This window comes from Lactuca saligna, chromosome 1, assembly GCF_052625555.1.
Source record: "Lactuca saligna cultivar CGN05327 chromosome 1, ASM5262555v1, whole genome shotgun sequence".
Lineage (NCBI taxonomy): Eukaryota > Viridiplantae > Streptophyta > Magnoliopsida > Asterales > Asteraceae > Lactuca > Lactuca saligna.
The window spans coordinates 116,274,109-116,346,197 of NC_136417.1; the positions used below are offsets into that span (position 1 = coordinate 116,274,109).

At 35.8% G+C, this 72,089-nt stretch overlaps 1 protein-coding gene across 2 annotated transcripts; it reads right to left on the bottom strand.

Moving 5' to 3' along the window:
- Positions 1–3,576: 3,576 nt before the first annotated feature.
- On the bottom strand, positions 3,577–10,527 carry PAO1 (polyamine oxidase 1). 2 transcript variants are annotated; one of them, XM_078992387.1, is made up of 10 exons: positions 10,198–10,510; positions 9,867–10,116; positions 9,330–9,461; positions 9,048–9,109; positions 8,556–8,710; positions 7,157–7,300; positions 5,380–5,529; positions 4,662–4,916; positions 4,000–4,081; positions 3,577–3,852 (listed from the first exon to the last, which is right to left on the bottom strand). In XM_078992387.1, exons 1-10 carry the CDS (start codon positions 10,247–10,249, stop codon positions 3,662–3,664), a joined length of 1,473 nt encoding a protein of 490 aa, XP_078848513.1. In that variant the 5' UTR covers positions 10,250–10,510; the 3' UTR covers positions 3,577–3,661. The 2 variants fall into 2 exon arrangements, with proteins under 2 accessions (XP_078848513.1, XP_078848522.1); XM_078992396.1 differs by lacking the exon at positions 7,157–7,300 and having other exon boundaries at positions 10,198–10,527.
- Positions 10,528–72,089: the final 61,562 nt, after the last annotated feature.

Here is a 72,089-nt window from a genome sequence, read left to right on the forward strand (position 1 = left end):
CCAACATCGTATTTAAATTTAATAAAATATTAATTTAAATAATGAATTAAATAATGTTGGAAATAATAATTAAAGTGTTAAACAACACTTTAATAATGTAATGAATACTTACAATAATTATTTGGAATTGTTTCAACTGTTGAAATGGTTTTCAGTGGACAAATTGGAGTTGTTAGTTGAGATTAGGAGTTCTCGGCTGGGGCTTGAAGATTTGAAGGTCTTGTTGAATGTTCTTGGTGGAAATAAGAAGATTTGAATAAATCTTATGAAGATTTGAAGATTGGTTGAAGGTCTGGACGAAAACACTTGAAGATTGAGAGAAAAAGGGGTGTTCACGGATGGTAATGGAGAGCAAAAAGTAGTAGTTCACGGCTGAAACGTGAGGAAATGAATTCGGTTTTCGGATGAACTAAATATATAGGAATGTGTTCTCGGTTCTAGTCGGCCTTGGGCTTTGGTGTTTACGGTTCTACACCATTGGGTTTTCGCCCCTAATGGCCTTTGGATTGTGTTTTTGGATCAAAAGCAAACCGAAAACACCCTTTTGGAACAAATCAAAACCGTAAACACCTTTTAATAATGATTCCAAATCCAAAAACCACCTTTGCATTAATTTCTTGGGCAAAAACTCTTTTCTTTTAGAACTCTATTGCCGAAAACACCTATATGGGGTGTTATTTATGTTTTAAACCTTAGTCTATCAACTTATGTTAGATTATAATGTCATAATTCAAATTGGAACTTAAACTACATTTAGTTATTAGTTTATAAGCATTGGGTTCTAGTGGGCCTTAGGCTTTGGTGTTTAAATATATAGGAATGTGTTCTCGGTTCTAGTGGGCCTTGGGCTTTGGTGTTTACGGTTCTACACCATTGGGTTTTCGCCCCTAATGGCCTTTGGATTGTGTTTTTGGATCAAAAGCAACAAATCAAAACCATAAACACCTTTTAAGCATGATTCCAAATCCAAAAACCACCTTTGCATTAATTTCTTGGGCGAAAACTCTTTTCTTTTAGAACTCTATTGCCGAAAACACCTATATGGGGTGTTATTTATGTTTTTGACTCTTATTGATTTGAGAATGACGGGTTGTTACATTATCCCTCTGTTAATGTGCATACACAAGAATTGAAATGTAGTTTTTGACTCTTATTGATTTGAGAATGACGGGTTGTTACATTATCCCTCTATTAAAGGGAATTTCATCCCGAAATTCTTTCTATAGTGAGTATAATCATGGACTAGGAAATAGGTGTGGGTAGTTTTGTTGCATCTGATCTTCTCGCTCCCAACTGAATTCAGGTCCCTGTATGGCGTTCTAGCGAACCTTCAGTATTGTATGCGACTTTATTTCGTTCGTTTAACTTCCCTATCCATGATTTCTACTGGTTCTTCCACAAAGTTAAGACTCTTGTTTATCTCGATTTCATTGAGTGGAATCACAAGAGTCTCGTCAGATAGACACTTCTTTAGATTTGACATGTGAAAGACGGGGTGTACGTTGTTATGTTCTTGTGGTAAATGGGGTTTGTAAGCTATCGGGCCGATTCTAGCGAGGATCTCGATATGGCCCAATGTACCTTGGATTTAGCTTTCCATGCTTTCCAAAGCGTTTCTTTCCCTTCCCAGGTGAGACCTTTAACAGAACGTGGTCACGAACCTGGAATTCCAAGGGTTTTCGTCTCTTGTCTGTGTAGCTATTTTGTCTATCTTTAGAGGCTTTCAGCCGTTCTCAGATTTGGACAATCTTTTCAGTGGTTTTGTCGAATGATTTTCGGATGTGTGAGAGTGCTATCAAGAACTTGCCCTTTAGCTAGCTGTGTATCACCTACTTTAGCCTAGCACAGAGAGGATCTGCACTTACGGTTATAGTGGGCTTCAAATGTGGCAGCCTTGATGCTAGATGTGTAGCTATTGTTATAGGAAAATCGACAAGTTGCAAATGGGTATCCCATGCCTTACCAAAGTTGATAACACATGCTCTTAGCATGTCTTCTAGTGTTTGAATGGTTCTCTCACTCTGTTCGTCAGTTTGTGGATGGTAGGTTGTACTCATATGCAGCCTAGTTGCAAGAGCCTTCTGAAGTGACTGCCAAAATCGCGAGGTGAACCTACTCTCTCTGTATGAGATAATAGATATGGACACACCGTGCAGTTGTACTATCTCTTGGATGTAAGTTCTCTTCAGCTTCTCCATCTTTTCTGTTTCTTTGATTTGTAGGAAGTGTGCGGACTTGATTAATCTGTCAACAATTACCCAAATGGTGTCATGACCACTCGTTGTCTTGAGTAATTTGGTAATGAAATCCATTGAAATCTGCTCCAACTTCCACTTAGGTATTTCTGGCTGCTGTAGTAAACCTGAGGGCTTTTAATATTCTACCTTGACTTTGGCGCAAGTTAGGCATTTGCCCACGTAGGTAGGTATTTCGACTTTCATGTTTGGCCACCAATAGAACTTCTTGAGATCCAGATACATCGTATCTGAGCCTGGGTGAACAGAGTATCGAGTCTTATATGCTTCATTCATGACTACGTCTCTGTAACCACCGAACTTTGGGGTTCATGAAATAACGAACTCTGTTTCCCTTGATCTCAAAGTTCTTCTTCATTCCTCTTAAGGCTTCACCCGCCATATTTTCCGGTTTTAAGCTTTCCAAGACAAACAACTACAAGGGATTGAAGTGATGTGTTTACTACAACAAATCAAAGGTATGTACACCTAATTTCATGATTTCGATTATATTAGGCTTCATTTGGTTTTGTTGTTTATAGTATGTTGGTTTCAAGATGTTATGGCATAGATCATTATGGGTTACATGTACCCTCTAAATTGTTAAGTGATTTTCTGCATTATATCTTGAAAGATTTGATGGATGTAATTGATTCAAAGATCCAAGATGCAACAAAACATGTTGTTTTTGGAATTAAGAGGGATAAAAAAAGGGATCCTTGTATAAGGCTTCATGTCAAGGTTAAACATAGGTTGTTAGTTTGAGTGTTAATAAGTGTAACATTGTCGTCTTTTTGCTTTTATAGAGGACGAGTTGATGGCCATCCAAAATTTTAAAGTCATTTATTATAGAAACTTACATCTTTTTAAAATTTATTTGCGTTATTTATTTATTTCTTATTCATTGACCATTATTACGAAAAAAAAAGATAATTTTTGGAGTAGATACCTACCACAAAATACACTAATAATTCATTCCTTGATCATATCCCATTTCATTGTGTACTTCCATTATATCCAAAGAAATAACATGACAAAGAAATAGTAACAAAGCATTCCACAACCTTTCCATTCCTTGATAATATCCCATTTCATTGTGTACTTCCATTACATCCAACTTAACACGCCATAACACTTTTTGCCGAATTGTGGCACCAAAACTAATTACAAAAGTTTAAAAGTTACATCCAAATGGTAAAATTTTTAATCTTACTATGTGACTACCCGAAAACAATATGAATACATCTTATAATCCATCGACTTCCTTTGATGCACAACCTAACAATTGATGAAGGACCTCACTATTTACCCACCCCATACACCCCCTCCCCCCTCCCACCCTACCTACCCTACCATATCGAAATGTGGGGTGTTAAGTTTGAGGTATGAATCATGTGTGTGTTATCTACAAGTTGTGGTTTTTGTAGTCATAAGATGGCCTCCCTTTTGGTATTCCCATGGAAAAGGTGCCTATGAATATCACATGTTTGGAGTCCACCCACTGCTTCTGTTTGTGATAATGTTAGTGCTAGCAACGGTTCTAAAATTGATTTGCTATTCGTTTCTCTATCTTTCTCACTCTTCATTTCTTCCAACAAACCTTCTCCCGTTTCTATACCTGTTCATAACACCAATCATTCTAATGCAATATATATATATATATATATATATATATATATATATATATATATATATATATATATATATATATATATATATATATATATATATATATATATATATATACTTTGATTCCAGAAAATACCTGCTAGGTAACCACCATGGACGTAGCCACTAAACCTCTCGCTTGTATGTTCTCCAGTGAAAAAGATTCGTCCTACAGGAGCCTAATGATGAATATATGACACGAAATGTAAGTTAATATTGGGACAAAATTAAAGATTCTACTTTTGTTTCATTTTCATATGTTGTGTTTTGTTATGGAGTAAATTACACGAATGGTCCCTATGGTTTAGGGTAATTTGCGTGTTTGGTTTCTAACTTATTTTTTTAACTCAGAAGGCTCCTATGGTTTGTTTTTGTTACGTGTTTGATCCCTACTGTTTATTTTTGTTATGCGTTTGGTCCCTATCTTATCTAAAAAGACTATTATTTAAAGAGGAAAAAATAATGAGGTAGGTGAGGTAAGGTGAGGGGTGGGATTAGGGGAGTGTTCATTTAAATAAATTAAAAAAATGAAGGGCGTAATAGTCTTTTTAGGTAAGATAGGGACCAAGCGCGTAACAAAAACAAACAGTAGAGACCTTCCGAGTTAAAAAAATAAGTTAGAGACCAAACGCGCAAATTAACCTAAATCATAGGGACCATTCGTGTAATTTACTCTTTGTTATGTAATGAGAGTAACAAATATATAAGGGTTAGAAAATGTAAAATTAGTATTAGGAAGGATGCGTGTTGGGTGTTGACCTTGATGTTTTCAAACATTGTTGAGTCAGCATAGATAGGGTAGTTACTGTAACTGCCACGCTGGAAGCGATTATTCCACCAGCGTGGAACAAGAATGTCGGAAGCTTCTGGAATGTCGGGCCCAAACATGTTCTTAAGAACTTCCATTGCTTCTCTCATTGTTTCATGGTCTGATTGGGATTCAACACGTTTTGATTCCCCATTTGTCAATGTCACAACGAGAATGTTTGACCCTGGGTATGCATTCTCCATGTGCTGTTTCGATACATTCAACATTAAAGATCTTAGGATCAAATTATTTATTACAATAGGTCAATGATTAATTGATAAATGGTTTTTTTTTTTTAAAAAGAATTACTTTTATGTCGACAAATGAAAAATGAAATGTGAGAGTACAACTGTTTTGTTGTATATTGTCCTAAAATATATGAAAACAAAATTGAAATAAAATAACATAGAAAAATTATGAACTTCGTATTATTTAACTTGATTCCTGTTTTTTGTTTGCCAAAAGCATCCAATTCCAAATGTCGACAACTTTGGTTTTTCCGAAAATATTCTACATGCCAAACACCCTCTTAAGATGGTGTTAAGCTAGTTAATGTTATTTTATAGGAGAAGTGAAGGATGGCTAATTAATTTATTTAAATAAATACACAAACGTGAATCATGCAATAATAATATATTAAATATTAAACAAAGAATAAATGAAACGAACCTGCCAAAATGTATAGTAGCCTCTTCGTTCATGGGCATATATGAAGAACTCTTTTCCGGGCCCACAAGGCCAAAATTTCTTGGGAAATTTCAAGAAGATTTTCGTGTACACCATAACATCACATTTTTCAATGGCCTCCATTTTCCACCTCTGTTATTATAAAATATAATTTTCGTCAATTTTAAATCACCCAAAATCTCCCATTTTTTCATACGAGGTTTACATCAACAGAGGTCCACTAACAAGAACAATAACTCCTCCTCTTTAATTAATCAACCATGGTCCCAAAAAAGCACAACAATTTTGAGAATTTGTTTCATGTTATGTTATTATCCTAGAATGCCAAAAGGATTTTGTTTAAGAAATAGCAACATATTTTCATTTATTTATTATTTATAGCATCGTACTTTTATTTCATTTTATTACAACGTTGTGTTTTCATAATTATACCCACATAAAGTAATGTCATCAAGATATAAAAACAACTTTTACTCGTGGAAAATTCTTGTAATCTTTTCCGAAGCAAAATTAATGTATTTCTAGGTAAACAGAAAGTTGTGAAATTATTTCAAGATAGAGATATATATTACTGGGGAGTTACAAAACTGGCCTTTAAAGAATATTTAAATGAGAAAAATCAATTTAGAAGACTAATATGTAATGTGGACAAGAAATATCACTTTCCCTTGATTGGAATTTCCTAATATTTATTATCAAAACCAGCTGATTCATCCATAGCATTGGGAGAATATTGTGAAACGTAGTTAATAGAGCATGGTATCAGACTATGAAAATGATCGAATAAAAAATTGAGGTCCAATTTTCCTATTAATACATGGTCCATGATGCTAACTACTTTAACTTGATGTAAATAATAGCATCTTGCTTTCGTTTATTTATGTATTAATTATTCTCGCATCCTGTTTTCATTTTTTTTTTCTCTTATTTTCGCATTCTGCTTTGAAAAGCAGTAAAAAGAATTATTTGGATTTGGATGAGATTGCTAGAGATCATTTTAAAGTACAATTATGTAATAATTAAATATATATGTAGGATGTTGTATTGTTGTAGTAAACAAATGAATGGACAATCATAAGCTAGCAAAAAGGTTGGAATCTATACGCATTGATATGATAGATACAAAATAAAACTTAGGTGTATCTTTTTGTGTGAAATTATTAGCTTAATAAGGACAAGAGATAGATAACATGTGGCATGAAGAATGTGATGGAGATTAATTTAGAGCATATATAATAGGGTAGTGGCCACAAGATTCATAGTACACACGTTAATGTTGGCTACTCCATAGGCATGTGCAGTGTCTAAGAATAAACGAAAACATTTTGTCTATTATATTTATAACACCCTACTTCCATTGCTTTTTATATTGTATCATTGTAATTTTTTATTATTGGATCCACCCCTGGCCTCTTTGCGACAATATAGGTAAAAAAATTGATGCTATGAGTAAATTTTAAATTTTTAAAAACATCGCTATTTTTCCTAAAAAGAGAACATTGTTATTTTTCACCAATATAAAATGCATATAACTTGCACACGCACGAAGACATGGTTGGCGTTGTCGAGTAAAGCTTATGTTAAAGGCAAACTTGGAGAAACCAATATTTTAACGTTAAATTAGAAAGTAAAAAGTTAAGGAATGATTTTTTTTTTCTTATCCAAAGTGCTTTTTCCGATGTGCTCCTTTATTTTTTTTAATTTTGTCTTATTATAAAAATAAAAAGTAATTACAGATTTGATTGAGAGAGAATCTCACAGGCAAGTTGGGGTTGAAAGAGATGAGGTGGCTTTGAAGGACGCCAATACTAACAGACAAAATTACGTAGTTGGCTTCATAAACATAACCATCCTCCGTTATCACGGTAACGCCGTCCCTCGAGTGCTGTAATTCCCGCACAACCTGCAATCCATGATAACATGCATGCACGTAATGACTCATCACTACAACCATTCATAAAAAAAACTCAAACAATACGAATCACTTTCCTTTAATTACAGTTATGGTCCCTGTGGTTATCACTTTCATATGGTTTTAGTCTAAGTTTAAAAAATTTAGCAAAAGGAGTTCTCACGGTTGCTAATTCCATCAACTTTGGTAGCTTTTGTTGTTACCATATATCCCAGTTAGTTAACCACATGTAAAAATATAAAATGACTAATTTACCTTTTCTTTTGTCTTTTTCTGTTTGTTTTATCAATTCATGAATATAGGGACCAATTTTTGTAAAAGAATGAAAAAGACACCGTTTGTCATGTTCTAGTAAAATTAATAAAAATAGTTAGAATAAAATATAGAAAAAAAAGTACAAAATATGAAATGACTTAATGGTGATCATATGTTGTATATCGTCTTTGCGGATTACGGACTTATGGTATTATAGTATGGAAACTGAATTCAATTGTAAAAAGGAAAAATCATTTACATGTGTAGATTGTAGATGACATTATTATAATTTGAATAAACGTTTTTTTTTTCGGCATAAATGGTAAATTATGAAATAAATGAAAATAATAGATCTAACGAACAAATACATAAAGGTACTTGTAATATCTTTAAATTTATTACTTTTTGTGGCAGTTTAATATATTTTGTATGATGAACGCATGTTATTTATTTATTTTTATTTTTTTAAATTACATGAAAAAATCAACTCAGTTATGCCTACATTTTATTATTTCCTTGCTCTATTACATAAAAAGTTGTGTATTTGCGATTAATTGACATAATTTGGTAAAATTTTCAAAATACAGTATTGTAATAATTTTAAAAAAATGACAGTATGATATTATAACAAAAAGTAGGTCGTTATTATTACGTTTATTTGTGTGTTTATTATAGCAACTAATATCTAAAAAATGAGTTGTATCCGAATGACATTGCTAGAATGAGAATTATTAAAATAAAGTTCATAATAGAAGAAATAAAAGGAAAGTACTATAAGGAACAAATGAAAAACAATTATTCCTTTTTTTTTCATTTTAATGAGTTTCAGATTTGACTAATTAAATAGTTCTAAGAATCTAATCACTTCATATCATTTAACTTTCACTAGCTGTATATTGGCTAATAAAACAAAAAAACTAACTGGCAAATAAAAACAAATAAATCTCACTCATCAGAAATTTATTATTTTGTATCTCAGTGTTGTACTTACAGTGTTTAATTTTAGACGATTGTCCAAGATTTTCCCCTCAGATGTAAATAAAAATTCCTCCGCCATTTTATACAGTAAATACTCGTATCCTCTCTCATCCGCCACTAAAAATTCCCTCTCCCCAAAATCCACATATGTTGATATTGGCTCAACCTCTACAAAATAAGAATTTTAATATGATTTAAATACAACCAATTACAATGTACTTTCATATATTTGAAAATAAATGAAAGTATAACCCATGTATCTTATTAAATTAATTTCTTTGAATGTTTCTGTGGGTAGATAAATATTTTAAGTGAAAAATGAAGCACTTCCAGCGGAAATGTACGAAAATCCGGCAAAAAGTTCGTGCCAAAAGCCAAATGGAAGTTTAAAATGATAATGGGCGCACATATGTTGGTTTATTCCTATTAAAATATATATTTTTAAAGAACTATTTTTTTTTTTTTAATAAGCGTAAGGTAATGGGTTGTGACTTGTGACACTAACCAGCCATTTCGAAATCATGAAGGATAAAATCAATTGCGAGCTCAATAGGTGTTTCGGGTATGCTGGAGAAAAGAACAAATATGAATCAGAATCAAAATCCATTTCAACATAAAACTATTAAAGTGAAGGTGACATATATATATACAAAAAGGTTAAATTACCAAAACTGATTAGAAAATGGGAAAGAAGACGATGAAAAAAAAAATACGTGAACAGAAAGAAGCCAAAAGGCAAAACACACAATGGCTCGTTGTGTGCGTGAAAGCGATAAGAGATAGTTACGTGGAAAGTTCGGGAATATCGGACACGTCAGCAGAAAGAAGGATGTCCCGATCAGTCCTTAGCTTTTGCATCGCCGACTCAACCGCCTTCGTATACGTGTCACCGGCCAACCCACTCGGAAATATCTCCCCACTGCAACCGTATAATTAACGCCATATCAATAACGCAATAATCAATCAATCAATCAAACGAAAACGGAGAATTCTCACAAAAATCATACGTATCTAATCACGTAATATGTAAAGTCGATTGTATTGATTATCGATTAAACAAGTAAAAAAACTTACGGATTTTCCTTATTTTTCTATGCGAATTGAACGCGATAATTAATGATTCAATTGTTCGTGACAAACTTCATTAGTTTACGAATTACAAGCTTCAAAAACAAATTAATACGAAAACAATGCGCCGATGGAATTATAGAGCACAATATAAATATAGATAACTTAAATTTGTTTAAACGTTGTATGACATTCTTCATCGGTGGATAAAATACTTGTTATAGAAAATTAGGTGTATGCTCTATTGTATGTGTACCTTCGGTCGTAAATGTTATAACGAGCATCGCTGTAATCGGAGAAGCACGTACGAAGACCGGATTGAACAGCGAGTTCCCAGACTGGATTTGATTGTTTTCCACCAACACCGGCGATCCAACCGGCACCGAGCTCCACCGTTACGTTTCCGAAATTCTGTTTCTTAATCCTCCCACCGATGGAATCAGACGCCTCTAGGATCAAAATGTCCTCAACTCCGTTTTTTGCCAATACCTTCGCGGCCGATATGCCTATACAAACAGATACATAATGTTTACATACATAAATGTACACAAATCAATAGATGTACATGAATGTATTGATCGTTTCACCTGAAATTCCGGCGCCGATGATGATAACTGAACAGCGATTTGAAGATTCCATGGAACTGTTTGAGAGAGAGAGAGAGAGAGAGAGAGAGAGAGAGAGTAGGTGTAGAAAGAAAAAAGAATTGTTGATGGGTTAAAAGGTCATAAGGTCATTTGGTTTGGCGGTTAGATGCTACCACGAATTTTTTGATCAGGAACAACATAACCATTGATGCATCGACACGTCATCATAACGAAATCGACGGATAGGATCACCGTTGTTTGGATTTAACACAAGGATTTAAAACGAATAAAAGGTTGTTCAAGTAAATATAAGTATTTTTTATTTTTAAAACGTTCGGATGAGGAGGTGGCAAAGTTAGGCCGGAGGGAGTTCGGATGGGAGGTGGTATGTAATGGTTTTATCATAGTAAAGACACCTTATGTAGGATTTAGGTGATAAAAACCGTGGGCTGAATGTCGTGGAAAAGAAAAATGAAAAGGAAAATATGATGATGAAGTGGAGGAGCTATATGGGTGGTGGAGGTACTAACATCCTCAAAAGAAATTGTTTTACATAATAAAGAAAATTTTTAAACAAGGTTTATGTTTTTATATTCTCAATTAAAGAGACTATACCATTTTTTTAATGCATGAGATATGATAACTATGTAAAATATATATATATATATATATATATATATATATATATATATATATATATATATATATATATATATATTGTTCCAGCAAGTGTAGATAGAATAAGTAGCGGAACAACATGAATGATTATGTTTTAAAACGATTGTTTAGTCATTTTTACTGGAAATGATGTGTTTCTATAAGTTCTTAATAATGATATCGTTGATCGATTTCAAGACATGTTGACTAGCCACTGATACAAAATTGCCGCAACAAAACACCTTCCTCCTTAATATCTAGCAATCGAGTTGCACTGAATCGACGTTCTAGTGATACCGAGTACAAGCTCTAACCACTGATACTAACTCGGTAATCAACGATTCTTGTTTTTTTTATAGATTTCTACTTTCCTGTAATAAATTGATTGTTGTTTTCTTAAATTGCATCTCCTCACTTATTGTCGGTCGCCAATTGGTTTTGTTGGAATAAGGTTTTACGTACTCTTCTATCGACATCGTTTCTTCAATTCAAACTTTCAATTAGTTAAAATGTCAACTCCCCAGTTGTCGTTTCCCGTTTTCCAGTGGGTTGCTGGAGGACTCTTCATTTGGGTCGGCTTCATTTTTATTTTTGGATACCAGGTTAATCTCAGTTCTCTTTTCCTTATCAATTTTTCATGGAGAGTATATTTGTGTAATATATAAAAGATGTAATTTGTTATTTAATTTGATATATATATATATATATATATATATATATATGTGTGTGTGTGTGTGTGTGTGTGTTTTCAATTCATCAAAATTGGATACAAAAAGTAAGAATTTTGTGGGGGAGGGTGACTTGGAGCATTTATCCAAACTTGTCGAATAGAAATCATGGAGGTCCTACTTGCATTTATACAAGTTGAGATTTTTTTCAACTTATTGTGTGTGCTTTTCTTTTAGGTTTTCTGTATTTTCTTAGATTTTTAGTTAGTATAAGTTCTTTTTAATGTGTTAAAGTTAAACCAGTTAGATTGCAACTACTTGGTTTTTGTTATGTTATGTGTGTGTACAAACATTGCTTATGCAAATTGTAATGTTTTTTTTGTGTGTACTAACTTTACTGAAGCAAGGTTCAAGAAGGTTATGAATTCTTGCAATAAATTCTGAAAGGTAAACACAATCTCTTAAGGTCACTTTAATGTCCAATGTTATAGCTACTTTTATACGTGGAAATACAAAAGTCATGGCTGATTTTGGAGATTGTCACACCCCCAAACCGGAATGACAGAAATGTTCGGGGGGCGGATGACATCATTTACAGTATCACCACAATTGAATAATATAATCAAAGCACAACAACCATTACATTGATAAAGTATAGTTTTTACATCTGTGTTCAAATCAATGTACATTTGACACCAAAAGTATATAGCAAAAACTAAAAAATGTGACTGTAATATGCTTCGTCTTTTCAAAATCTGTATGGATACCTGTTTACTGATTCCCTGAGAATACAAAATAGTTTTGAAAAGAGTGTCAACAATTAAGTTTGTGACTTCATAAGCAGTTTTGTATTAGAAATTTTTCATTTGTTTCTTGAAAATGTACGTGTTTTCTTCCAAAAAATCCTATATTTTCTATTGTAAATAAATTGTAGTCTTAATTACCTTACGACCAAAATGTATAAGTATTGTTGTATTCTGAAATACTATATCTTATTTTTATTATTAAATAAAACCATATGAAAATGAATGTTTTCTTTGAAATGTAAGTTTCACTATACCAGAAAATAGTATGTTGTAACTGTACTTGTATGAAAACCCTGTAAACATATGTGTTTGGATTCACCAGTTGTAATGTAAATTATTGTATTATGTTTCTATTATTTAATTAAAACTATATGAAGTTGTTTACGTATTCATACACTAGTTGTATTATTCAATACCAAATTGTAAGTTATTATAACCATGCTTGATGACCTAAGATGGCATGAATACGACATTCTTCAGGCATCAGAATCGGTACGACATTTGTTACCTCAGGCTTGTTGGCCTAACTGGAGCTAATAGTTTAGGTGCGGGATTGTCAGTCTCATATAGATCTATAAATAAGTGTCAAGCTCTCCCTCCAGAAGACTCTGGTTATAATTGCATGGCTTGGTTGGTACTTAGATAAGTACTTGAGATATGTCTCACAAAGCTATATTGATGGTTATGTGTAGAACAATGAAAAGCCATTTTGTAATGAATAAACTGTATGTTTGTCTCATAAACTATATCCATTGTAGTTTTAATGTTTGTTTCTGTATTGTAACATGAACTTGATAAAATTAATACATATGTTCCATAAACTATACCTATTATAATTCATATGTTTGTTTCTGTATTGTATCCCGAAATCGTAAAATAGTACGTATGTTTCATAAACTATACCAATTATAGTTTAAAAGTGTATGTTTGATATCGTAAATCTGTGATAAGGATATTTCGTGAAATTTAACATTTATGTTCAAACGTTAATAAATAATTTGGAAAATATTCTTTTTATTTAACATGTTTAAATAGTTTTATACTTATATATATATATATATATATATATATATATATATATATATATATATATATATATATATATATATTCATAATATATGTACATATATATATATATATATATATGTATATACAAATATATATACATACATACATATATATATATATATACATATATTATGAATATATATACATATATATATATATATATATATATATAAGCGACCATTGGAACTATTTGAAATAGTTTAAATATTAACACAACACAAAATTCCTTGTGTTTTACTTGTATTCCCCCCCCCCCCCCCCCCCCCTCTCCCTTAAAACAATGAAAAATCGTAAAAGCGTAGGGGTATGAACTCACCTTGGGTGTGTGTTCTTAGTTGGGTATGATATGGTTGTGATGATCCTCGAGTTAGAACACGTGTAAATAAACATATCCTAATAATATTTAACACATAATATTATGTATGAATTAGTTAAATTTATATGTTAAATATTTTAAAAGACTAAAGTAATTCAAAGTAACATACAAGATCTCTAGGAATTTTGGATGAAGATGCGAAGCGTTCTTGAATGAAATAAGAAGATTTGAAGATTAACTGGGTAAGTGCTTTGAAGATATGAAGGTTTTCTATTGAATTTTGAAAGACAATTGAAGAGTTTTCGCAGGGAAATTGTATGAAAATGAAGTATGATTCCGGTTGACATATATATATATATATATATATATATATATATATATATGTGGGGTCGAAATTGATGTGATGTTTACGTTAGGATGTGTAATTTATTACATTCGAAGAGTATAAACCAATCCACTTGCATCTTATCTTGACTTTTAGGGGGGGGGGGGGGTTGGCCTAAGTGGAAGAGATTTCGGTCCTAGTGGTCCCCTAAGGTGTGTTTTCGGTCCTAGACGTCACATGGGGGGGGGGGGGGGGTGATTTCGATCTTACAGATAAACACAATTGAGATTTCGGTTCTTGGTTTCATAAAGCAAGTGGTTTCGGTTTTGGTATGGGATTAGATTCCCTAAACCGAAAACCATATGTATTCTATGAAATATTATGCTTTATGTTAAGTGTTTGACTTACATTGAATTGTGCTAGCATACTTCAACATGGTTTTCAATATATAAGTATACATGTCTTATAGAAGGATAGTTTTCAAAGTATAATTATATATATTAACATATATAAACATGCCCTCATGGCTAATTGTGATTTAATGTAACAAGGTTGCAATGTGGTTTCCACTTATACATGGTACATTTTTTGACTTGGTTTGGCTCTAAGTTTACCAGTTGCCACATAGATGATGAGTACAAACACATTCATTTTGTAGAGGCATCAACAATTGAGAAGTCGGTTTTGAATCCTAATGAAGAATGGAAAGTAAGCCAAATATATTAGTTCAAAATGGATTAACAATTTTTTCTGTTAGAATTGATTAACAATATATTCTACCAGAATGGATTAGTAACAATATTTTATTAGATAGTATAGTGTATTAGTGTTTTACTTAGATTTCAATGTTTTTATTTGATTTTTAACCATTCTTAATTTTATTATTTAAGAATAAATGTAATTGTTAGCCATTATTATTCGCAGTCTTTCAGAATAAATCTAATTTATGTTCATACTTGTATTTTTTTTAAGAATAAATGTAATTACTGATTCTAAGATATTAAAATTCTTTTCATATAAAATATGTATTCATTAAAAGTTATTAATTTTAATAATATATGTTTATAGTATTCGGTCATTCAAATTCTTAAATTTAAGAGAATTAATTATTTCATTAAAATCTATAATTTTCAATTTTTTTAAAATTTATGTTAATTGATTAAAATACCCTTACAATGAAATTATCTGGTATTTTCAATTATCTTTAATTCAATATGTAACACCCGATTCCTGGTACTCAGTTAATTCAAGCATTTCTTGTGTTTTTCTTTGGGACTCGACAAGTTGGAGGCCCAACTCGTTGAGTAGAGGTATTTTTTTAATTATCTTTAGTTTAATATGTAACACCCAATTCCACGTACTCAGTTAACTCAAGCATTTCTTGTGTTTTTCTCTGGGACTCGACGAGTTGGTGGCCTAACTCGTCGAGTAGAGTCGAGATCCGCGGTCAATTTAAGTGACCTACTCGACGAGTCGGAAGATTGACTCGGCGAGTAGGTGCTATTTAGGTAAAACCCTAAATTGAGGGTTTTCACCCTATTTAAAACACCTTATCTCAGCCTCCATCGTCCCTTATACTCCCAGAAGACACCATATCGAAACCCTAGCCGTTTTTATGTGTTCTAAGGCCATTTTGGTGCTTTTTGGTGGGTTGTGAAGCTTGAGAAGAGGAAAGGAGCTTGTGAGACCAAGTGGAAACAAGAAGATCCAGAGTTTGGAGCTCATTTTCAGCATATTGGAGGTATAAAGATGAACCTTTGTCTATAGATCTTGATTTTTAGGCCTTTTCCTTCATCTTTCTAAACCCTAGAGAGGTTGTATGCGGGATTTAGTGTTGGAAGTTAGTGTATGCTTTAGATCCAGGTCTATTGGGGGGTATTATGGCATAAAGGTGCCCATTTTGTTGCCATGAACACCCCATGCACCTTGGAGGCCATCTTTTATGGCTTTTTGGGCCAAAGACCCCTTGCATGTGTACCAATTTTGGAACTTTACGTGTAAAATGGACATTAGGAGGCTAGATCTATGGTTTTGGTGTATTAAGACCCATTTAAATCGACTGTATAGTGTTGGTCAATGATGGACTCGACGAGTTGTTCTTGAGACTCGGCGAGTCGCGGTGTATTGACCACCAAATCCAATCTGTGGATGGGCCAGTTGTTAGGGGGAAGTCCCATAGATGTTTAGACACAAAAGGGACCTGGGAATCATGGGACTCGACGAGTGTATGAGCAGGCTCGGTGATTCCAAGGCAATCTACTAATCTTTGAATATAGACTCGGCGAGTTGTTCATACAACTCGGCGAGTCGTAGACTGGACACATTCTTATGAAGGAGATGAACTCGCCGAGTTCATGGAAGAACTTGGCGAGTCAGATGAAGATGGTCCTTATGGTTTGAATGAAGGAGAACTCGTCGAGTTCTTGCTAGACTCGACGAGTGAAGTCGAGATTGGATCGGGTTAGTGGAGTATGGACTCGACGAGTTGGTAGAACAACTCGGCAAGTCAAGTCACTGGGTGTTGACTTTGACCAGTGTTGACTTTGTCTGGTTTGGTATGACCCCGTTTAGGGTTGCATACTCAAATGAATAACTTTGAAGCATTGTCATGTAGAGATCAAGGAGTCGAGGGTAGTCAACTTGTACAATGAAGATAGTTCAGACACTGCACGACATCGAGGTGTGTTACCTTCCAGTAAGGGTAGGTCTAAGGCCACAATGTCAGCCCACCATCAGGGGTATTTGGCTGATAATTGTCTCTGTGATAATTATCTTGGTGTGTTTATATGATATGGTCATGAGATATGCCTATATGATATGAAATGTGTATGTTAGTGGTAGTAGTAAGGAATAACTTTTCCCTGGCATCGGTCGTTAGGATCGAAGGGTAGGTCAGTACCCAGATATGTCTTACTGTATGATTATATCTTGATATTGTATGATAGAAATAGGGGGTAAAATAGTCCCCGGTTAGTGGTTGAAAGATACCGATGACAAATACCGGTTGAAAGATATCGATGGCGATTACCGGTTGAAAGATACTGATGGCAGGTATCGGTTGAAAGATACTGATGGCAGTTACCGGTTGAAAGATACCGATGATATGATATTGTATGTGGTATGATGGTAGAACTCACTAAGATTTGTGCTTATAGTTTTGGTTTTTATTTCAGGTACTTCTTCATCGAAGGGGAAGGAGTCGGCGGTATAGCAGTGCATCACACACACATGGTTTCCACATTGGGTTTCTGGGATTGTACTCTGATTTTCATTACTTTTGATGTCATGGGTTGGGACACAACATTATGATTTTGTAATGTGTTGTTTTATTGACAATGTTTTGGTAAAATGTTTTATAAAATATTAATTCAAAAATGAAAATTTTGGTCTCGAAATTTGGGATGTTACAAGTTGGTATCAGAGCCTTGGTTCAAGGGTGTGGAGGGCTTGAAAGATTTTTTTACAAGGAAATGGTTTTTCTAAAATCTAAACTAAAGAGTTTTGAGAAAGAACGAGGTGTGTGATGTGTGAGACCGGCCGAGTTCAAGTAAGTTTTCCCCAAGATACCCATACTTGTTGTGTTACGTTACATGATTTATGATTCTGTGAACTGCATGCTAGATTAGGGATAAGGTTTTAGGAGGATTCCTTTTATGCCTAATATATGATTTTGAGAACTACATGCTAGATTAGGGCTAAGGATCTAGGAGGATGCCTTGAATGCATGATTGTATGAGTTGCATGTTAGGCTGTCTAGTCAACAGTAGGATAGCCTGATTAGGTTATGCTTGATGTGGTTACTCAATGCACGATTACTGCTTGCTTTGTGCTATAAGGGTCTTGCCTAACTTTAACTACCTAGTGAGTGGATATGTAACAGTATTCGCAAGCTAGTTAGGGAAAGGAAGTAGGGACTCCTAGTATAGCTGATGGCAGAGAGTAGGTCTGAGGGTGCCCTAGGAAAGCCTAGGATGAGATCAGTTGGAAAGGGATATCGGTAAAGGGACTTAGTGAAGTTAAGGCAGTCCTTAAGGAAAGTACGGATAGATGTGGAAGTTAGTATGGGCCTGTACTACTGGAAGCAGAGGATTCGTACTCGAGTCAAGGAGGATCGAGATGGAACCAGGAAACTAGTAGAGTGTGTGAGACCTCTCAGGGGTATGGATGATCCTGACGTTTATGTGTTTATTTTCAGCATGGTGGTCACACGACATGGAGCAGGAGGCTCATGATTTGGGTCAGGATCAGGATCAGGATCGGGGGTAGGATCTGAGCAGGTTGATGACGGGCTACACAATTTCATTGTGTCTGAGATCATGAGAGGTATCCTTGAGTCAACCCCGGTTATTTTTGGGTCGATCAAGGAGGGGGTTATCGAGCTAATGGAGGATCGCCTCCGATCATTCAGGAGTGATTTGGCGTCTAGCCAGATGAGTACGCGCACACTGTCCTTCAAGGACTTCAGGGGGAGTGGTGCGCCGAACTTCCATGGGGTGAAGGACCCTATTGCTGCTAGGAGATGGATCGAAGACATCGAGTCTGCGCAGTTAACGAGCTTCTGCCCGGAAGGGTCGAAGGTCTGTTTTTGCTGTAGGTTGTTTGAGGGATCGAACCAGAGATTGGTGTTACTTAGTTGGTGATTTGTTTGGAGCCCCAGCCATCGAGGCTATGACTTGGTCAGATTTCGTGACCCGATTCAGGGCTAAGTTTGCACCGGCTGTGGAGCTTCAGCAGCTGGCCATAGAGTTTTTGGATATGAGACAGACTATGGAGACTGTGGTGGAGATCACCGCTAAGTTCTGGGAGAGGGCATTGTTGGTACCCCAGTATGCGAGGGATGAGGAGATGCGGAAGACCCGCTATCATGATATGTTGAGAGCTGACATTCGGGAGCATGTCAGCTATTCGGCCCGCCCGACCCTGGAGTCCATGATTGCTAGGGCACGGGAGAAGGAGATAGATTTGGAGCACCTCAAGAAGAGGAAGTCAGAGACTGCACAGGTTGCAGGGGTTTTGGGGAAGAAACCCATGGGATTCGATGCGAGGTCGAAGGGCCATCAGGGGCGGGACCGTTGTGGGAAGTGCGATCGGTCACATGAGGGAGTCCGACTGCTATAAGTGCGGCAAGACTGGCCATTTTGGCAATGATTGTACTACCCCTGCTCCCACGGTTCAGATATCAGACCTGATTTTCTTTCATTGCAATAAGAGGGGCCATAAAAAGGCCAACTACCCTAGATTGACAGCAGCGACAACAACAGCGCCAGTGGTGGCACCGACTCCGATGACAGCACGAGTTGCGGATGGCCGGAAGGTCAAGGCAGAGGGTTCGGTGGTGCGGAGCCGAGCATTTTAGTTGTCAGCCGAGGAGGCACGCGCTGCACCCGATGTGGTGACGGGTATGATTTCTTATCTTTACTCTTTATGTTATGTCGTTGTGATTTTGATATATGTACGCTCGGTGTAGGGTCGTTCCATGTGAACGGTATCCCAGTTCAGGTATTGTTTGACTCAAGTGGTACCCAATCGTTTGTCTCTCTTGCACTTAGCAAGAAGTTTCCTTAGTCTTTGGGCATGTTGGATTGCCCACTAGAGGTCGAGATTGTGGACCACCGGTCAGTGCGAGCATTACAGGTCTACCGAGGTTGTGTTTTGAGGTTGTTCAGGGAGTGTTACCTAGTAGATCTGGTTCCCATACCTTTGCGGGGGAACAAGGTTATTATTGGTGTGGATTGGCTAAGCCCCAATGGGGCAGTGATCGACTGTGCACAGAAGTTGGTGCGGATTAGGACCCCAAGTGGGGGAGAGATGGTGATTCAGGGCTAGAGGACACAGTGAGGACCAGCATTATGTTCAGCAGCGAGAGCTAGGCGCTACCTTTAGCAGGGATGTGCAGGATTTTTCGCCTATGTTATCGATACCCGGGAGGCGGGTAAGGCGACGATGGGCAATGTGCCAGTGGTACGAGAGTTTACGGATGTATTCCCCGAGGAGTTATCTGGGATACCTCCGGAGAGGCAGGTAGAGTTCAGGATCGACCTTGTCCCTGGTGCGGCTCCGATAGCCAAGGCACCGTATCGGTTGGCTCCTCCAGAGAAGCAGGAGTTGTCTACACAGCTACAGGAGCTGTTAGAAAAGGGATTCATTGGACTGAGCAATTCACCCTGGGGAGCCCCGATTCTGTTTGTGAACAAGAAGGACGGGTCGCATCGAATGTGTATAGATTATCGGGAGCTGAATAAGGAAAAGGTGAAGAATCATTACCCACTTTCGAGGATTGACGACCTCTTTGACCAGCTGCAGGGAGAATCTTGGTTCTCCAATATTGATTTGCGTTCACGGTATCATCAGATGAGGGTCAGAGAGGAGGATATGCAGAAGAATGCATTTCGGATGCGTTATGGTCATTATGAGTTCGTGGTGATGCCCTTCAGGCTCACCAATGCTCCTGCCTCGTTCATAGACCTCATGAACCACATGTGCAGACCGATTTTGGATCGGTCCGTGATAGTTTTCATCGATGATATCTTGGTTTATTCCAAGGCGCGAGAGCAGCATGAGGAGCACTTACGGGAGGTGTTGTATACTTTGAGGAGGGAGAACTTGTATGCTAAGTTCTCCAAGTGTAAGTTCTGGTTGCACGAGGTGCAGTTTCTTGGGCACCTTGTCAACCAAGACGGGATTTCGGATGATCCGACCAAAGTGGAGGTCGTGATAAGATGGGAGGTTCTGAGGTCTCCATCCGAGATTCAGAGTTTTCTGGGACTGGCAGGATACTATCAGAGATTCATTCAAGACTTCTCCAAGACAGTCGTTCCCCTGACCCGGTTAACAAGGAAAGTCGTAGTCTTTCGCTGGGGGCCTAAGTAGCAGGCCACATTTGAGACGTTGAGACAGAGATTGTGCAAGGTGCCAATCATAGCCCTGTCAGAGGGCATGGAGGACTTTGTTGTATATTTTGGCGCGTCCACCTCTGGCTTGGGCGCGGTATTGATGCAGAGGGGGCATGTTATTGCTTACGCTTCGAGGCTACTGAAGCCTCACGAGGAGAATTATCCGACGCATGATTTGGAGTTGGGGGCTGTTGTTTTCGCCCTCAAGATTTGGCATCATTACCTATATGGGGTTCGTTGTACCATTTACATGGACCACAATAGCCTGAGGTATCTCATGGACCTGCCAAATCTGAATATGAGATAGTTTCGATGGCTTGATGTGGTGAATGATTATGGTTGCGAGATCCTCTACCACCCGGGGAAGTCCAATGTCATGGCTGATGTGCTTAGCCTCAAGGCCGCACCGATCAGGGACACCTGTCTGAGGATGATTGTTGTGACTCCGTTGTTGGAGCAGATTCGGGAGGCCCAACAAGAGGCCATGGAGGAGGAACATTGGAAGAGCGAGTGAATCGTGGGCCAGGTTTCCTCCTTCGACTATGATACCCGAGGATTGTTGACTCTTCACTGTAGGGTGTGGGTCCCTTATCATGAGGGTGTGCACCAGGTATTGATGTCACAGCGCAGAAATCCAGGTTCTCTATCCATCCCGGGGCAAAAAAGATGTACAAGGATCTTCGTCTTGATTATTAGTGGCCCTGTATGAAGAGGGATGTAACTTGGTTCGTGGAGAGGTGCCTAACCTGTAGGAAGATCAAAGTTGAGCACCAGAGACCTCACGGCAAGGTCCAGCCGTTGAATATCCCGCTGTGGAAGTGGGAGGATATTACTATGGATTTCATTACAAATCTTGCCAGGACCGCACGAGGAGTGGATTCGATTTGGGTCATATTTGATCGATTAACAAAGAGCGCCCATTGTATTCCAATTCAGGAGAGTATTTCGGCCGAAAAGTTGGCCGACATCTATATCCAGGAGGTAGTGGCGCAGCACGGGGTTCCAGTTTTAGTGATTTCAGATAGGGATGTGTGGTTCACTTACAAGTTTTGGAAGAAGTTTCATGAAGAGCATGGTACTCGACTACATTTTAGCACCGCCTTTCACCCGCAGATGGATGTTCAGAGCGAGCGGACCATCCAAAATCTGGAGAATATGCTGCAGGCGTGTGTTTTAGACTTCGGAGGTAGTTAGGATACTTACCTTCCATTGGCTGAGTTCTCCAATAACAATAGTTATCATGCAAGTATCGACCGTCCTCCTTTCGAGATGTTGTACGGGAGGAAGTTCAGGACCCCGATATGCTGGGGAGAGGTTGGGTAGAGAGTCATGGGGAGTACCGAAGTGGTACTCAAGACGACGGAAAGGATCTAGCAGGTTCGGAGCAGGCTTCAGACTGCTCAGAGTCGGTAGAAAAGTTATACCGACAAGCATCGGTCAGACCTGAAATTTCAGGTCAGGGATATGGTGCTCCTGAAGGTGTCACCATGGAAGGACGTCATTCAATTCAGGAAGCGAGGCAAGCTAGGCCCCAGGTATATTGGACCCTCCAGGGTTATAGCCCGGGTAGGCAAGGTAGCATATAGACTGGATCTGCGAGCTGAACTAAGTTAGATTCATAGCACTTTTCATGTCTCCCAGTTACGGAAATGCCTGGTAGACGATTCGGCGGTGGTGCCTTTGGAGGATATTCATGTTGATGACAGCCTGAACTACATCGAGCGGCCAATGGCAATCCTCGACAGGAAGTTAAAGGATCTGAGGAACAAGAGAGTAGAGCAGGTAAGGGTGCAGCGGCAACACCGAAAGGGCTCCGAATGGACCTGGGAGCCGGAGGACGAGATGAGGGAGCATTACCCCTAACTTTTTCAGTATCGAGCAACAAGTTTCCAGGATGAAGTCTAAGATAAGTGGGGGAGATTTGTAAAACCTGATTCCTGGTATGCAGTTAATTCAAGCATTTCTTGTGTTTTTCTCTAAGACTCGACGAGTTGGAGGCCCAACTCGTCGAGTAGAGTCGACATCCGTGGACAGTTTAAGTGACCTACTTGATGAGTCGGAAGACTGACTCGGCGAGTAGGTGTTGTTTGGGTAAAATCCTAAATTGAGGGTTTGCACCCCATTTAAACACCTTATCTCAGCCTCCATCGTCCCTTATACTCCCAGAAGACATCATATCGAAACCCTAGCCGTTTTTGTGTGTTCTAAGGCCATTTTGGTGCTTTTTGGTGGGTTGTGAAGCTTGAGAAGAGCAAAGGAGCCTGTGAGACCAATGGGAAACAAGAAGATCTAGAGCTTGGAGCTCATTTTCAGCTTATTGGAGGTATGAAGCTGAACCTTTGTCTATAGATCTTAATTTTTAGGCCTTTTCCTTCATCTTTCTAAGCCCTAGAGAGATTGTATTCGGGATTTAGTGTTGGAAGTCAGTGTATGCTTTAGATCCAGGTCTATTGGGGGGTTTTATGGCAAAAAGGTGCCCATTTTGTTTCCATGAACACCCCATGCACCTTGGAGGCCATCTTTTATGGCTTTTTGGGCCAAAGACCCCTTGCATATGTACCAAGTTTGGAACTTTACGTGTAAAAGGGACATTAGGAGGCTAGATCTATCGTTTTGGTGTGTTAAAACCCATTTAAATCAACTATATAGTGTTGGTCAAGGATGGACTCGACGAGTTGTACTTGGGACTCGGCGAGTCGCAGTGTATTGACCACCAAATCCTTTCTGTGGAGGGGCGAGTTGTTAAGGAGGAAGTATCTTAGATTTTTAGACACAAAAAGGGACTTGGGAATCATGGGACTCGACGAGTGTATGAGCAAGCTCGGCGAGTCCAAGGTAACCTCCCAATCTTTGAAGATGGACTCGACGAGTTGTTCATACAACTCGGCGAGTCATAGACCGGACACATTCTTATGAAGGAGATGAACTCGCCGAGTTCATGGAAGAACTCGGCAAGTCAGATGAAGATGGTCCCGATGGTTTGAATGAAGGAGAACCTGTCGAGTTCTTGCTAGACTCGACGAGTGAAGTCGGGGTTGGATCAGGTTTGTGGAGTATGGACTCGACGAGTTGTTAGAACAACTAGCCAAGTCAGATCACTGGGTGTTGACTTTGACCAATGTTGACTTTTTCTAGTTTGGTATGACCACGGTTAGGGTTGCATACTCAAATGAATAACTTTTAGGCATTTTCCTGTAGGGATCGAGGAGTCGAGGGTAGTCGACTTGTATACCGAAGATAGTTCAGACACTGCACGACATCGAGGTGACTTACCTTCCAGTAGGGGTGGGTCTAAGACCACAATGTCGGCCCACCATTGGGGGTATTTGGTGGATAGTTATCTCTGTGATAATTATCTTGGTGTGCTTATGTGATATGGTCATGAGATATGCTTGTATGATATACAATGTGTATGTTAGTGGTAGTAGTAGGGAATAACTTTTCCCTGACATCGATCATTAGGATCGAAGGGTAGGTTAGTACCCAGATATGCCTGACTGTATGATTATATCTTGATATTGTATGATAGTAGTAAGGGGTGAAATAGTCTCCGGTTACCGGTTGAACGATACCGATTGAAAGATGTTGATGACGATTATCGGTTGAACGATACCGATGGCAGGTATCAGTTGAAAGATACCGATGGCAGTTACCGGTTGAAAGATACTGGTGGTAGGTACCGATTGAAAGATACCGATGGCAGTTACCGGTTGAAAGATACCGATGATATGATATTGTATGTGGTATGATGGGGGGACTCACTAAGCTTTGTGCTGATTGTTTTGGTTTTTATTTCAGCTACCTCTTCGTTTAATGGGAAGGAGTCGGCGGTATAGCAGCGCATCACACACACATGGTTTCCGCATTGGGTTTATGAGATTGTACTCTGATTTTCATTACTTTTGATGTCATGGGTTGGGACACAACGATATGATTTTGTAATGTGTTGTTTTATTGACAATGTTTTGGTAAAATGTTTTATAAAATATTAATTCAAAAATGAAATTTTTAGTCTCGAAATTTGGGATGTTACACAATAATATGTCATAATTATTTTCTTAGAATATCTAAAATGATTGGTTCACAATCAACCCTACATCCACATAATAGACAGATAGAATACAATAACCTAAGCCTATATATATATATATATATATATATATATATATATATATATATATATATATATATATATATATATATATATTGGATCAAATGAGAACACCTAATAAGTTGATAACGCGAGAACAATTATAGACCAATCATTTTATAAGGGCGTAAAAGGAATTTTACAATCTAATTAAAATATGGATAATTAATGATTTCCTACAATCATGGGATGTTGTCTAATTAATTGATTTTTTACCTAAATATTATAAATGAATTTAATCTATTTTTAATCAAATAGATTATTTAAAAAAAAAAATTTACCATGATTAGAAAACGTTTTTTTTTTGTTTTTTTACCAGTATATCAATTTTTTTTGATGAATTTATCATTTCAACCGACTATGTGTAATCATACAAATATAAAACATATTTGTAATCATATATGAATCCGCTGTAATCGTGAATGAATAGATGAATTAAGTTGTAATAATAAACGAATATAATGCAATTTATAGAGAAAAATTACAATACAACTATAATCATAAATAAATAAAAACATATTGGATATATATCTAGATTATACATCTATTCACAAATAATAGTAACACAAAAAGTTACAATGTAATACATATCTATTTTTCTATAATCACATATGAATACAACATAAAACAAAATCGAATAAAAATAATTAAGTATTATTATATCATCATAAATGAATAAGACGATATATTTTCCACTTTGTATTGTTTGGTTGTATATTAGCACCCCAACATCTCGTTTGTAGATGCATCTCAATTTCCTCTACACACTGTCAAATAAAGAAATAAATACAATTAACAATAAATTAAATGAAAAGGATTTAGAAAAACACATATGACATCAAATTATAAATGAAGAGACATGAACAAAAAATAAAATACATATGAATTCTTATACTTGTAATTATATTCATACATGAATATATATATATATATATATATATATATATATATATATATATATATATATCATTAACAAAAAATGAATACACTTCTAATCATAAATTAATATCATAGTATAAATTACTTTTGGTTCTAAATTGTTTGATTCCCCTAAATCTTTATATCAATCGAGAAACAACTGAGAAGAAGTGAAGGGAAAACAAAAAATAACTCACCTACAGAAGCAATGCTTAGAACAGTTAAACAAAACCATAAGGACTTAAAATAAGAAAATGATTAATCATAAAATGGAATACTTCAAAATCATGCAAATTCAAAGAAAATCATAGTTATGCATTTCATCAAACACTTACTATGCACAACAATCATTTCCATATCACCTGATATTATTTCAAAGCATGGCCAGAACCAAGTTCTAAGTTAAGAAACCTAGGGCCCGACAAGCGGCAAGTCAGCTGTCTGGAAATTATATTCATATACATAAGGGAGCACCATAAGATGAAAAGGGGAACTCGTTTCTGCATTAATCGAACCACTCAAATTGAGAATCTAACAAGAGTATCAAAAAGGCACAGAAGATTATAACCGAATCCATGATGGAGGCGTAAAAAAGAAGAAAACAGGGAGAGAGGTGGTGGAATAGGAGGCTCCGCTATTGATTGAAGATTATAAGGCGGCTCACAAAATTGAAATAACTAGTAAACCTATAGGTTGATGGTGGCTCCGGTATCGATTGAAGATCAGAAGGCTGCAAATGGCGGTGCTGACAGAAGATCAGGAGGCGGTGATTGGCGATGATGATTGAATACCAGGTAGCGGAGATTGAAAGTGTCGATTAAAGTGGATGTCGACTGAAGTTGATGAGAAGAAGGGCTAAGAAAAAAACGTGGATTGAAGATAATGATGATGGTTGCAACGTAAGATGCGATAGTAAAAAGATTCGGGTAGTGTATAGATGAGCTGATGAGGAGGCAGAACTAACCATGAAGCCCTAGGTATCCAAGGGAGAAAGAAAAAGATGGGAATATGAAAGGAAATAGACAAGAATTTTAGGAGTTAGCTAAAGTTTTAATTATTGTTGTACCCTTATGATAATTTTAAAGTTACACCTGAATTCCTTTAATTTTAAGAATTTACATATATGGCTCATTTGATAATAATCTTAGATTTAGTTTTTTAAATGGTTCAGATCTGTTCTCGCATTCTCAACCTTTTAGGTGTTCTCATTTGATCATACTCCTATATTTTTGTTATTTAATTTAACCAAAAAAAGTTATAAAAATCGAAAGAAAATAAAAGTAAATATAAATAAATAAAAAATATCACCATCTTTTTCGAAATATAAATGTTCTAATAAAATATTATATTGTAAATAATCAAATTGAAATTTTAGAATGTTCGAATATTCTAATATTCTACTAAAGTTAGTAAATATATGTTAAAATATTATAATATTCTACTTGATTTGTTAGATTTGTTATAATGTTCTAGTATTTTATTAGAACTTTTTGAATATTTATAGTTTAATATTTTAGTAGAATGTTATAACATTCTAAAAATTCAATTTGAATATTTACAATATAATATTCTATTAGAATATTCTGACATATATTTTGAAAAAAATGATAATTTTTTATTTTTATTTTTTATTTTTTGATAAAATAAATGATAAAAATAATGTTTAAATTATTATTTCGAAAACTTTTGTTTATTTTACATTTTAAAAATATATTTTTTATCTCCAAAATAAATGACTACGATTATGTTTCAATATTTCACAAAATATGATGATCTCATATGGACCTAACTATATATATATATATATATATATATATATATATATATATATATATATATATATATATATATATATATATATATATATATATATATATATATATATCTTTACTATCTTATAAAAGAAATCCCACTATTTCTAAAAATAGATTGAATATAATAATATTATTTTTTTAAGACGTTCAAATCATTAAGCTAATAGTACAAGTAGTCATCAATAGAATAATATTAAATTTTAACCTGCGTTTTGAATCCTTATATTTCTCAACAAAATCTATCTCCTTCCTTGAATTTCGAATAATTCAAAATTTGAAACCATCAGAAAATACATGTTGATTCAAATATCCCTCCTGCAGATGACTCTTTCTTAACAGGTTTTTATTTTAATCCTTACTTATAATTGATTTCATCATTTTTAACTTTTTGTATTTTTATCTTATAAATATATTGGGTGAAGACCTTATTATATCAGGTTTGTTCCTAAAAAGGTTTTTACTATGTTTTTTTTAATGTGTTGACTTTGCAGGTTCAAAGAACTCAACCAAGAGGGCCAGTTAGAGCATTGTATTATCATTAGTTTGTATATTTTGGCATCTTACTTTTGCAATAAAGAACGGTTAAACACAAGATTTGACATGATTAAGGTAGTTTATATATTTTTCATCTTGTTTAGTCTAAAAATGAAACATTTTTCATCATTGGTCCTTAATATCAAGTTTGTTCACATTGACTTCCTGATTACGGTGATTATTGTCCTTATTATAAAGTTCTATATAGATTTTGTTCAATATTTTATGGTTTCGAGAACCTAAATTAATATGAATCCTTGAATTACATACCATCGTTGAAAATGTTTTAATTTGTGACCAAACTAGGTTTAAAATCACAATGAACAAGTTGACACCTGAGTATTTTGGTCTTCTCAAAGGCCTATTTATCGACTTTTGAATCACAACACCTGATATTCTAAAGGTTTATTTTTATAAACTATTATTTATATATTTTAGCATTTTACTTAGTATGACATTAAATTAATAAATGAATTAAAGAAAACGAAAAAAAAAAGGACGATAGACAGTACAAGTGGTTTGGGTATGTATAAATGGGAGTAGTAACCATTTAGGGGGTGTTTGACAAAAAAGCTTATTGCTTCTTAGTTTATTAACTTATAAGTTAATAAATAAGTGTAGGATAACTTATGAAAAAATGACGTATTAGGGGTTCCCCACCGGAATAAGTTATTTTAATCCAAACACTTTCTTAACTTATAGTTATGTGGAACCTAATAAGTTGTTTTAAAAAAAGCTTAGCCAAACACCCCCTTAATATGGTATGGTAATGTTCTTGAAAAATAGATGTAATTTAATATTCATTTCTCGAAATGAACACAAAATGATTTTAACTCTAAAGAGATCAAATTATTCGCCGTCCGCCGCTTTGCGCGGGTAGACAGCTAGTATATATATATATATATATATATATATATATATATATATATATATATATATATATTCAGATGTATTTGATACCATTCTAATTTTTTGAGACCGTGAGACCAAATATAAAAATAAGTTTAAAATGCAAAATAAATGGAAAAATCTAAAAATTCTTTTTTTAAATATTATTTTCGGAACTTGAATTAATTAAAAAAATCCTATTTTTTTTTTAAATACGTGAAATATTTTAATAAAATATTACATTATACATATTCTAAAAAATATTTTTAAAACGCAAAAATAAATGAAAAAATCCAAAAATTCTTTTTTTATATATTATATTCGGAACTTGAATTAACTAAATAAAATAAAATAAAAATAAAAAAAATAAAAATATGTGTCTCACGGTCTCACAAAATTAGGTCGTCTCACATGAACCTAACGTTATATATATATATGGGAAAAGTGAATATACCCTTAAGGGTATATAAGCTTAGGTACCCAAACTCACCATACTACGTTGTTTTGTATCATATATATACATTGTAATTGTCTAATGTTCTTATAATTCAACTTCTAACTTGATTTCATTCAAAGATTTTTATAAATTTCACATTTATTTTCCTCTTACATAATTTTCATTTTCAACTATAATATATATAGCCTAATTGATGTTCGTCAAAAAAATGTGATGTAAGAGGAAGATAATAATGAAATTTTAAAATTCTTGAAAGTAAATCAAATTAAGGATTGAAGTTGAAGGACTTTATAATAAATATATCAAACAAAATGACATATTATGGTGAGTTTGGGTACCTAAGTTTATATACCCTTAAGGGTATATTCACTTTTCCCTATATATATATATATATATATATATATATATATATATATATATATATATATATATATATATATATATATATATATATATATATAAATATATATATAAGGAAGAGTTATATGGAAAATGAATGATTAGGGTAACACATATTTGAACCAATGAAAACATGATAACACATCACTTCCACAATAACTTCCACAATACATTACTTGTGAAGAAAGAAATGGACACGTGTCATTTGATTATTGGTTCCTATAGATGTTGCCCTAGTTATTTGTTTTCCATAGAACTCATTCCTATATATATATATATATATATATATATATATATATATATATATATATATATATACTATAATAAATGAAGGGTTTTTTTTTGCCACATGTCGTCTTTTCATTCATTTGGACACATGGTATTTTCAAAAAATTTTAAATTTTTTATTTTCCACTTGTCATTTTATTGTATCTTTTATTTTATTAAATTAAAATTTCACGTTTAATGTGTAAAGTAATATATATTTAAAGGTTTATTAGCAAGGGTTTATATATCTAATGTATTCAATACATTAAAGTCTCATTAATTTTAATAATTCAAAATTTTTCTTATTTTTCTTATAAATTCAAACTTTTCAAATTGTTAAATTTTCATATTTATTTTTTTTAATTAAATTCATGTAATACATGGGTCTCACACCTAGTATATATATATATATATATATATATATATATATATATATATATATATATGCGTGTGTGTTTAATAGTATGTATAATTTGAATATGGATGTGAAAAGGATCAAAGTAAACAAGTTCAAAAGAAAAACAATTTGAAGTCAAAGAAGTAAGTTCCAACAAGTAGGGGCGACCACCACTACGGGTCTAAGATTAGAGAGAAGAAGCAACAACTTGACCTTTTCAATGGTCTATAGAATCATTTTTAAAGTATGTAATGGTGTTTCTTTCACACTACGAATTCATAAGCCATAAAAGATAATCCAATAATTTGACTCTTAAGTCTTTGTATGTTACGAAAACAAAAGTGTTTTTCGGTATTTTCTAGTCACCAAATATTGTAATTTATATTATTACATTGGTTATCAATTGATTGCTGAATGACTAATGCTTAGTTTTCAAAACTAAAAAAAGCTTTCGTTTTGAAAACGTCAGCCGGACCATAGAAGTTGGAGTGTTATATATATATATATATATATATATATATATATATATATATATATATATATATATGTATATATATATATATATATATATATATATAACACTCCAACTTCTATGGTCCGGCTGACGTTTTCAAAACGAAAGCTTTTTTTAGTTTTGAAAACTAAGCATTAGTCATTCAGCAATCAATTGATAACCAATGTAATAATATAAATTACAATATTTGGTGACTAGAAAATACCGAAAAACACTTTTGTTTTCGTAACATACAAAGACTTAAGAGTCAAATTATTGGATTATCTTTTATGGCTTATGAATTCGTAGTGTGAAAGAAACACCATTACATACTTTAAAAATGATTCTATAGACCATTGAAAAGGTCAAGTTGTTGCTTCTTCTCTCTAATCTTAGACCCGTAGTGGTGGTCGCCCCTACTTGTTGGAACTTACTTCTTTGACTTCAAATTGTTTTTCTTTTGAACTTGTTTACTTTGATCCTTTTCACATCCATATTCAAATTATACATACTATTAAACACACACGCATATATATATATATATATATATATATATATATATATATACTAGGTGTGAGACCCATGTATTACATGAATTTAATTAAAAAAAATAAATATGAAAATTTAACAATTTGAAAAGTTTGAATTTATAAGAAAAATAAGAAAAATTTTGAATTATTAAAATTAATGAGACTTTAATGTATTGAATACATTAGATATATAAACCCTTGCTAATAAACCTTTAAATATATATTACTTTACACATTAAACGTGAAATTTTAATTTAATAAAATAAAAGATACAATAAAATGACAAGTGGAAAATAAAAAATTTAAAATTTTTTGAAAATACCATGTGTCCAAATGAATGAAAAGACGACATGTGGCAAAAAAAAACCCTTCATTTATTATAGTATATATATATATATATATATATATATATATATATATATATATATATATATATATATATATATATATATATATATAGGAATGAGTTCTATGGAAAACAAATAACTAGGGCAACATCTATAGGAACCAATAATCAAATGACACGTGTCCATTTCTTTCTTCACAAGTAATGTATTGTGGAAGTTATTGTGGAAGTGATGTGTTATCATGTTTTCATTGGTTCAAATATGTGTTACCCTAATCATTCATTTTCCATATAACTCTTCCTTATATATATATATATATATATATATATATATATATATATATATATATATATATATATATATATATATATATATATATATATATATATATAGTAGTCATCTACCCGCACAAAGCGGCGGACGTAAAATATTTTTTTTGTCAATTAGTTTCTTTTCTTGACGAAATCTAAGAATTTGGGAAACCACAAACTATTTATGTAATTTTGTCTAAAAATTATTAAGATTTTCAATAACAACTTTGTATACTTTTAGTCATCCGATCATTAAAAAAAAAACCTCAAAACAACTTACATATAATTAATAATGGTTGATTGTACAATATTAATCACACAACTATTTCTTATACATCACATTGGAGGTGTAAACTGTCATCATTGTCTCTTGCCAGCATGTTAACCATCAACTATTTCTGCATCAATCACATTATGTCGAATACTTTTGTATATCAATATGGTTTCAGTACACAACCTATTTGATAGATAAATATTATGTAACAATACGATATTGATAAAAGAGGATTAAACAGGATAATATGCATCAAAAGTCATTTGTATAGATCTAAAGATAGCTTATTATAACTCTTAAACTGATTATGACTTAATACTTTCCCCCTAATATACTTATAAATTAAAATGTTTGTCTCTAATTATTGATGTTCTCTCTAATTATTGATGTTAAAAAACATAACTAATTATCTACTTTTAGAAAATCATGTTCTATCATTTTTATTTGTTGCTTAAAAATATTGTTTTGATTTCTTACATAGAAAATGTCATTAAAGATAAAAAAATTAATGTTAACAATCTTTTTTGCAAATCATTAAGCTCACTATTTTTTACACATATCTCATTGTTAGTAAGTAAAATCAAATTTTTATAAAAACATTAAATCTGAATAACCAATACATGCAATCACTAATTCACTATGAATTGTACTTCAGGGTGGCCTACATATAAATTACATTTGAAAACCAACACAGAACAATATGTTTAGTAATTCTACAAATTCTAACGTATGATTCACCACACAACATTACACTACATTAAAGATGTAGTCAAATAAATCCTAGTTACCCCCCTCCCATACAAAAAAAATTGCAGAAAAATGTTTAATCCAAGCTTCGGTTCCATGTCAATGCTTTCTCGTCACAAAAGCAACATGTTTACCTGTTGGGGTTACATTCTACGAATATAAGCTACAAATTAATATATAGAGGAACCATCTACAAATAAACAACATAAGATTTACAAGGATGTGTTATAGCTTCAAAACTATTTTGACTGAAATACCCCCAGATGTTCCAACAATGTCACTTTGTGTTGTAATTTGAAACACAAAATAAATTATCACATCATTTTCCTAAATAATCATTTCTTGGTAAATTTTTTTAACAATAGCTAACCCACAATGGGTTATTGCATGCTAGCCGTTATTTTACCATAATTAATCTTGTACAAATAGAAGGAAAAAGACTAAAAATTAGAAATCAAAACAAAAATAAAGCATACTTTATTAAATCTAAAATAAAGCTTACTTTATTTTTAATCAAGTACCATTCCTCTGGTAAACAAATATTCAATTTCATTTGCAAAAATAAAAATTAAAGTAGTTAAAGACACATCAGACTGAACAACGACCAGACTTAACACTACTTGTTGCAACAATGTTATGTTTTCCAACACATTGAATTTGATTTCCCTTTTGCTAACCTTTTATTGTGGCTACATGGTTTACTAGCCCCTGCATTTGGATTTTCGTGTGTTCATGCATCAACAAAACAACTTTTAAATATCACAACTACATGATTTTAAAATTAATTCTAAAACTATGTGTACTCCTGAAAATGGTAAAAAGACCACAAAATATGTGTCATTAAAAGAGATATAATAAAAGGAGTCATGATCATACATGTGTAGTTAAAAAAACACTACAAGACCATAAATCCTACCAAAAAATCAACTTATATGAGAGATTTTTCAGATCGTATTCAACCTTCTTCAAGCCTTCGATTCTAGATTCAGGAGACAAAATCGTCGGTTAAAAACAAACACACATACACAAATTTAGCGAGAGTTTACATACCGAACCAAAAAAATAAGGGAAAGGGGGTGATGGGAACTTCCTAATCGTATGTGAATCAGTTATATCGAAGATTACTTACCCTCACAGTCGAACATTGGATTTGCTAAATATCACAACAAACATGAAACTCGAGTGAGAAGCCGATGTTAAAGGAGGAATAGAGGATTTGGGAGGATGTAGCGAGAGAATTTTGGCTTATCGAACATCATGAGAAATTGATGGAGAAGTTTATATTCATGGCTAGAGATAGAGGATGAGGTTAAAGGCGGATGAGGAGAGCCATGATCTGATACGCTATGGATAAATGGAGAAAGATGAATGCTTGGAGCCATGTTTAGGGTTTTTCTTAAAAGGAGAGAGAGAGAGAGAGAGAGAGAGAGTTTAGCAAACTTCAGGTATAAGGAAAATGGACCGGATTAATGAGTATTTGAATTTTGAATTCAGAATTTGATCTTAAGACGTGGGTTTGATCGATTCAAAATTTATCAAAAAATAAGGAAGCTACCAATATATTGGGAAAAGATTGGACGGGTGGAATAAAAACTTATGTTTATGCTGCATTACTTGGTTATACTTTAAGCTTATATGTTTGGATGATTTAAATTTAATATTATTTTATTCATGATTAGTTGTACTTTACGTTTAGAGACTTGAACGTCTTAAAAAATATTATTATTTTATTGGATCTATCTATAGAAATAGTATGATTTTTTTATAAATAAGTGTGTGTGTGTATATATATATATATATATATATATATATATATATATATATATATATATATATATATATATATATATAGGAGGGTTCAACTGAGAAAAAAAAAGGTTAAAAATGGGGGAATCTTTCTCAGCCAATCATTTATTTTTACCGCAAAAGTCTCCAACGTACTAGCGGAAATGGGAAAGGAATGCATATGTGTTTTCCAACAAAACATATTTCCTTAAACTATGCTAATCATTACCTTAATATATACAAAAACATGGTTTTTTTTTTTCCGTTTTTTTTAATTTTTAAAAACTATTTTTATGAAAAAAAATGATTTTAAATATACCAAAATTTATGCGTTTTTATTCTTTACAAATAGACATCCATATTGATATAGTTTTAAGATAAAATAATTTTTTTTATATATTTTCAGCTATCGTTATTCGTAAGTGAATAAAAATGAATCAAATTTTTACTACAGTACATTCGTTATTCACTTATGAATAAAAACTATGATTAATTTTTTTTTTTTTTTTTTTTTTTTTATAATTGAAGTATCATTCATACATGAATATAGCATATACTAAACATAGTATATTCATATTTTTAATATTAGATGATTCATTCACTTGTGAATATTACATAGTATATTCACTTGTGAATATTAGATGATATATTTACTTATGAATATTAGATAATATTTTCATATCTGAATATTACATAGTATTACATGGTATATCACATGTGAATATTACATAGTATATTCAGTTGTGAATATTAGATGATATATTCACATATGAATATTATGCAATATATTCACATATGAATATTATAATGTGTTTTCACAAATATATATAATTTTTCTTTCACCCTTATATGATAATAACCTAAATGCAAATCTTACTAAGAAAATATGCCGCTCTATGAAACTAATTAAATAATTTGTAAAACCACGACAATGGGTAACTGCTTATTGTCACAAGTTTATCACGCTCTCAATAACCGATAGACATCGTTAGCGACACATCCTCCTTTTTCGTAGTAACACGACGATCCTCATGGAGAACTATTTGGTTGAGTAAGTTCCTTGTCTAGTAGCCCCTAACTTTGAGGGAAAACGTTTCTCTCTAAAAGTGTAAACATATACGGTGCTTCGGCCACACCTATGATTTGATCAATTCCTTAATCCCGTGATGTTTGGATGAATGTTTTGCAAATTCTTAGGAAAAGAAATCATAGACACTCTGGTGATAGTTTGGTTCATCTTCTCCTCCCGCAAAGCAAAAATAACATGAGACATAAATCTCACACACTCGAGACACAAACCGTTTCACCCTCGACGGCAAAACCAAAAGTCGAGTTACTCCTCGAAACTTCACTATGAATAATTATTTCTCCTACTCATAGGGTTTAAACTACCACATATTTCGTCCACAATCAACAGATCCCGACCGGCTCAACCATTCTATATGATCCTTGATTCTTAATGAACATGCCTAATATTGAGTCTAATATCCCTTCAAATGATTAACTTTGCCCTAAAACCCTAATCAGACAAGAACAAGTAATAGATCTAAGTAACGATATATATGTCTGTGCAATTCCAACGACACATAACATTAGAAGACTAAAAGAAGCTTCTAGACTAATACTTATGTCCTTACTAATAACAAGCGACTTAAATGAAAAAATTGCTTACGAGTTTAATCTAAGTGATAACATGATTCAAATTGACTAACTTGTTGATGGGTTTTGGTCATAAGACATCATATGTGCTCATACAAACCCTAAAGCTTGGATCTAGGTTTCTCTATTGTACATGCTTTGAATCCAAGACTATAAACCCTAATTCTAGCATGCAAGTAATCATATTTACATAAGAATGAGTTTATAATGTTACCTTGATTGTTATGTAGCAATAACAATCCCAAATCTCATTGTATTGACTTTGGAAGGCTTAGAGTCACAAGTGTCACTCCTCTAATGGCTTACAAATACCAAGAGCAAATGGAGAAGGTATAAAGAGAGAGGAGAGAGGTTAGAATTCATCCTTAGGACTTCTTGGGAAGGGATACACGAATTCATGAGCCAAGGGGTGTTTATATAGGTGTAGAGATAGGGTTTCAGTCATTATCCTTATCTAGTTGCTTATCCACAAAGCAACCCATAAGATAATCCTTGAATCCTTATCATAGTCGAATTCTAAGGACTTATCACCTCAAATTCGTTCACCCTATATTTAAGATAATCCTTACCTTATTTTGTAACTATCACACAATTACAAATCAGCCCCTCTAGTTTAATTAATTACACTTGATCACAAAATTAATTCCTAATTAATTATTAACCAATATTAATTAAACAAATATGATTTCTCCTTTAATATATTATTCTTATAACATATTAATAAATCATAATAACCTCTCTCTCTTTATTTATTTCTCCAATCAAGTTACTTTGGTGAAGGCAACCCAAAAGGACCATGCACCATCGGGTCAAGTACATACCAAAATAGTTATGCACTTAGACACTAATCCAATAGTCTCCCACTTGGATAAGTCTAATAACTATTCTGCGTATGACTTCAGATCCTGATCTGCAATCGTAGCTTTCCAAAGCCGCTGTCAACTCTGATCCTATCAGATACGCGTGTCCTTAGATAAGGGATCATATATTCCTCCATTCTAGATATCATATGAGACATGATTTCAAATCATTCTCTTTGTACTACTTCTCGATTTCTGATTTATGACGACTGACTAATTGAACAAATCAAATTAGCCCTAGCCCGGCCGAGCATTTACGTTTGTCATCACTAAACCATCGAGGGGCCCAAAAGATATCGCTTTTATCCTTCTTTGGATAAAAGGAACAGATAAACTTTGATACAATGCTTGCTTGCACTTACTAACCAAATCACACACAACAATATGTTTTGTAACACCAAGTTACTAGTGTGTTTTCATATTATCAATGTGCAACCGATTAGCAAGATACAACTCACACATCTCGGTTTCAAGAATATAAGATGTTATCGTCTCACCAATCACTCGTGATACAATTCATGGAGTGATCCAAGTGAGCGTGGGTTTAATCCAATGCTCAAATTCATATTCATAAGCACTCATGAATGTTGCAGCAAACATTTGCTTATGTCTAATACTCTTTTAGACAATCCACACACCAATTCAGGATAGTCTTCATTCATATCTACTTCCAACATATGAACGACTGTGGCCCGTTTGAATAATTCGATTATTCTTAATAAACTCAATTATTCTGGAAGTCAAAACATACAAAGTGAAACACAATAATAATACTAATCCCATATGGCCTCAACCCTTTGAGCATAAATAAAACACCTTTTATTTATCACCATATCGATTACTCATTATTTGTCGTTTCGGGTACTCAACTTCTTACTTGAATTATTACACTTGTCCCATGCTCCTAGCATGCACACAATGTTTACCTATGGCTCTTACTTTGTGAAATAGATCACATTGGACACATTTCCAATCATTCTCATTTCACAACTCCAAATCCTTTTTCATAAGTGAAAGAATATCAAATTCTTGCTACTTATAGAATATGCTAGATTCTAACATCCTATGCAATGATTCTTTCATAATGTCACTGCACCAAAGTCACAAAGACTATTGCCAATGATATTACAAAGTCTTCTATCGGAGATTGTTACAAGACAATTCCTTAGATACGATGTCTCTCACTCAAAGTACATTCCTTTGAACATCCTTTTGCATAAAAGTTTCTAATCTAGACATAGATTTTCAATATTCAATTCCCAATATGGACACGCTTCCATATTTTCCATATGACAACTTATTCTTAATAGAATCTTGTCTATTCATAATAATTTCAATATGGTCGATCCAATACCATGCTTCTAACTACTCACAAGCAACCCATCCTCGTCGAACTTTGGATTGTCCTTTGATAGTTGTTTAATTATTTCAGTCAAAACCAATTCTAGTCCCTTTTCGCTCTAAATGCGCTAGACATTTGGAAAATTTTAGAATGGTCAAATATTAAAGCATTTGCAATTGATCCTATACCCGAAGTGTATGGGACACGACGCATAATGTTTTATTAGCTATGTTCTCAAAATTCGAATTGTGAAAAGGAATGCCGTAATCATAATCGAAATTTTAAGAACACACTATGTACCTTTGACTAAATTTATCAACATTTCTCAATCTAATCCTTTAGATTTGAAATGAAGCATAATATTCTCTCCCTTAATTATAGCAAAACAACTTTACAACCCTTACGACTTTGCAAGGTATAACTCTTGTTTTCTATAATTAATATTGCCAACTTGCAAAACTTTCCATAATCATACAATCATAACTTTTATGCTCCCACTATCATGATGATTATTATAAAACATAACACTTATGCTCCCCTAGCTTCGACATGTATTCACAAACATCTTAACTTTCAGAAAACAATACCTATTGAATTTCTTAAGTCCATGTTTCTAATACTTAATGCTTTGATAATCTTTTATCAAGGCCTCTTAAGCTTATACACCTTTGCTTTAGATAGTTCATATGCGTGTCTAAACTATTAAGGCTAATTGCCAAACCTCACAATTCAAATCATGGAAAGGGATACCGTAACCATAATTAAATTCGAGAATGCAACTTTACAATCACTATCTTCTTAAAATCTTTCTTAGTGAAAGCATTTCCTCACAATCATTTTCATGAAGGAGGAAATCTTATGACACTTAGATTTAAATGGTGTTTTTGTTCCTATCCATGTGAATTTGTTAAAACCAAAGTTTACGACACATTCAAACTCATATGGACCGAACTCTCTTAATCTTGATTTCTTGCCTTATGGTAGTGCAGCTGCCCACCACGTATTCCAAGTAGTTAAGCAGCTCACCTTTTCCTATCAATGTACCTTTTATTGATTAAGGTGCTTTGCCTTTTATGCGTTCAAAATGAGAACTCATAGAACTCACATGCATAATTAACTCAATTGGAAACAACACAGAAACAAAATAATGTCAACATGATAGGTTGTAAACCTCAACTCGTGTGCTGATGATGATCGATAAGGTTTATTTGATTTGTTCTTGAAACCTTTCAAGACCATTAAGACTCCCACTGACTCCTTGACATATAAGATTCTCTTGTCAATAAACATTTCTTGACAACCAAATATTCAAGAGTTAGTGTAGCTTTTATCAAAACACTTCATAAATTGGTCCTAGTTGGCCTTTGTCTTATCCAAGACATCACAACTTTCCACATTTGATGAATGTTATAAACCTTCTTAATACTTGTCACTCATTGTCACAGTCTTAACTTTAAGACTTGTTATTGGAATGAAGTATGATTGACTTTTTGATTTAACCATTTCTTCAATTCTTGATTCCTCTTCTTAAACATACAATTGTACTAAGACTCACTTAGAGGATCAATTGAGATATGGTTCTTAATCATAAAGACCTATCATAAAGCATAAAAGGTACTCTCCCTTCTTCTTAGAATGGAGAAACTTTATCTTTCTGCCTACTTGATTCTTATTCGTTTTGTTATTGATTTAAACCTTTTTAATCAATTCCGAATTATAATTAATCTTATAAGTATAATCATATTTACTAAACCTTTAGTAAATCATGACGAATATCTTTGTTTCTCTTATGGTGGACTTGATCAACACACAACTTTGTGTGCTCGATCTCCTAGTCCTTTCACTTGACACTTTGTCAAGGAATTAGTCTAATTTCCAAATATGAAATTTCTCATTCATCTTGCAACCAAGTTGCATGATTCCAAATTTATGTCCAATTGAAATTTGGGCGATGAGAAACTCTCCCTATTTGGTAAATTCTCTACATTTCCATAAGAATCATATCCATTTCTTGTAGAAATATGCAAACATCAATTTTGATAACGATTTCATTGCAAGGAAGTGAACAAATAAATAAATAAGTCAAACAAAATTGATTTTATTTATAAAACTAGCGGAAAGCATTTGTCCTTACAATGCAAAATCCATTGAAACCTATGTATTTCAAAAGGAAAATTTCTAACAACTCTATCATAACTTTCTAAGCTCAAAATCTAATCTTCAAGTCCATGCGATCAAGATCCATTTCTTGTGATTAAATTCATCTTGCTCTTTCATCAAGATTCCTTTCTTTTCACCGATCCTACAAAAACATTCAAATGCAATCTTATCACATCATGTAGTTTGAATCAATGAATAGGAACTTAACGAAGTTAGATAGTGGATTTTACCTGAAGTGCAGTCATACTCTTTCACTCTCCCATCTTTGGAATCTTTAGGCTCTTGGGGCAGACTTCTATCCAACACCCTTTCTCTTGGCAGCAAACACAGGTCGCTTCTCTTAAAACGTCCTCGGAAGCATGGTCGGTTGACTTTCCCAACAAATACGCTCCATTGCTTCGCCAAATCATTTTTGATTCAGCAGCAATGACCATGTAAGTTAGGTCAATGAGGTTATCGTCATGATCCATCATATAATACTTTCTTTTGAACTCATTATATGATTCAGGGAGTGATTGCAGAACCCAGTTCACAGCCAACTCATCGGGAAATGACACACCCAACATAATCAACCTATCGATGTGTGATTTCATTCCTAGAATGTGGGCACACACGGATTTACCATCTTCATGTTTCATTTCCAATAGGTCCTTAGTGATATTGAACCTTTCAATTCTTTGATCTTGTGGGTTAGGGAGAACAATTGGAGGAGGTGGAGGAAGTGAAGCATGATTTCTTGTCCGTCGATCTAATCGTGGAATACCATCTTCATGTAGAATGCTTGTTCCACGGGAATTGGGAAGACCATAGTTGTCGAACTTTGATATCTACAAAACGGGAGAAAACAAATTCGAGTTAGTTGATCGATTGAGTCCTTAGTAAATCACCCAAGTGAGATACTAAGGCTAGGACCCAACACAATACGCTACAACCTAGAAAAGGGATGCCGTAATCTAGTTGCAGAATATTTGAAGGTAAGTGAATGACGATTCACTAATTTCCACCATGAAAAACGAAAAGGAAATTTAAGTTTTAAATCTATGAAAACTCCTAGAACCTTTGAGATTCATTGAACATTTCAATGGAATGTTCAAATCTCGATATGCCCCTCTTGTTTGTGACTGGGATGCCGAGGATCACAAAGCGGGTGTGAATAACCATGCAAACTTACATGGTGCCCTCACATGTTACAGTCACCTATTTGATGTGCTGGTAAACCACACACGCTCCATCGAACTATGACAAACATTGAGTCACCCTTTGCAACCTTTGCTTAGAACCATTTAGTGTGTTGGTAAACCACACACGCTCCACTAACGTCTTCGCAAGGGCACAAAGTGTAATTTCATGGAATTGCATCAATTCACTTTTGCCTAAGTAACTAAGATTGGGAATTTGAAAAACATTTAGTTACTTTGTATTTCATTATACTTATAATGGAAGGTTTCGTCCTATCCTACCCGTTCGGCTAACGACCCTCCATTAGTCAAGAGTGCGGTGGGTAAGAGTGGATACCCATTCAATCGCCATATTATAGGAAATTTCCTTAAACACCCCTTATAGACCAGCTTCATGAATGAGGCCTACTAACGGTAAGACTGACTTTTACTCATACATATATATAATGTTAGACTTTTAATGTTATATATAGTATAGGGTGTATTTTGCACTTTTAAAATACTAGGTGATCAAATTTAACAATTATACTTTTAATTCAATTAAATTGTAAACCTAAACTTTTATGGATTTATTAAACTTTTTCTAATTATACACCTTAATTAATTAATTAAACCATAAGGGTGTGATTTGAACTTTTCAAAACATTACTAGGGTTTTAGAATTTAACATTCCTAATGTAACTTTTAATCAACTTTTAAATTCCAAAACTTGAGGGCAAGTTTTGAAACATTTCAAAACATTAGGGTTTAGAATTTAAATATACATCACAATTTAACTATTAATCAAAATTTAAATTCCAAAACTTGAGGGCAAGTTTTGAAACCTTTTTCAAAACATTTGGGTTTCAACTATTTAAATTTCAAAACAACAAAACTTTTGGGTTCAAATTTAAACTATAAAACCTAAAGGGGAAAATATGAAACTTTTCATAACAACAAGGATCAAATAACAAATAATCTAAATTAACATTTAATCACATAATTATCTATATTTGATTTATTTAATGATTTCTTGCAAAACAATTTATCAATTTAATCAAAATAATCAATCAATTATCACATAAGGAAACAAATATTTTATTAATGGATAATTATCTTTAATTAGATCAACAATATAGTCATATATATCATAAAATCAGATTTATATTGATCTAATATGATAAGGTAACTATCCATAAGCAAAAACAGCAAGAAATCCCGAGATAAGCACTATCTGACGAGTTGACTTGTCGAGTCAAGCCTGGACTCGTCGAGTCACCCTGGACTCGACGAGTTCAGCTATGGACTCGTCGAGTCCAGCCTCTAGAACACCAAGAAAAACGAATTTTTTAGATACACAATGCATCAATACAATTGAAACCAAGCTAGGCTCTGATACCACTGATGGGTTTTGGTCATAAGACATCCTATGTGCTCATACAAACCCTAAAGCTTGGATCTAGGTTTCTTTATTGTACATGCTTTGAATCCAAGACTATAAACCCTAACTCTAGCATGCAAGTAATCATATTAACATAAGAATGAGTTTATAATGTTACCTTGATTGTTATGTAGCAATAACAATCCCAAATCTCCTTGTATTGACTTTGGAAGGCTTAGAGTCACAAGTGTCACTCCTCTAATGGCTTACAAATACCAAGAGCAAATGGAGAAGGTATAAAGAGAGAGGAGAGAGGTTAGAATTCGCCCTTAGGACTTCTTGGGAAGGGATACACGAATTCATGAGCCAAGGGGTGTTTATATAGGTGTAGAGATAGGGTTTCAGTCATTATCCTTATCTAGTTGCTTATCCACAAAGCAACCCATAAGATAATCCTTGAATCCTTATCATAGTCGAATTCTAAGGACTTATCACCTCAAATTCGTTCACCCTATATTTAAGATAATCCTTACCTTATTTTGTAACTATCACATAATTACAAATCAGCCCCTCTAGTTTAATTAATTACACTTGATCACAAAATTAATTCCTAATTAATTATTGACCAATATTAATTAAACAAATATGATTTCTCCTTTAATATATTATTCTTATAACATATTAACAAATCATGATAACCTCTCTCTCTTTATTTATTTCTCCAATCAAGTTGCTTTGGTGAAGGCAACCCAAAAGGACCATGCACCATCGGGTCAAGTACATACCAAAATAGTTATGTACTTAGACACTAATCCAACACTTGTACCAAATAATATACACATCAAAAAGAGATTAAAGGATCAACATACTTATAACCAAAATTATATACCGGTGAACCAAATCGATTTCTGACCCCGACTTCTCCGTAGTGTGCTAATAGGAACTATCCATTATCCTTGGGGCCGCTGCCCTATCCAAAAATTTGTCGGTAATCCTTAAATTCGTCAATATTGGGGATTACATCACCCTTCTTTGTAAATTGGGACAACAATCTGTGAAGTGGCCCTACTAACTGAATATATAATAGACATTAGACTCCTATATACACTCTTATCTGAAATGATCTTTCTTCCCACATATAAAGCACTTATACCCACGAAACATACCCTAGTGCATCTTCCCATATCTATTGCAACAACCAAGGCTCTTTGTTATTATGTACTATAATCATCAATTGTGAACCTCTTAGTTTCTTTGGATGTTAGATAATCCTAAACTTGCGTCTTCTTCCTTTGAAGGTTCTCCATATCCAACTCTTAGCTCACACGTTTAATCTCCATTAAAAATATATGCTCTTCCCCAAACCAGATCATAATTGTCACGCCGCGCTAAAGCGGAAACACTGGATGCGACAATATAAAGGGTAACATAGCAAAAGTTAAAAGACAACACCAACCATAGTATTAAAAAGTATTACAATTTACAATGAGTTTGAACAAGTTTTGAAAATAAATTACAATTTATTTGAAATATAAAACATGCAAATGCTCCTATAAGTGATGTGTCTCTAGGTGCCTCTTACTAGATGATTCCTGAAAAAGAATGTAAAATAAGCGGTCAACTACCGAAATAGTTGGTGAGTTCACAAGTTAAAAATAATATTGGTTTCATGAATCGTAATCAAAGTGTTGATAGAAGTTTCCATACATAAAAATACATTGCTAAAATGAGTAAATAAGTTTGCATAAACAAAGTTCGTTGTCATCATGAGAAATAAAGTGCATTGCCAAAAGAAGATGTAAAGTTCATATTCTCATTGGAAATACATGTTTCGTTGCTAAAATAAGTATAAAAGCTTCGTTGCCAAAATAAGTATACAAGCTTCATTGAAAAAATAAGTATACAAGTGTCGTTGCTAACATTAGTATACAAGTTTTGTTGCTAAAATGAGTATACAAGTTTTATTGCTAAAATGAGTATATAAGTTTCGTCGGTAAAATGAGTATACAAGTTTCGTTGCTAACATGAGTATACAAGTTTTGTTGCTAAAATAAGTATAAAATTTTCGTTGCTAAAATAAGCATACAAGTTTCATTGCTAAAATAAGTATACAAGTGTCGTTGCTAACATGAGTATACAATTTTTGTTGCTAAAATGAGTATACAAGTTTCATTGCTAAAATGAGTATATAAGTTTCTGTAACATTCTGTATGAAATAGAGTAATTAAATAATAAACCTAGAACCCCAAGATGAAAATTTATATTTTAAATTATTTTATAATGGCCCTAAAATGCATAATATTTAGCGGGGTGTTGGTTTCGGCGAGCCAAACGATATTATTTGGACTTTTGGGGGTTAAAGTGTAATTCCAGGATTTATTTTGTAAAGATTTTCAGAAGTCAGGGTATGATTGGTAATTTTTTAACTTCTAATGAAAGGATTTTTAAAGGTAGGGACTAAAGGGGTAAAATTCTGGACTTAAGTTGAAAACTTTGAGATGGGAGGGCTGGAAGTGTAATTATGGTGGAAATTGCATGTAACGACCCAATTTTGACATCCAAAAATTTCATTTTCAAATCAACACTTTGGAAAACATTTGGAAAATAAACATCATCATTTCATAAACATATTTCATGTACGAACCAAAACATAAAAACAACCATAATATCAGAGTACAAATCCCAGAATATCTCGTAGTGCGGAAAACAAAGAGCGTGTGTGTGATATACAGCTACCGCGCCAGCTCCTTCCCTTTCGCTGTAAAGGCACCTAAAACAACAATTAAAAACCGTAAGCACGAAGCTTAGTGAGTTCCCCCACCATACCACATACCAAACAACCACATAACATATAGATATTTTCAGGCATATCTGGGTGCCCGACCTACCCTTCGGTCCTCTCGACCGGATACTGACTAGCATATCTGGGTGCTGGTCTCCCCTTCGGTCCTCTCGATCGGATACTGACTATCATACCTGGGTGCTGGTCTCCCCTTCGGTCCTCTCGACCGGACACTGGGGACTATTTCACCCCTACCACTACCACATAACATGTATATCATACTAGCACATAAACATAACACAGGTAGTAGCAGCCCTAGATGAATATCACAGAGACAATCATCTAAACATACACTCCTACTAGTGGGCCAGCATTGTGGCCTTAGACCCACTGCTACTGGAAGGTAACTCACCTCGTAGTAGCTGCTGAACTGTGCGGGAATCCTCTGACTGCTGCCGCTGCTGCTGCTCCGCAAATCCTCCGGCTATAATTCCCACAAAACACTCAGTCAAAAACTGACATCTTATCTTAGGGAAAAATGACCATTTTACCCCTGACCATGTCAAAGTTAAAGTCAGCTTCTAGTTGACCTGACTCGCCGAGTTGGCTCGCCAACTCGTTGAGTCCCTATCCTTCCATTAGACCTCAAACCTGTCTTTACTTGTAGAGTTAGGCGATGACTCGACGTGTTTTCCTTCTAAAAGAACACCGACTGAATCCACATTTGACTCACCGAGTTGTATGAACAACTCGTCGCGTACCATGAAGATTGCCTTGGACTCGCCGAGTCTGTTCATGCACTCAATGAGTACTATGAATTCCCAGAACACTTTGCTTAGTCCAGAACGTTGGGTCACTCCCTGGGACTCCTAAAAACCCTTCCACACTCAACTGGTCCTTATGACACTTACTGATATGGGACCAAAACCCCTGGACTCGCCGAGCCTATCTCATTCCTTACCAAGAACTTCAACTTCTGATGTACAACACTTAACCAAATGATAGATCCATGCCCCTAAACTCGATATAGCACGTAAAGTTACAAACTTTACATGCATGCATGGGACATAAGATCTTGAAAGGCTCTAAAATGGTTCTTTTGTTGCATGGGGCCTTCCTAGGTGCAAAAAAGCAACCTAGATCTGACTTGTGGCTCCTAAAATGACGTGATACAGAAGCCCAAACCCCCAACCATGTTTGCAAACATGGTTGGCCACTAAAAATGGCTTAAAAAGCCCTAAATCACCTCTAAGAGGGATCTAACAAATGAATAAGCAAGGTTCAGACTTTATACCTTCCAAAGACTGCAAATGATGAACCAAACTCGAATCCTTCAGTCCCCTCTTGATCCTTCTATGCTCCTCCTTCTTCCTTGAGATCAAAACTCACAAGAATCACTCAAAAAGCCTTAGATCTTCACAAAACGGCTAGGATTTGCTATGAAGAGCATTTTGAAGCGTTAAAGGGGAAAGGAGGTCGCATAAGGTCGTTTAAATAGGGTGCAAACCCTTGGATTAGGGTTTGTGTCCAAACAGTGGCTACTCGCCGAGTCCAGGACTCGACTCGCCAAGTCCGCAGCTCAAACCCCGCGCCTCATCCCGCTTCTACTTGGCGAGGCAGTCCTTCGACTCACCGAGTCAGTCCTTCGACTCGCCGAGTCCAAGGCTAAAAACGAAAAAATAAATGAAGATTTAATATCAGAGTACGTACCAAGAACTAGGTGCTACAAATCTCCCCCAATTATTTTAGACTTCGTCCTCTAAGTCTGCCGCACGATCCTGAAATAGCTCGGGGTAGTGCTCCATCATCTCATCCACCGGCTCCCAAGTCCACTCTGACCCCTTCTGGTGCTGCCATTGCACCTTCACGAGTTCTACTCTTTTATTCCTCAGATCCTTCGACTTCCGATCAAGGATCGCTACAGGCCGCTCGATGTAATTCAGGCTGCCATTAACCTGAATGTCCTCCAAGGGTACCACCGCCGTATCGTCCACTAGGCACTTCCGCAGTTGAGAGATGTGGAAAGTGTTGTGGATCTGACTGAGCTCGACTGGCAGATTCAGCTGGTACACGACCTTGCCCACCCGGGCTACAACCCTGAACGACCCGATGTACCTTGGTCCCAACTTGCCTCGTTTTCTGAATCGGATGACACCTTTCCATGGCGACACCTTCAGTAGAACCATATCCCCGACTTGGAATTCCAAGTCTGAACGATGCTTGTCGGCATAACTTTTCTGCCGAATCTGTGCAGTCTGAACCCTACTTTGAACTTGCTGGATCTTTTTGGTCGTCTTGAGCACTACATCGGTGCTCCCCATGACCCTCTGGCCAACCTCACCCAACATATCGGGGTTCGACACCTCCTTCCGTACAACATTTCGAAGGGAGGTCGATAAATACTCGTGTGGTAGCTGTTGCTGTACGAGAACTCAGCTAGAGAAAGATAGGTGTCCCAGCTACCACCGAAGTCTAGCATGCATGCCCGCAACATATACTCTAGAGTCTGTATGGTTCGCTCACTCTGACCATCTGTCTGCGGGTAAAAAGCGGTGCTAAAATGCAGACGAGTGCCCAACTCGTCATGAAATTTCTTCCAAATCTGGAAGAAAAACGCACATCCCTATCTGAAATAGATGTTGGCCAACTTTTCGACCGATATGCTCTCCTGAATTGGAATTAAATGGGCGCTCTTGGTCAATCGATCCACGATGACCGATATCGAATCCACTCCTCGCGCGGTCTTGGGACGCTTTGTGATAAAATCCATCGTAATATCTTCCCATTTCCACAACGGAATGTCCAACGATTGCGTCTTGTCGTGCGGTCTCTGATGCTCGGCGTTGACCTTCCTGTAGGTCAAACACCGCTCAACGTACCAAGCCGCATCACGCTTCATGTAGGGCCACCAATAGTCTAGACGAAGATCCCTATATATCTTCGTTGCCCCGGGATGAATAGAGAACCGCGATTTTTGCGCCTCCTCCATCACAACCTGGCGCATGCCTCCATGATAAGGGTCCTACACCCTACGGTGAAGTGTCAATAACCCTCGGCTATCATAGTCGAAGGAGGAAACTTGTCCCACAATTCCCTCACTCTTCCGATGATCCTCCTTCATAGCCTCCTGCCGAGCCTCCCGAATCCGCTCCAACAGCGGAGTCACTACGGTCATTCGTAGGCAAAAATCATAGATCGGCGCTGCCTTATGGGTAAGTGCATCGGCCACCACATTGGCCTTCCCTGGGTGATAAAGGATCTCGCAATCATAATCCTTTACCACATCCAACCACCGATGCTGTCTCATGTTTAGATTTGGCTGATCCATGAGGTACCTCAAACTCTTATGGTCCATATAAATGGTACAGCGAACCCCATATAGGTAATGACGCCAAATCTTGAGGGCGAACACAATAGCCCACAGCTCCAAGTCATGCGTCGGGTAATTCGCCTCGTGAGGCTTCAGCTGCCTCGACGCGTAGGCGATGACAACAAAATCCTCTATACCCTCTGGCAGGGCTAAGATTGGCACCTCGCACAATCTTTGTCTCAGTGTCTCGAACGTTGCCTGCTGCTCAGGCCCCTAATGAAAGACCACGACCTTCCTTGTTAGCATGGTCAATGGTACGGCTATCTTGGAGAAATCCTGGATGAATCTCCTGTTGGATATAGTGTCTAAGTCCATAACTATATTTGGTATGTACTTGACCCGACCCGGCATGGTCCATTTGGGTTGCACTTCACCCAAACAATTTATGGATAATATTTGAGAATAGTACAAGTTATGATTTATTAATATATTATAAGTTCTAATATATTAATATAAGATCATATTATTTAATTAGTATTGATCTATAATTAATCTAAGATTAATTTAGAGATCAAAGATATTACTAATTAAATATGGGATTCTATATTTATATAGTGTGGGCTAATGCTTATTTGGAATGGGCTAGGCTTGCATGGAAAAGTCCATGGATACTCCATGGAGCTTTAACCCATGGATCTCATGGAAATGAAGAGACATGGGTATTAGGGTTTACAAGGATGTAACCCTAATCCACCACACTATATAAAGGAGGCTTTGGTTCTTGAAATCACACTAGTTGACACTTGTTAAGGTGAGGGCCGATTTCAAGATAGTAGTGACTATTCTCTGAAAGTTCCAAGTTTGTGGTGATTTGTGATTTCCATTTGAGGCATTTACACTATTGGTGCTAGGCTCTAAAGCTCCAAGCAATCAACTACTACTACAAGGTAAGTATTTCTACTAGCTTTATTTGATTCATGTTCCCCATGCCATGCTAGTTAGGATATGAACCTTGGAAAAATAATTATTTGCATGTATCTTAGACAAACATAGATCCAAGGTTTATTAGGGTAGCATGTACACTTAGGAAGTGTTAAAATGCTCAAAACCCATCAGTGGTATCAGAGCCTAGGCTTGTTTGTTTGATACTTGATGCAAAATAGTTGAAAAAGTCAAAAAACTTGCTGTCTGCCTGATGAACTCGCCGAGTCCATGGGGGGACTCGCCGAGTTCATGTGTATCTTCAACCTACTCGGCGAGTAGGTTTACGCACTCAACGAGTAGGAGTGACAGAGTGCAGATTTTCGACTTTAGTTGCTGGAAATGGACTAGAAACATTACCCTAAACTGTTTTGGTACTTGAAAACTTATTTTAGATGGTGTAATGCCTTTGCTAATCCATTTACAACAACTTGTTATCAAAATTACAAAGTTTTATGTGTAATTTTTGATTCATGAAAGTGTTCATATTCATGTTCTTGATCTTATGATGTTTAGATGATCATAGGAATTATTTGTAACCTATGTGGTAGTTTAATTCTTGATCATAATGTGTTTTAATGGAGTCCATAACTTGTCCTCAAATTATGGAAAACCAAGAGTCACACTTGAATTAAAAACCATTAAAAGAACACAAGAGTTAGAAAAATGAAGAGTCTTCATTTTATTACTCTATTTAACTCATAAGTTACAAGAAATGAAAAGTTTTGAAAGTTTACAAAACTTGTCCTCAAGTTTTGGAACAAGTAAAGTCATATTAAAACTTTAGTTCCAACCCTTAGAATTTTAAAAGTGAAAATTCAACCCTTATACTTATAATATTATAAGTTAATAATATATATATATATATATATATATATATATATATATATATATATATATATATATATATATATGTATAAGATCAAAGTCGTCTTACTGCTAGTACGCCTCATTCACGAAGCTAGTCTATAAGGTGGGTATAAGGTTGTTGCCTATAAAATGGCAACTTAATGGGTGTCCACTCTCACCCACCGCTTGCTTGACTAGTGGAGGGTCATTAGCCGAACGGGTAAGACAAGGACTTATAAATTCTCATTAAAAGTATGATGAATATTATAAAGTAACTAAATGTTTTATTAAATTCCCAATCTTAGTTACTTTAGGAAAAATGTGAATAAGGTGCTAATCCATGAAATTACACTTTACACTTTGTCTAAGTCCTTAGTGGAGCGTGTGTGGTTAACCGGCACACTAACTTGGACTTAACAAGGTAGGTAAAGGGTGACTTAATATTTATCATAGTATCGATGGAGAGTGTGTGGTTAACTGGCACATCGATTGAGGGGTAATTTATCAAGGGTACCAAGTAATTTGCATGGTTACTTCACACCTCGTTTTGTGATCCTCGGCATCCCAGTCACAAAACTTGGAGGACACACTCGAGATTGAAACACGCCTTTGAAAAGTTCATTGAATATCAAAAGTATCTAGGAGTTTCTATGAACCAAATTAAATATTTGAAAAGTTCATTGAATCGTCATTCACCTAACTTTCAAATATGTTATTACTTAGATTACGACATACCACTTCTAAGTATAATATATTGTGATTGGGTCCTAGCCTTAATACTACATTTGGGTGTTTTATTAAGGACTATTCCTATTTCTAAACTAAATGTTTCTTCTTCTCAGATGTCTGCAAAGACTGCTGCTTCCGCCTCTAATCCTAATACCTCCTTTTCTCTTATGAACTTGTGTGGGAAAGTCACTTTTGATGGATCCAACTCTAATGAATGGATCAGAAACATCAGAATGATTACTCGCTACGAGGACAAGGAATATGTCCTTGATAAGGAGCTTAAGGAGATTGATGAGACAGTTGCAACTCCTCAAGAGATCACTGAGTTTAGGGCACATGAAAGGGATGCCACGAAAGTGGCATGCATCATGATGGCCACTATGACCGCCGATCTCCAAAAATACTATGAAGATTTCTACCCCTATGAGATGCACCAAGACTTGATGGAAAGATACCATCAAAGTGCTCATCAAGAGAGGTATGAAATCATCTCCTCCATGATAATAACTCGCATGAAGGATGGTGAACCCATCACGGGCCACATGCAGAAAATGCAAAGATTTGTGGACGGTTTGCTGAAGCTAAGTGTGAAATTCCCTGAGGAGCTAGCAATAGATATAATTTTGCACTCCTTACCTTCATGTTATGATCAATTCCGCATGACATACCACATGAACAAGGAAGAGGTCACACTCAGCAAACTTCAAGGACTCTTAAAGACTGCGGAAAGTGGTCTTAAGGCTAAGGCGATTGTTACTCCTACTCCTACCAACTCTACCCCTGTCTTGGCAATCGGGAAAGGATGAGGGAAGAAGAGAAAGAGTTCTTCGAAGGGTACCAAGGTTAGGACCCTTGATGGCTCTTCTTCAAGTGGAACCAAGAAAGGTTTCATCACTCCTTCTTCTGACCCAAAAGAGGTTGAATGCTTCTATTGCCATGAAAAGGCACATTGGAAGCAGAACTGCCCAAAGTACCAGCAAGATGTGAAGGATGGGAAAGTTAAACCAAACCATGCAGGTATTTACACTATCATTTCTAATAACTCACCTCATTCTAAATCTTGGGTCCTTGATACCGGTTGTGGTATTCATATTTGTTGTGACTTGCAGGGACTAAGAAGAAGTGAGAATGTGGAGCAAGAAAGGATAAACTTAATCATGGGGAATAGGAAAGTTACACCTGTCACCAAGATTGGAGTTTATACTCTGTCGCTAAGTAGTGGGTTAAATTTATATTTGAATAAATGTTGTTATTCGCCAGAAATGGCAAGAATATTATTTCCTTTCATGCATTGTGTAAACAAGGGTTTACCTTTTCATTTAATAATGAAGTTGGTTCTATTGATGCTTTCTTTAATAATTTTCTTTATTTTAAAGCATTACCTTGTGATGGCGTGTATGAAACAGAATTTGTGGTTGATTACTTAGGAAATAATGTATTGTGTATTGATTCTATTAATAATAATAACTTGGATAAAGCATCACTATGGCATTGTCGTCTTGGACATATAAGCAAGAAACGCATAGGCCAACTCCAAAAGGATGGAGTCTTGGAGTCGTTTGACCTAAAGTCAGATGATAGTTGCGAATCATGCTTACTTGGAAAAATGACAAAGTCACCCTTCACAGGTTCTTGTGAAAGGGGTGAAGGTTTGTTGGACCTTGTACACACGGATGTGTGTGGACCATTCAAACATGCCACAAGGGATGCTAATCGTTATTATTTGACTTTTACTAATGATTACAATAGATATGGATCTGTCCACTTAATCAAGCATAAGTCAGAGACTTTCGAAAGGTTTAAGGAATTTAAAAAGGAAGTCGAGAATCAATTGGGCAGGAACATTAAGATGCTTCGATCCGATCGAGGTGGTGAGTATCTTAGTCAGAGTTCCTCGACTATCTTAGGGAATGTGGGATTGTCTCACAATTGACACCTCCCAGGACACCACAGTTGAATGGTGTAGCTGAGAGTTGTAATCGAACCTTGTTGGACATGGTTCGTTCAATGATGAGTTGAGCTTTGCTTCCAATATCATTTTGGGGGTATGCCTTAGAGACTGCCACCTATATCCTTAATCTAGTCCCTACAAAGAAAGTTGCCAAAACGCCTCACGAGATGTGGACTGGTAAAGTACCTAAATTAGACCACATCAAGATTTAGGGTTGCAAGAATTTTGTGAGGCACGAGACTCATGACAAGGTAGAGCCCCGAAGCGAGAGGTGTATTTTCATCGGCTACCCACAAAGATCCTTTGGTTACCTCTTCTACAGACCTAGTGATAATGTGGTCCTTGTAGAAAGAAGAGGAGTCTTTCGAGAGAGAGAGATTTTATAAGCCAAGGAGACAGTGGGAGGGAAATTGATCTTGAAGAAATTCAAGAGTCAAGTGGTGAAGGAACTTCAAACGCTAGCCCTCAACTTGAGGAGGAAACTCCTGTTGAGCCAATTGACGAATCTGTACCTCTGAGGCATTCCACGAGAGTTAGGAATGTACCTGAGCATTATTATGGTTTCCATATTACTGCAGAAGGTGAGACACTTATTAGTGATGAGACACTAGTAGGTCTGGATGCGCCTAACAGCTACACGGAAGCCATGGCAGGCCCTGAGGCTGTTAAATGCAAAGAGGCTATGGATAGCGAGATACAGTCCATGCATGAAAATCAAGTTTGGAACTTGGTTGACCATGTACCTGATCGTAAGGTAGTTGGGTGCAAATGGATCTTCAAGAAGAAGACCGACATGGATGGTAATGTACACACTTATAAGGCGCGACTGGTAGCAAATGGTTATTCTCAAACTCCGGGAGTTGATTATGATGAAACCTTTTCACCAGTGCCCAAGATAAAGTCTATTAGGGTTCTGTTAGCCATTGCTGCATTTCATGACTATGAAATATGGCAAATGGATGCCAAAACCACTTTCCTTGATGGGAAGTTGGCTGAAGATGTTTACATGGTTCAGCCAGAGGGTTTTGTCAGTTCAGAGTATCCAAATAGAGTGTGTAAACTCGAGAAATCCATTTATGGATTGAAACAGGTACCTCGCAGATGGAATCTTTGCTTTGATGAGAAAGTCAAGGAATTTGGCTTTTTAATGAGTGAAGATGAATCTTGTGTCTATATCAAGGCTAGTGGGAGCATAGTCAGCTTTTTGGTACTGTATGTGGATGACATACTACTCATAGGAAATGACATCCCAACCCTGCAGGAAGTAAAGTCCTGGCTTGGGAGGTGTTTCGCTATGAATGACCTTGGTGAAGCTGCCTATATCCTAGGGATAAGGATTTTGAGAAACAGGAGTAAAAGACTAATTGGACTTAGTCAAAGAACCTATGTGGAGAAGGTGTTGAAAAGATTCAACATGCATAACTCCAAGAAAGGTGAGTTACCCATTCAAAGTAACGCCAGATTGAGTAAGACACAAAGCCCTAATACTGAGGCTGAGATAGCAAAAATGAGTCGACTACCTTATGCTTCAGCTGTAGGATCGATCATGTATGCTATGACGTGTACTCGACCGGATGTAGCTTTTTCTTTGAGCATGATGCGCAGGTATCAAGGGAACCCTGGCAAGGAACACTGGACTGCGGTAAAGAATATCCTCAAGTACCTATGAAGGACTAAGGACTGGGTCCTTACCTTCGGTGGGAGTGATGACTTGAGAGTTGTAGGGTATAGTGATGCTAGCTTTCAGACTGATAGGGATAATATCCGCTCTCAGTCGGGCTTGGTCTTTACCTTAAACGGAGGAGCAATCAATTAGAAGAGTCCCAAGCAGGAGATAGTGGCTGATTCCACTTGTGAATAAGAGTATATAGCAGCAAGCGAGGCAGCAAAGGAGGCTATATGGCTAAAGAACTTCATCGGAGACCTTGGAGTTGTACCAGCTATAAAGGAGCCAATGGAGATTTTCTATGACAACAATAGTGCGGTTGCCTTAGCCAAGGAACCAAGAGATCATGGGAGATCCAGACACAATGATAGAAAATATCACTTCATTAGACATCGAATAGAAGAAGGAATCCTCGTGACAAAGACGGTATCATCGGATTAGAACCCAGTAGATCCCCTCATGAAGGGACTGAGTAGGGTTAAGCATCTCCAACATGCTCAGAGCATAGGGCTGAAGGATGATATAAGTTTTAGTAGTTAGATAAATTTTCAAATTTGTAAAGTGTAATTGACATTAGATGATGAATAAAAGGTGTTTTATTTATGAGTAAAGTGTTGCTATCTCTTGTCAATCGTTTACTATATTTCTTTTGCATGTTTTGACTTCCAGAATAATTATGTTTGGTATATCATATTATTCAAACCTCTACAGTCGGTCATATGTCGGATGTAGGTATGAATCAAGACTGTCATGATTGGTTGCAGAGGTCTAAGGTGTTGGACATGGCTACAACAATCATGAGTGCTCATAAGTTCTGAGCATTGGACTCAACCCCACTTACTGGAATCACTTCATGGAATTTTATCTCGAGTGATCGTGAGACGGTAATATCATATAAGTCTTCAAACCTAGAGATATGATTTGTTACTTACGAGTTGATTATGCATTGATTGTACGAAAACGCATTGGAAACTCGATGTCATAAAACGTGCCTTTGTGTATAATTCAATGAGTGGTAGAACAAACATATGAGTAGAAGTTTATCTGTTCCTTCTTGGATTAGAAGCTGATATCTGGGCCCCTCGATGATTGTGTTTTAACCTATGTATCGGGCCCGGTCAGAACTAAATTGATGTGTTCAGTTAAGTTCCATGTCAAACGAATCGGAAATCTGGAAACAAATGTTGGACAATAAGTAAGACCATGTTCCATGTATTTCTCCGGCTGATATCTTGAGCAGAGGATTATATGATCACTTATCTAAAATGGTGCGTTCTAGTTCAACATAGTTTAAAGAGCTACGATTGCTGATCGGTTCCTGAAGTCATACTTGCAACTATAGTTATTAGACTTATCCAAATGGGAGACTTTTTGATATAGTGTCTAAGTCCATAACTATATTTGGTATGTACTTGACCCGACCCGGCATGGTCCATTTGGGTTGCACTTCACCCGAACAATTTATGGATAATATTTGAGAATAGTACAAGTTATGATTTGTTAATATATTATGAGTTCTAATATATTAATATAAGATCATATTATTTAATTAGTATTGATCTATAATTAATCTAGGATTAATTTAGAGATCAAAGATATTACTAATTAAATATGGGCTTCTATATTTATATAGTGTGGGCTAATGCTTATTTGGAATGGGCTAGGCTTGCATGGAAAAGTCCATGGATACTCCATGGAGCTTTAACCCATGGATCTCATGGAAATGAAGAGACATGGGTATTAGGGTTTACAAGGATGTAACCCTAATCCACCACACTATATAAAGGAGGCTTTGGTTCTTGAAATCACACTAGTTGACACTTGTTAAGGTGAGGGCCGATTTCAAGATAGTAGTGACTATTCTCTCAAAGTTCCAAGTTTGTGGTGATTTGTGATTTCCATTTGAGGCATTTACACTATTGGTGCTAGGCTCTAAAGCTCCAAGCAATCAACTACTACTACAAGGTAAGTATTTCTACTAGCTTTATTTGATTCATGTTCCCCATGCCATGCTAGGTAGGATATGAACCTTGGAAAAATAATTATTTGCATGTATCTTAGACAAACATAGATCCAAGGTTTATTAGGGTTGCATGTACACTTAGGACGTGTTAGAATGCTCAAAACCCATCATCTCCAATAATAGCCCGCTACATCTAGGAAACTCCGAATCTCAGATGGAGACTTCAGAACCTCCATCTCATCACTACCTCTACCTTGGCCGGGTCTACTGAAATCCTATCCTAGTTGACTAGGTGCCCAAGAGACTCTAGCTCGCGCAACCAGAACTGACACTTGGAGAACTTAGCATATAAGCTCTCTCTCCTCAAGGTCTCCAAGACCTCTCGGAGATGCCCCTCGTGCTCCTCCTGCGTCTTGGAATAAACCAAGATGTCATCAATGAAAACTATCACAGACCGATCCAGCATCGGTCTACACACGCGGTTCATGAGGTCCATGAACGTGGCAGGAGCATTGGTGAGTCCAAACGGCATCACCACGAACTCATAATGGCCATAGCGCGTCCGAAACGTGGTCTTCTGCACATCCCCCTCTCTGACCTTCATCTAATGATAACCTAATCGCAAATCGATCTTGGAGAACCACGATGCTCCCTACAACTGGTCAAAGAGATCATCAATCCTCGGGAGTGGGTAACGGTTCTTCACTGTTACATTGTTCAGCTCCTGAGAGTCTATACACATCCGATGCGACCTGTCCTTCTTCTTCACAAATACAATCGGGGCTCCCCAGGGTGAACTGCTCGGCCTGATAAATCCCTTGTCTAGCAGCTCCTACAACTGTGTAGACAACTCATACATCTCAGGAGGAGCCAACCAGTAGGGTGCCTTGGCTATTGGAACAGCACCAGGGACTAGGTCGATCCTGAACTCCACCTGGTGCTCCGGAGGTAGCCCAGGCAGCTCCTCGGGGAATACAACCACAAACTCTCATACTACGGGCACCTCGTCCACCGTCGCTCTACCTGCGTCCCGGGTATCCATAACATATGCGACATAACCTACGCACCCTTGCTGGAGGTAGCGCCTTGCGCTCGCTGCCGAACATAAGGTTGGCCCTCGCTGTGGTCTCTCGCCCTGAATCACCAACTCTCCCCCACTTGGGGCTCTGACTCACACTAGCTACTGCGCGCAGACTATCACTGCCCCATTGAGGTTTAACCAATCCATACCGATAATAACCTTGTTCCCCCGCAAAGTTACGGGAACCAGATCCACCAGATAAGGCTCCTCAAACAATCTGAATACACAATCCCGGAAAACCTATGATGCTTGCACTGATCGATCGTCGACAATCTCCACATCTAAAGGGCATTTCAGCCTCCCCGAAGACTCAGGAAACTTCTTGCTAAGTGCAAGGGAAACAAATGATCGGGTAGCCCCCGAATCGAACAACACTTGAATTGGGATACCGTTCACATGGAACGATCCTAAGCAGAGCACATACATATAACATATCAACATTATAGCAGCATAACATAAAAGCATAAATAAAGAATCATACCATGCACCACATCGGGTGCGGTGCGTGCCTCCTCGGTAATCAACTGGAATGCCCGGTTCCTCACCATTGGAGCCTCTGCCTTGCCCTGCCGGCCATCAGTGATCCGCAGGGTCGCTGGAGCTGGCGCCTTCACTGGCATTGAAGCTGCTATCAACTGGGGGCAATTGGCCTTGTTGTGGCCCTTCTGGTTGCAGTGGAAGCACATCAACTCAGACGTCGAGATGATAGGTGTAGGGGCGGTACAACCCCTGCTAAAATGCCCTAACTTGCTGCACTTATAGCAGCCTGATGATCCCAACTTGCACGCTCCCTCGTACGTCTTGCCGCATTTCCTGCAGCGGCCTCACCCCTGTTGACCTCTTGGCCTAACATCTGATCCCTTGGGCTTCTTCCCCGAAGCCCCTGTAACCTGTCCCTCCTCTTCCTTCCTCTTCCGAATATGCTCCAGATCAATCGCCCTTTCCCTAGCCCTGGAAATCATGGAATCTAGGGTAGGGCAAGTTGAAAAACTAACATGCTCCCGGATGTTAGCCCGTAGCATGTCATGGTAGCGGGACCGCCTCATATCCTCATCACCTGCATACTGGGGCACTAACAACACCCTCTCCCGGAACTTGGCGGTGATTTCCGCCAAGGTCTCCGTCGTCTGCTTCATATCTAAAAACTCCCTGGCCAGCTGTTGAAGCTCGATAGCCGATGCAAACTCTACCCTAAACCTGGTCACAAAGTCCGACCAGGTCATAGCCTCAACATCCGAGGCTCCCAATGAGTCACCAACAGACTCCCACCAGTCTCTAGCTCTGTCTCTCAAACACCGTGCTGCGTATCTCACCTTCGACCCCTCGGGACAGAAGCTAGCAAACTGTGCAGAATCGATGTCTGCAATCCACCGCCTGACAGCTATAGGGTCCTTCGCCCCGTGAAAGTCTGGCGCACCACTGCCCCTGAAGTCCTTAAAGGATAGATTGCGAGACCCTGGCTAGCTAGATGCCATGTCACTCCTGAATGCCCTGAGGCGATCCTCCATCAACTCAACTATCCCTTCCTTGATCGACCCGAAGATAATGGGAGTTGACTCAAGGATGCCCTTGGTGATCTCTGACGCGATGAACTCGCGTAGCCTCTCATTGCCTAGCTCGGAACCTGATCTCGAACCTAAACTACCAACTGCTGGCCTCGATCGTAGTACTACCATTCTGCAATATATAAACAACGACTGTTAGCGATACTGATACCACTTGAGGAACCATATTCACTACAAGTTCCTAGGTCTTATCTCGACCTTCCTTGGTTTGGGTATGGATCCTCTGCTTTCAGTAGTACGAACCCATGCTACCTTCCACATCTATCCGTACCTTCTTCAAGGACTGCCTTGACTCCATCAGATCCCTTTTTACCACTGTTGATGACTGCTATCTTTATCCTAGGCTTACCCTTAGGAAAATCTATGACTCCACTTAAACCAATCCTCAGCTGCTGAAGGCCTCTTGTAATGCCAATTAGCCATCACCTGAATACCATCACATGCGACGAGGCTTGGATAATCCTTCGAGTAAAAGACTCGTCCCTACCACGGTTGGACTCAAACGAGAGCTATGCAGCCGGGTCAAATCCAACACTCCGAGATTATCCAATCTTGATCCCATATGATGTGACGTATTCACCTAATGGCTAACTCCCATTACTTGGAGTCCCACAAAGTACAAAACAAGAAACATTCGGATACAGGAACTACTCAAGGAATTCTATTCTTATAATGAAAAACTGCACTAGCATTCAATGCTGAACTCATACTATCTGGCATAACCTAAACAGGCTATCCTACTGCTGTCTACTCAATTTCTAGCAAGAAATTCACATAAGGTTGGAACACAAAAGCAGGCATAAGGCATCCTACTAGATCCTTAGTCCCATTCTAGCATGCTATTCTATTGAAACTGATAAACATAGTATAACATTGTATGGGTACTTTAGGGGAATACTTACTTGAGCTCGGCCAGTCGCGCACATCACACACCTCGTTCTTTCTTAAAACTCTTTACTTAATCTTCTAGAAAACTTTTTCCTTTTTCGAAATCCTTTAATCCCTCGGTTTGAGTTTCGACACTCCCGAAGGTGTGTCCGAGTCCCTCAAACTAGGGCTCTAACACCAACTTGTAACAACCCAATTTTCACAGCCAAAAATTTCATTTTCAAATCAACACTTTGGAAAACATTTGGGAAATAAAAATCATCATTTCATAAACGTATTTCATGTCTGAACCAAAAAAAAAAAAAAAAACATAATGTCAGAGTACAAATCCCAGAATATCTCGTAGTGCAGAAAAGAAAGAGTGTGTGTGTGATATGCAGCTACCGCGCCAGCTCCTTCCCTTACGTTGAAGAGGCACCTGAAACAACAACTGAAAATCGTAAGCACAAAGCTTAGTGAGTTCCCCCACCATACCACATACCAAACAACCACATAACATATATATATTTTCAGGCATATCTGGGTGCCCGACCTACCCTTCGGTCCTCTCGACCGGATACTGACTAGCATATCTGGGTGTTGGTCTCCCTTTCGGTCCTCTCGACCAGATACTGACTAGCATACCTAGGTGCTGGTCTCCCTTTCGGTCCTCTCGACCGGACACTGGGGACTATTTCACCCCCTACCACTACCACATAACATGTATATCATACTAGCACATAAACATAACACATGTAGTAGTAGCCCTAGATGAATACCATAGAGACAATCATCTAAACATACACTCCTACTAGTGGGACGACATTGTGGCCTTAGACCCACTGCCACTGGAAGGTAACTCTTCTCGTAGTAGTTGCTGAACTGTGCGGGAATCCTCTGACTGCTGCCGCTCCAGAAATCCTAAGGCTATAATTCCCACAAAACACTCAGCCAGAAACTGACATCCATTCTTAGGGTAAAATGACCACTTTACCCCTGACCAAGTCAAAGTCAAAGTCAGCTTCTAGTTGACCTGACTCGCTGAGTTGGCTCGCCAACTTGCCGAGACCCTATCCTTCCATTAGACCTCAAAGCTATCTTTACTTGTCGAGTTGGCGATGAATCGACGGGTTTTCCTTCTAAAAGAGCACCGACTGAATCCACATGCGACTCACCGAGTTGTATGAACAACTCGTCGAGTACCATGAAGATTGCCTTGGACTCGCCGAGTCCGTTCATGCACTCGCTGAGTACTATGAATTCCTAGAACACTTTGCCTAGTACAGAATGTTGGGTCACTCCCCGGGACTCCTAAAAACCCTTCCACACTCAACTGGTCCTTATGACCCTTATTGATATGGTACCAAAACCCCTGGACTCGCCGAGTCCAGGAATGGACTCACCCAGCCTATCTTATTCCTTACCAAGAACATCAATTTCTAATGTACAACACTTAACCAAATGATAGATCCAGGCCCCTAAACTTGATCTAGCACGTAAAGTTACAAACTTTACATGCATGCATGGGACATAAGAGCTTGAAAGGCTCTAAAATGGTTCTTTTGTTGCATGGGGCCTTCCTATGTGCAAAAAAGCAATCTAGATCTGACTTGTGGCTCATAAAATGACGTGATACAGAAGCCCAAACCCTCAACCATGTTTGCAAACATGGTTGGCTACCAAAATGGCTTAAAAAGACCTAAATCACCTCAAAGAGGGATCCAACAAATGAACGAGCAAGGTTCAGACTTTATACCTTCCAAAGAATGCAAATGATGAACCAAACTCGAATCCTTCAGTCCCCTCTTTATCCTTCTATGCTCTTCCTTCTTCCTTGAGATCAAAACTCACAAGAATCACTTAAAAAGCCTTAGATCTTCACAAAACAGCTAGGGTTTGCTATGAGGAGCGTTTGGAAGCATTAAGGGGGAAAGGAGGTTTCATAAGGTCGTTTAAATAGGGTGCAAACCTTAGGATTAGGGTTTTTGTCCAAACAGCGGCTACTCACCGAGTCTAGGACCCGACTCGCCGAGTCCGCAGCTCAAACCCCACGCCTCATCCCATTTCTACTCGGCGAGTCACTACTTCGACTCGGCGAGTCCAAGGCTAAAAATGCAAAAATAAATGAATATCTAATAACAGAGTACGTACCAAGAACCAGGTGCTACATTGCATATGACCGGGTATATAACCCATCACCTTCTCTAGCCCTAACCCTAAACTTGGTGGCCGCCACCTTCTCTCCAGCCAACATCATCGCATGTTGAGCTCACCACCATCACCTAGCCTCACATGGATGACCGAGCACCACCGTAGCCACTTCTGTCATCGGTGAAGTTTGGGATGGAGTGCAGCCACCGTGAAGACTGGAAGAACTGAGAGCCATGGATATTGTGCTCCTTTTCCGATAAAGGCGCGACCACCATTTCCTCCGCCGCACCCACTGCAGTTGAAGACGAAGACCACCTTGGGGACATTATGACAACAAGCGATTGGAAGAAGCCATTTACGGGTGTCATTGATGCTATTTACGGTAGGAGTCGCCCACTTTTCTCCTTCTGTTCGCCATCATTTGTTGGTGCTATATCCATCCATCGTCGCTACCACCGGCTGTAACGTTGCTGTTGCTGCTGATTCGTTGTACGCAACAGGTATGTGATTGGGTTCATTTCATGAGCAAAATAATGGTATGTGTGTGTGATTCTTTTTCTACTGTGTATATTGTGTGTGTGTTTTGTTTAACCAAACACCACAAGTGGAGCCATCACCACCACCAGGAGGTGGTGGCTATCGCCTCTGGCCACCGTATGCTGGCACAAGGGTGGTTTTATCATGTGTATTATTGAATGTGGCTGTGTGTGTGATTCATTTTGTATTAGGTGTGTGTTTGATGGTGTAATGTTGTATGTACGTTGTATGGCTGGATTATTCACGGAAAACAACTCCTCACCGCCGTGAGGTGGTGGTTGCCACCTCACACCACCATTCTGCCACCACCAGCCGCCACCTTGGGTGGGTGTGTGCTTTTGTGTGTGTGATTTTTATTTTGGGATGCTTGGATATTTTTAGCCAAAAATCATAACCACCACCACGAGTAGTGGCCACCGCCATGAGCCGCTGTTGACCACTACTAACTAAGGTGGTAGTGGGTGGTGCCCGACTTATTTAACCCTATTTGACCTAGTGAAGCCCTAATTGACCTAAAAACCTAACCAATTGACTAATTGGCAAATGATTGGGTTTGAAATCCTAGTTAGGGTTTAGAAAACCCTAATTTTGGAAATGTGAGTTTTGGATTTTTCGGGACCTGTGTTGGACCGTTGGAATTGGAATTTTGAATTTTACCTGACCACATTGTAAGTTTGGTCTAGTGGAGTAATGGAATTAATGGATTAAGTACTTAATGGGTTAAGTAGGAACACTTAACCCTAATCGTCATTTTATGTGAAAACTCTAATTTTGCTTGGGCCTTGAGTTGGGCCTTTCTATTTTCCTTTGGTGATTGGGTTATTGATGGGCCATCCAAGAAGAAGTATATGGACTAGGATAATTAAATGGGCTTTAGGGTAAGGCCCATGTAAGGGTTTTGAGCCCTATTTGGAAAATTGGACCATAGATGGGCCATAATCGGGCCTTGATGATTATGAGAGATTGGACCATTGGAATGCCAAGTGTTGGGACTAGAATAAATGGTTGGACCTTAAGGTAAGACCATGTAGTGGTTTGGGCCCAATTTGGAAAACTGGGCCATATGTTAGGCCTTGGATTATTATTTGACTGTTGGGCCTTCAGAGTGAGTTTGGACCTTGGTTATGAACAAGCTAGGTGTGGGGCTAAAATGGTCCTTTTGCCCAAGTGTGGACTTATGGTTATGTATTGGAACCCAATTATTAATTGGGTGTTGTTTTGATGTTGACAGTTTGGGAATTTATCATCCAACAGCTAGAGTTTTACCCATGGGACTTCAGCATTGTGAGTTGAGTCTCCTCAACATACCAATGGGTTGAAGACCATGTGGGGGTTCCCATTGTGTATTTATTTAGTTAGTTGTGATTATTGCGAATGTGCTATCGATACATTGTGTATTTATGTGAAGACCATGTGGGGGTTCCCATGGTAGTTAGCTAAGACCATGTTGGGGTTCCCATGGCAATTAGTTATGTGTAGTATGCCAGTTGTCTTCGTGACTCTTGCATGTAGTGGATATTTTGCGAATGGGTTGTCAATATGTTTTGGATTTATGCGAAGACCATGTGGTGATTCCTATGGCCTATTTTGTGATATGTGGTATACTTGTTTATTATGTGATATATGATATGCTAGCAGTCTCTGTGATACTTGCGTGGAAGACCCCGGGGGGTTCTAGAGGCAGTAGGATATAAGACCATGTAGGGGTTCCTATGACATTCCAGGCTAAGACCATGTGTGGGTTCCCATGACACCAGGCTAAGACCATGAGGACGATCCTATGGCACCCAATGTAAGACCTTTGAGGGTTTCCAAGGCATCCTTATATGTTAGTATGTATAGTTGATATGGCATGTAGTTGAGACCATGTGGGGGTTCCCATGACAGTGGGCTAAGACCATGAGGGGTTCGTATGGCACCCGAAGTGAGACCTTGGAGGGTTTCCATGGCTTCCTTATATGTGTATATGCATGGTTACGCGATTGATATGGTTTATGTGATTATGTGGGGTATGTTTTGGGGAACTCACTAAGCTTCGTGCTTACAATTTTGTTTATGGTTTCAGGTATCATCGGTTTGGAAAGGAAGGGTCCGACTTGATCGTAGCACACACACCCATGTTTCTGCAATATATGATTTTGGGATGAGCTCTGATAAATGTTTTAATGAATCATTTTTTTGGAATTTTTGGATTTAGAAGATATCTGTGTTTTGACTATAATAAAAATAAAATTTTTACCCTTGATTTTTGGGTCGTTACGGTTTCGTTGCTAAAATGAGTATACAAGTTTCGTTGGTAACACAAGTATACAAGTTTCATATGTACATAAAGATTCCATTCACGAGTTCACAACCTAAGCCAAATGACCAAATCGTGCCCTATTAACTACTATGTGTATCACGAACATAGAGAATAAAATGGTAAAATGCACTCAAGCGAATCGTGCGAGTGAGGAGTTGTCTATCTCCTGATAGCTCTATCCAAAATAACCATGTGCTCAAAAGAGTTAATGAGTTGTGTCAAATGATTCCAGTGACTTAACCACAATACAGTCCTCATGAATTAAAGTAACACATACATACATGTAAAATATAGCAACCAAGTTTGATACGAATCAAAATAAATACAACGAACATAAATAGCTTAGGATATGGTTTTCCACCCCAAAACATTTAAAAACGGAAAGTAAGGGGAGGCATGAATACTCACAATGCTTTAAGATGATGCAAATGATGCCTTGAACTAAGTTTCACTTGTAACACTATCGATTCCTACACGATGATACATACTAATGAATCTCTAATCAAAATCTAATACTAGTATACTTACTACTACAATATAATTATACCAATATTGTGTCAAAGTTAGGTTTTGAATAAGTTTCAAATACTTTTTTGAAAATTCAAATTTCCATATACCAAATGACTTAATAACATTTGCAAGTGACAAATCTCATTTTGTGTTATTGTTTGTAATGCATTTTAGCACTTTTGGAAGGGCTTTACAAGCTAAAAATCCAAAACTAAATCAAATCAGCTCTAAAAATTTCCAAACTTTACATTTCAGTTCTAATTATAATTTAGAACCCACTTGTAATTTTTCATGATTTTTAAATATGTTTAACTATTTTTCCACCATTTAATTCCTTGAAAACATCATAAAATTGTGAAAAATAATAAACAGTTAATAAAAATTCTCAATCTTTTTGTAAAATTGTTATACAATGTATACAAATTGGGAAAAATACTCAAATTGATTTGCAAACAGTTTAACTTGATTTTATGAATTTTGTATATTTATTCTAACAAAATAGAGATATTTAGAAAAGAGTTTCTAAAATTTCCCAAACTCTTCATACTAGTGTTATCAGGTATGCTAAATCTGGAAAAAATATATAATTTGGTTTCCAAATAGTGTAGATATTATCTTTGTTTTATTCACTTAAATAAGCATTAATTCGTGAATAATTATTAAACAGTAAATGAAAATTAGCAAACTTTTTTTTTAAAAGTCATATACAGTGTACATAAGCTGGGAAATCTACCAAAATTGATTTTCATATATTGGAGTCATAGATTTGGATTTATGTACATTTAATGTAAGAAATATATCATAAATAGCAAAATGATTCAATAGTTATTCAAAAAAAGAAAAATTATTACTTGATGTATACAAACCGGGAAAAATATCAAAACGTGTTTTTAAACAACTAAATTTTTTTTATGAATTTTGTTTATTTATTCTATTAAAAATAAAAATAAATACTAAATTGTGTAGAAAATTCCCAAACTTTTTGATTGTGGCTAAACTGTAATACATGATGCTTATAAACTAGGGAAAATACACAAATTGATTTTCAAATAGTTTAACGTGATTTTATGATTTTTATGTGTTTATTTTAACAAAAATAAAGATAATTAGAAAACAGTTTCAAAAATTTCACAAACTTTTTGTACTAGTGTTACTAGACATACAAAATATAGGAAAAATATAAAAGTTGGTTTTCAAATTGTGTAGATATTTTCTTTTTTTATTCACTTAAATAAATATTAATTCGTTATTAATTATTAAAAACTAGATGAAAATTACCAAACTTTTTGTAAAATTTCTATATAATGTATATAAGATGGGAAAATTACCAAAATTGATTTTCATATACTGGAGTCTAGTTTTGGATTTATGTATATTTTATGTAATAAATATATCATTAATAGCAAAATGATTCAACAATTATTCAAAAAAAATTAAAATTATTATTTGATGTATACAAACTACAAAAATATCAAAACATGTTTTTAAATTAAACGATTTTTATGATTTTGTGTATTTATTATATTAAAAATGAAAATAAATACTAAACTATTTAGAAAACTGTCCAAACTTTTTATTTGTGGCTAAACTATAATACATGATGTTGATAAACCGGGAAAAATACTCAAATTGATTTTCAAACAGTTTAACTCGATTTTATGATTTTTATGTGTTTATTCTAACAAAAATAGAGATAATTAAAAAATAGTGTCTAAAATTTCACAAACATTTTGTACTAGTGTTATTAGACATAAAAAATTTGACAAAAATATCAAAGTTGGTTTCCAAAGAGTTTAGATATTTTCTTTTGTTTATTTACTTAAATAAGCATTAATTAGTGAATAATTAATAAGCATTAAAAGAAAATTAACAATTTTTTTTTTATAAAATTCATATATAGTGTATATAAACTGGGAAAATTACCAAAATTAATTTTCTTATACTGGAGTCCTAGTTTTGGATTTATGTACATTTAATGTAAGAAATATATCATAAGTAGCAAAATGATTCAATAATTATTCAAAAAACTTTTCAAGTTGTTATTTGATGTATACAAACTGAGAAAAATATCAAAACAGGTTTTTAAATAACGTAAATAATTTTTATGATTTTTGTATATTTATTCTATTAAAAGTGAAAATAAATACTAAACTATCTAGAAAACTTCCCAAACTTTTTATTTGTGACTAAACCTTAATACACGATGTTATGGAAATTTATTTTTATTTTTAGAGCAGTTTAACTATTTTTCCAAGATTTATTCTCTTAAATGAGCATTAATTCATAAAAAAATTAGTAAATAGTAAGGGAAATTAATTAAACTTTCTATTCATGATTATTGTGTATTATTAGATATTCTGGTAAAGTTGTATAATTTTTAAAATAGCGTAGCTATTTATTACCTTAAACCTTCTTTAACTCGGGAAAAATTATAAATAATCATGAAAAAATCTGCAAATTTTTTCATGGAGTATCTATGATGTCCAAAAGTTTCGAAAATTATTAATTATGACTTTCGACATTTATAACTCTATTTTACTGTTTATTTCGCTTCAACAAAAATAAATTCGAAATTAACAGAAGACACTCACATAAATGTATGAAACTTAATGGAACATCTTTAATAATTTTATGAGTAATATCATAAATTTTCAAAAATTTATTGACTGCAAAAAGTATTTTATATGAATTATTGCTCTATTTTCTTGCAAAACTTACAATAAATCGAGAAAAATGATTTATTTTCTAAAAATTTACATATAATCTTATTTTGTTGTTTGGATTATGGGAAAATCGTATTGGAACAGATAAAAAAAAGTTTTAGATATTTATTTGTGAATAAATCCTTTATGAACATATTTAAAAGCTTTTAATAACAAACTTTGATCATCTAGCATCTAAGCTTGAAGATCATCACTTGTATGTTGGTTTGAAGACCATTCATGAGTTTGAAATGTTCAAAAGATGTTTTTGAAAGAAACTTAGGGTGCATGTGGTGATTTTCCACCAAAACTTGTAGAAATTTGCATTATGTTGATTTCGTCTTAGGTTTTGGTCATGGGACTTCACCATTAACAACATGCATATTGTTTTTGGGTGAAATCCTACCACCATCATCATCAAAACCGTGAGAGAGAGTGTGTCTGTGTATGTTTATGTGTTCATGATCTTTCATTAGAATGGAGTAGACGATGGAGAAAATTTAAGAAAATTCGGGATTTCATTCAAGAATACTTCAAATGATGAAGATTTTGGAGTTTAAGGTGTGTTCTTGGACTCACTTTCTGAAAAAAATTCGTGAGTTTGAGAAAGGAGAAGAATAGAGAGAAAATGAAGTGGTGGTGTTGGAAAGATGAGAGGGAATGAGGGAGATGGAGTGTGGAGAAGAAGTAATTGAGTGGAAAATGTGGGTTTTCAAGTAAGATATATATATATATATATATATATATATATATATATATATATATATATATATATATATATATACACACATATATATGTATATATATATATATATATATATATATATATATATATATATATATATATATATATATATATAGAGAGAGAGAGAGAGAGAGAGAGGTCTGAATTTTTGAAAGTGAGAGGGGCTCCCTCTCTCTTTTAATTTTATAAATTCAAATATTTTATATAAATATCAAATTTCTATAAAATATACACAATAACATAGTTTTTATTCATAAAACCTTGATTTTTGACTTATAAATTAAGGGTAAATGTTAATGACTAAATTTTTTATTTTCCTTGATTATATTTCCCTGAATTTAATTATTTTAAATTGATATTGTAAGGTTCATAATTATTTTCATCTAATTTTTGAGGTTAAAGTTTATAAATTTAGGTTTTCAGGTCATTTAGGGTTTTTGAGAATTTGTAAATCTTTGGGTATCTAAATTAATTGAATTTTGAGAGTTAAAACTATTATATAGTTTCATAAGTCTTATTCAAATTAGAAATATTGTTTGTAAGTTATTTTTATCGGTTTATTGGCATTCTATGCAGTGATTCTGAGATTCAAGCGAAATTGAGGAATCAAGTATACTAGTCCTAGTTTTCACCTTTGACTTAAGTTTTATGAGACTTTGACCTAATTTCTACTTCTAGGTCAAGTTCATGATGTGTCTACATGATTCATGAAAAGATGTTCAATTCAAGGAATGACCCGAAAATGGATATTCATTACAGTTACGTAGTTGTAGAATTCACATATCAATGTGAAATCTAAGTACACTATACTTCGATTCTACTTGTTTCCAAGTATCTAGTATGTTATAACTTAGCTTCTAGTTAGTAAGTCTAGTATGTGTCTTGCCTATACTTGCAACTAATTTTATTCAAATCTAGAACCGACTCGAATTTTGACAGTTGTCACAATCTCCCCCGGTTGAAAGAATTTCGTCTCAAAATTAAATCTGTGACGTATTCTATTAGAATTTATCCGAATACAATTATATAGTTGGAGATGTGGTGACTTGGAGAGCTCTTTGATTATTTTTTGTTAATCCTATAGTGAAGAGCCCAACTCTTTAACTATAATCAAATTAGTGCTTCCCTAATTCGAGTTCTATAGTCTAGTTTGTGGGAAATTAAGATCATGGAATTCATGACCCAACTAGGTAAAATAGTTGAAAAGGATATTCTAGTTAGATATTATCGAACTTAAAAGAGCATTATATGTTTTTCTAAGCATTAAATGCATTGAGTGCTAAGTCCGCACTGATCCTTAAGTTACATTCTAACTCATCACTAAGTGTAAATCGTCGTGTAATAAAGAAGAGATTAGGAACAATTTGTTCACTTCCTGGTTGACTACTAAATCTAGAAAAGATATATTCCAAAATAAGAAGGGGTAGTATGAATGATAGAGAAAAAATCCAAGGTAATTTCCTAAAGATACTTAATAAGGGTAGGCATCGAAGTTTTGGTGTATTTCAAATGTAAAGACTATTCAAGCGTCGTCTACACAATAAATTATGAAATGATCAAGGGTTTTTAAAGCTATAATTTCTATTACAGGTACTCTT

Bases quoted from the DNA above. Each gene is read 5' to 3' on its own strand.
- PAO1 (XM_078992387.1), bottom strand. From the start codon at position 10,249: ATGGAATCTTCAAATCGCTGTTCAGTTATCATCATCGGCGCCGGAATT. The intron at 10,117-10,197 runs GTGAAACGATCA...CTGTTTGTATAG, and splicing joins CATCGGCGCCGGAATTTCAG to GCATATCGGCCGCGAAGGTA. The intron at 4,917-5,379 runs GTTCGTTTCATT...GTATCGAAACAG, and splicing joins GCTACTATACATTTTGGCAG to CACATGGAGAATGCATACCC.